The following is a 72089-nucleotide window of genomic DNA, read 5'->3' as shown; positions in this document are numbered from 1 at the left end:
TAGTAATCTGTTGGTATCCATGTAATATTGTATAAGCCCATGACAATTTAGCTGGATAAAAATCATGAGGAAGCTGGGTCTCTTTTAGCTAAATAGGTTATTAGTTAGGGTTATTTTCCTAGGGAGAGGTTTGAGGCTCCCCTTAGCCAGAAGGCACTGAATCTACATCTCTCACTTCCCAACAAAGCTCTTGAAACACTAGACCATAGGCCAAGAGGGAAAATATGTGGGCCCAGGAGGAGAAGAACAAGCTAGGATGAGTGTGGTTCAGGGGCAAGGCCACTGCCTTGAAAAGGAGGAGACCTAGGGTCTCCCACAGCCTAAGCAAATACACTAACCTCCTGTCCTCCTCATTGTGACTTGTGTATCTTCTCTGACAAAATGTTGTGGTCCTGTCCCCAGTGGAGTGGAAACTGTCCCACTGCTGCTTGCCCATTTCAAGCCACTGGGGCAGGGGCCAGTGCCTTTATTCACTACTGAAGTATAAATAATAATGTGAACTGAGGTCAGTACATTAAACCACACCCCTCCTCACTGTGTGCACAAGATGTTATACTTGTTAAGGCTATGCCTGAAGTGGATCTCTTGCTTTCCTAGGATGGGACACTCTTGAGTATGCACTACCCACTCACTCCCAACTGTGCGTACCAAATGTGGACCATGGCAGTGAAGCTACTCAGGGCAATACCTCGAACAGCTGTTGCTGGTGTAAAAGAGAGCATCCACAGAAGATATCCTTGGAGTCAATTCACCCCTTAATTCAATGAATTTAGAATGGGAGTAGGTGGGCAAGACAGGACATGCTTAAAATTCCCACACCCCAAACACATGGTGTAGAAATATCTGAGTTTAAGATCTATTTCCCTTTGTTAGCTTGGGCAAATACACTGACCTTCCCACAGTAGCTGTAGAAATTTCTGCTACAGATCATGCCTTATATGTACAATAATAAAATCTCTGGAATGAAGAGTAGCTTTCTTTTCTCCAGATAAAGAAAAAAAATAAAGGTTAAATGTCCACTTAACTTGACTGCATGGAAACTATAGAGAAAGACTTGTGCCCAGTTTGATTTTTGTTCTGGATAATGAAGGGACATGAAATAACTAAAGAGAAAGTGAAGACAAAAGAAGCAAGGGTAAAAACTAAGATATGTGGGAAATTATCAGAAATGGAAAGACATATTAATGAATGTTTTCTCTGTGAATGGGTGTTTTGTGATGAGCAGTTTCAGACTGTGAGTGACTGAAAGGACCCATTTGTTATATTTAAGGGGGTACATCTACATGTGCTATTAAGGCAACATGATAAATGGTGCAGAGCCAGCTGCTCCTGAGCACAGAGTCCACATGAGCTGGAGTGGTGCAGCCCTGGAGTGGCAGGGAGCACACGGGGCCAACCCTGGTAGCTCATGTTCATCTTGGAGTCAATAATGACTCCAAGATCCCTTTCCACCTCTGCTTTCAAGAAGAGAACTCCCCAGCCAGTATGTATGCTGTGGATTCCTTCTCCCAAGGTGCAGCACCCTTCATTTGTCTACATTGAACCCCATCCTATTCTCATCTGCCCACTTTTGTAGTCTGTGTAAATCTAGTTGCAGCCTCTCTCTCCCTTCAAGTGTGTCCACCTTGCCCCACATCTTAGTGTCATCAGCAAACTTGGACAGTGTGCTTTCCATGCCCTCGTCCAAGTCGCTGATGATGTTAAACAGTGTGGGCCCGAAGACCGAGCCCAGGGGTACCCTAGTGCTCACATCTCACCAGGTTGAGTACAACCCATCCACCACTACTCCCTGGGTGCTCCCCATCAGCCATTTTTTTACCCATCCAACTGTGTAGGCATCAATGCCACAGTTGCTTAATTTATTGATCAGAATGGGGTGAGAGACAGTGTCAAAGGCCTTCTTAAAGTCTACAAAGACTACGTCCACGGTGACACCATCATCCAAGGATTTAGTTACTTGGTCATAAAAGGCAATCAGATTGGTCAGGTAGGACCTGCCTTTGATGAACCCATGCTGATTGCCCCTGAGCATGATCTTTCCTGCTGGTCCCCCACAGATTTGCTCCTTGATGATTCTCTCCAAAGTTCACCTTTGCCAGTGTCTACCATCTCATGAATACTGTTTATGCAACTTAGAATCAACTCTTTGCTACCTCTTGCTTTTTAAATATTTCTTTATGCTTTAGGCTTTCAGCTTTCTGGGGCATGGACTATTGTTTCTTAGGTATGTACATGGTACCTGTTGTAATGGGCCTTTCTTTCCACAGTGGACTCATTTCTACATGTGTCCACTGAGACCGGACTCAAGTTTAGACAGATCTCTTCACGCATTTGGTGGATGGTCCCATCTCAATTTGTTAGCCTTCAAAGTCTAATGTAAACTGCATTTTCACTCAAGTTTTTGCTTGAATTAGCTGTGAAGTAAATGGATTATTACTGTACATAACTTTTTTCCTGCTTGATTGAACTCCAAATTTGGATCCTAGGCAGCTTAACTCTTTAACCAACACATACATCATAATCATAGGGTTTTTTTAGAATACCAAAAATGTATTAAAATAATGAGCAATTCAAATTCCTAGTATGCTAGAGAAATCTAGCTAGATTTTTTAAAATGATAGTTTCCTCTTCATGACTCCAATTAAAAGTATATTTTCTTTAAAAAGTAAAGTAGAAATAAAGCTTCAAGTATTACTCTGGAAGCTTTGTAGTTTTTATATACTAAATATCTGGTATTAAGTTAACACGTATTGCCCAATGAAATTCTATAAATGAATATTTATTCCAAATATAATTACAAAATTGTAGCTGAGAAGAATATAATTCATTTATATTTTTCTTTTAAAATTACATTAACAAATAAAGATTCAAAACAAAAATTAAAAAAAATAGAGATAATTTTTTTAATGTCCTAAAAATGTTAATTCTAAAATTCCAGTGGGACTTCAGTACCTAGTACAAAACAGAAATTGTTTAAAATTTTAAAAAAAATGTTCATATGATTCATCAATCAGTTAATTGATTATTATAACCAATTTAACCTTTTAACCATAATGCTGTAAAGCCACACCTATACTGCTGTGCCCAGCACTGTTGCCAAGAAATGAGGCCTGTCTATTTGCACACATTTAACCTGTATCCAAGCCTGACAATTAGATAACTACATGACCCAGGTCTCATCTCAAGCTTACAAGAGACAACCTCAGAGGGCCATGGGGACAAACAGTCAGGAGTTCTCCACAGCCTCTAGGCCCCTTAACTGTTGGGGTCGATTATGCATGGAGCAGAAGGAAACCATTAACACTTGTTCTTCTGTGGTGGTTCCATGTTCAGCAGAAACACAGTAGAGATATGGCCTAGGAACTGGAAGATAATTCTGTTAGGTCAATGAGAAGATTTAATTTATGGCAGCCATCTTTTCTTCTTTTCTTGCTATGAAGGATCCCTTTGCTGTTTATCTGCAGTGGGCACATCCAGATGAGCGCGCATGTGCTTCTTGCAATGTCTCAAACCCCTTTGAGATGCTGCAAGAGGCACGTGCAGGAATGAGAAAATGTTTTCAGCACAGGGGCAAAATTAGACCCCTGGATATCCAGGGGTCAAAAAACCCTGCACAGAAAAAAAGTGGGGCAGTGTACGGTCCCAGACCATGCCCTGAGGAAACCAGAGGCTGGGGCCTCCATAGAGATGCTTTGGCTGCCAGAGCTGTTCTATCCTTAGCCCTCACCCTGGTGCTGAAGCACGCTGCTTGCCCATGAGGGCAGGCAGTATGCCAGCAGCAGGGAGCTGGACCCAGACTCCACTGCCTGTAAATAAGGGGTTGGGGGGCTGGAGGAGGGGAGAGGGGACCAGGGGGGGGACCACTACAAGCCCTGCCTGCTCCCCCAGCCCCCCGATCCCTTTTCTACCCAGCCCCAGCCCTCCCCCCAGCCCTCTGATCCCTTCACTGCCTGGCCCCATCCCCCCAACTCCCCTGAGCCCCCCCAATCCCTTCCCCACCTGGCCTCAGCCCTCCCAGCTCCCTCCAGCCCCCTGATTCCTTGCCCACCTGGCCCCATCCCCCTCATCCCTGCCCAGCCCCATCCCACCTAGCCCACTGATTCCTTCCCCACCCACCCCCATATCCCTGCAGCCCCGAGGCCCCCTTATCCCTGCCCCCCCCAGCATCAGGTAAAAAAAACAAAACAAAAATGAACCCCAGCACTTACCGGTAGCTCAAGCTGCTGTCAAGGTCACTGGGGCCCTGCCCACACAGTGCAGGGCAGGGTGATAGCCCCAGCACCCCAGCCTGGGCCCTGCTGCCTCCTGCTGAACTGTGCTGCCCAGGGGGGCTCTGCCAGGAGGCCTTGGAGCCCTGCCTCCCAGACCCTGTTCAGTAAGTAGAGGCTTTTTTTTTCTTTTCTTTTCTTTTCTTTTCTTTTTTTAAGTGCAAGAGGCTGGGGTTGGGGGGGCAGCCATGGCGACCTGGGGGTGCAAGTATGGGATGAGGGTGAGCGGGGCAGTCATTGGGGGGTTTGGAGGAGAAGGGGGGACTGGGGGAGCAGCCATTGGGGGGGATGCAGGAGCCAGCATGGGAGGGGGCCAGGCGGGACAGCAATCCAGGGGGCTGGGGGAGCAAGAGGGGGTGGGGCAGGGCATGTCAGCCCTGCAGGGAGGGATAGCCCTAGCGGGGAGGCCATGGCCCCTATCGGGGTCTGTAACCTCTGTGGGGGGTCATAGGCCTGTGGGGGGGTTGTGGCCCCTGTGGGGAGGGTATAGGCCCTGTGGGGGGTCGGTAGCCCCTGAGGGGTGGCCACCACCCTGGTTGGGGGGGCTGTAGCCCATGAGGGGGGCCGTAGCCCCTGAGGGGCAGCCGTAGTCCCTGAGGGGGGGAGGTAGCCCCTGAGGGAGGCAGCAAAATATATATTCATGTATTCATGGGACATGTATTTAGAGTTTATTATTATGATAGAGACACTGGTAGTCTTCCATATTGCTTTAACACTGTAGATATATCAATAAAACATTGTCCAACTGATCGCTGTCTCTCTGTCTCACTCTCTCTCTCTTTAGAGTGGTCTTTTGTTTTACTTGTGGGGAAACATGGATTTGGGGGTATTTTACAGAGTGACTGTGGGATATTTTTATCAGTTATTTTTTAGTTTTCCAATAGGGAACACCAGAATTCCTGTTAGGGAGGCCAGTGGCAGGACCCTATCTGCTTAGTGCTGGCACCTTGGACCCAGCTGGCTGTGGCTGACCTCCTGGCCAAATGGGGCCAGGAGGACATGCTTTAACAGTTCAAAGCAGGCCACCACACCCAGAACATCTTCCAGGCCATATGTGCCCAGATGTCCGGGCTGGGGGCACACATGGCAGTAGTGCCGCACAGAAGCCAACTCTGCACCCACAGCCAACTGGCTGCTGTCCCAGAGGGGCAGATGCCTCATCCAGGTCTGGTAGGTGTACAGCAGGTCACAGCCAGGCAGCAGCCCCCACTGCCAGACTGCTGCAGTGGGTAGAGGGTTCAGGGAACTCTCAGGGATGCTTCAGCAGTCCAGCTGGCACAAGGGGTAGTGTCCCCAGGTACCAACTGGCTGTTCTCCAGAAGCTCCTGAGAGCAAGTAGCCCTGAAGCTACTTTCCAGGGCAGCTTTTTGTACTAAGGGGGACAGCACAGGTTCTGGCCCCAGTCTCTAGCTCCCCCTGGATGCAGATCTGGGAGGAGCCAGGCAGTGTTATTTTGCCCCAAGTGGCACAATTTGCTCCACAACAAAGTGCATGTCCAAGCATGTGCACTGATGCAAAAAGCCCTGGTTCAAATTTTCACTGCTCCTATTTGAGCTGCTGCAAGCACACATGCTTGCATGCGTGGACGCGTCCAGTGAGCCTTTGTCTAGGGTGGTTTGTGTGAATGACTGTAGCATTCTCTGCATAAGGGGTTATGAAAGGCCGTGTCTACACAAGATGATGACCGCACAGTAGCCCGTGACTCCTGTACAATAGCGTCATGTATAAGGAAGCATGATGTGACACTACTACACAATAGTCATAAGCTATTGCACAGTCAGCATCACAAAAGAGCCATTCCTCGGTGCAACTGTGCAGTAACTCTGATTACTTGTTTATATAAGTCCAAAATGACAGTGCAGTAACGATTGCACAGTCAGCGTCTCATGTAGATGTGGCCAAAGACTTCCACTGTGCTGAGATCAGATCAAACCTTACTATATTTGAAAGTGTCAAACCACAGTTACTCATAAATGCAGTTATACTGCCTAATGCTGCTTCACATGGATAGTGCTGGTCCAGGAATTATGCGAGATAAGGATTTTTTGGGGTGATATTTTTTTATTGGACCAGATGCATAGTTGGGATAAAGATAGACAAGCTTTTGAATGCAAGACAGACTTGAAGAAAATCTTGCGTTCAAAAGCTTGTCTAACTCTATCCCAACTATGCAGTTGATCCAGTAAAAGATAATCACCCAAAGAAATCCCTCTCTCTTGTGTTTTATGAGAGGATTAAGTGCAGTTCTGAAATACACAGGTTTTGCTTTTATTGTGAAATTCTGTAGTTCTGTCTCTATGTTGTCATGGTTATGTAGCAGTGGGCTTGGGTTCACATCCTTCCTTGAGATAACAATTCATGATTGGGAGGTACTAATTAAAAGAGAGGGGGTAGCTTTGGGTAACCACAATTCTTCCAGTGCCTCTTCAAAATTCCTCTCAGCAGCGATGTCTACAGAATATGCAACAATGGCTAGGCAGTTGGTATAACATAAATACTATTTATGAAACTTAGAATCATTTCTCTGTTACATCCTGCTGCTTTTATCTTTCCTCACACTTTGGGCTGTACACTTTTTGGGACATGGAACATTGTTTCTTATGTAGGTATGATACACCTAATGTAGAGGGGCTCATATTCTTTTTTGGGTTTCAGTAGGTGCTACCACAATATGAATAATAATATAGTTGCAATTTCTTACGTTCCATTTTTGTTCTATTTGGCATATGACCAAATTATGTAGCTGAAAAAGGCCTAATTACCAGTGTGACAAAAGAAGATTTTTTTTACTTTATTTTTAAATAGCACAAAAATTTGAATTGTACAGGGCAAAAATTTAGTGGTCACAATTGAGTCTTTTAATACAATATTAGTAGGGATATTTAAATCATGATAACTTGATTGTATTCTAATTAACATATTAACTGAAGAGATTTATATTATTAATCCCTAGGTTTCTGGCTTTCTTATATCACTTTAAAATTTTTGCTCTTGTTTTGATCAGTAAAATTGACCTAATAGGATAACAATTTTGTATTTGATCCATTCTTCTTTCTCTCTATAACTCAAAACTATGATTTTTTTCCAACTAACCTGCATATTTTACAATCTAATTGATATTCTAAAAATAAAGTATACATATATTCGCATATATGACTTTTATTGTTTTGAAAAAACCTCTCTAAAACATAACAATTTAAATCATATTATTCAATTAAAAATTAACATTCTGAGACTGATTCTTATCAAGCAATAACTTCAGTTATTTGAAGACCATTAGTAGTATATGAAATAAAAAGACCTACATAATTGAAAGGCATACTATCAGGCAGTCTCCACATTGCAGTAGTAAGGTCAGTGATGTTGCTGGAAGGTACTGCTGTATAAAACAAATTCAGACCAGATTACTGAGTAAGTGTTCCAAAAATAAATTGCACGTAGGCTAATGCTGAAAGATGTCACAGTTTGTTAGATAAAGCAAAAAATGTTTACATTTAATATCTGAGTAAGACTGTCCATCTCACTGTAGTTCTTGAATGCAGGTCCAGAGGAGTTATATTCTTAAAGTTAGCTTCATTTTGAAAGATTAAATTGCTTGAGTTGTATTCCCTACTCTTAAAATGGAGATGATTAGAATTAGTAATATCACTAAAAATGATGATAAACCAGTGCCAGTGCCAGTGCATATAGTTGTGGGAAGAGAAAGGTTTTTGCACCCTTTCCTTTCCCTTCCAAATTATGTAGGGCCCAAAGATAATTTCCCTTCAGTCCAGACTGATAGCCAAGCTATAGAGGAACAGGAAATCATTTGTTCTTTCCCAGTACATGCCCTTTCCATCCAACAAAACCTATTTTAAAGAAACCCCACTACTCACATTTTATGTTTCCTTGTAGATAAGGAACAGTAGAACAGAGTATTCCTGGTATCTAAATTTTCCCTGCAGGGGGAAGAAATAGCATTCCTTAAATGTGGGAGAAAAATGCCTAGCAGTATCCAACAGATAAATATTTTCCCCTGTGGTCCAAAGAATATCATAAATGTGACATCTCATAGAGCACTGAAGATTGAAAAAGGTAAGTAGTATTTGAAGTCTTAACATAACAAATGTTATTTGAATGTTATTTGCATGAGGGAGAGATTTTCTTTTTAATTTACCTGCTCAGCTGCTACCCCCCTTTTTAATGCTCCTTTAAAAAGTGTTAACTCAGAGTTTTACCAAAAAAAGGATTTTTATGACACATTTAATACAGTGATTTAATCATATATAATGCCAGAAATAAAGACTAGTTCTTGCATAGATAAATAGAATTTTAGCAACTTAAACTAGCTTAGGGGGAAAAAGTTATTTTCCTGGATGTGGATGGATTGAGAGAATTTAGGAGAAGTTGAATATTCAGCCTTTCACTTCTAGTCTGGTGGTCCAAATTGTATAGATGCATACTGGGTGCATCTACATGGAATGCTTTACTGATCATTAGACTAATGTGCAGTAAAATGACAGTGTCTACACATGCACAGGAGTTCATAGATTTCATAGACACTAGGGCTGGAAGGGACCTCGCAAGATCATCAGGTCCAGGCCCCTGCCCGTAGAGCAGGATGTCAGCAGGGGTCAAATGATCCCAGCAAGATAGGCATCCAAATGGTTTCTGAAAATATCCAGAGTAGGTGCTTGCAGGTGTTTGTGACCATTGGACCTTGTCTTCCCATGGATTGCCCTGGTGAACAGTAATTCTCTCAGTTCCTGATGCATACCCCTTATGTATTTATAGGCTGAAGAGTCCCATGTTGCTCAGCCTCTCTTCATAAGGCCTGTTCTCTTGTCCCCTAATCATTCACGTGGCTTTCCTCTGGACTCTTTCACGCTTCTCCACATTGCTTTTGAACTGCGGGATGTGGAGAAGCAGGGGAAGCAGCACCAGGACTTGGGTGGGGCATGAGGGGGACACTAGAGGGAAGCAGCACCAGGACTTGGGGGGAAGATGATAGGGGGAAGCAGCACCAGGACTGGGGGAAAGGTGCTAAGGGGAAGCAGCACCAGGGAACAGCACTGCTGCCCCTTGCATCTCCCCCCTGGTCCCAGCACTGCTTACACATTGTCAACCCCCTGGTTCCAATGCTGCTTCCTCCTCATGCACCTCCCCACACAGCCCAGCACTACTTACCCCTCGCAACTCCCTCCTAGTACCCAGCACTGCTTCCCCCTCATGTCTTCACCCCTGTTCAGCCTTGATCCTGGTGCTGCTTGCCCCCACATTTGGGCACAGCACATCGCCCCAATCCAGCTCCACCAAGCTGGGCTGTGATCCTAAGCTGGGAGCTGTTCCCCACTCCCAGCCAGCTCCCCCCACTCCCCAGATCCCAGGCCTGACCCCCAGGCAGGGTAGGGGAGCAGGAACAGCCCTGGACTGGACTGCTCCATTGGGAGCATATTTTCTCTGTACAAGGACACACAGGTAGGTGTACACCTGAGAGTATTTTAATGAGCCTGAATTTTCTGCAGAGAACATTCACATGCATTAATTGCAAGTGTCAACACACCCACTATGGACTGGTTTTGTAGCCTTTGTGAAATTTTTTATGAGCTCACTTCATTTAATACAGAACAAGAATTCCCAAGACAAAATATTTGCCTCCCTAGTAGCATACCACGCTGAGAACCATGAGCTTAAAGAGAGGGAGTGAGGTTCTGTCACTTCAAGTGATTAAGCTGAGGAAGGGGAGAGGTATCTGTTCAATGAAAATAGACCTACAGTTTCTTCTACTGCCAACATGACATTTCCTAAACACTAGGTAGATGTTATCGTAATAACATATAGTTTCATAGTTGTTAGGGTCGGAAGGGACCTGAGCAGATCATCAAGTCTGACCCTCTGCCATGGCAGGAAAGAGTACTGGGGTCAAATGACCCCAGCAAGGTGTTCGTCTAACCTCCTCTTGAAGACCCTCAGGGTAGGAGCCAGCACCACTTCGCTTGAAAGTTGGTTCCAGACACTAGCCGCCCTGAGTGTGAAGTAGTATCTCCTGATGTCTAGTCTGAATCTACCCTCTGCCAGCTTGTGACCGTTATTTCTAGTCACTCCTGGTAGTGCTCGGGGGAACAGGGACTCCCCCAATGCCTGTTGGTCCCTCTGACTAGCTTGTAACAGGCCACTAGATCCCCCCTCAGCCTTCTGTTGTGGAGGCTGAACAGGTTCAGGTCCCTTAGCCTCTCCTCATAAGGCCTGACCTGCTGCCCCCTGATCATGCAGGTGGCCATCCTCTGGACCCTTTCAATGCTGTCCACATCCCTCCTGAAGTGCGGCGCCCAGAACTGGACACAGTACTCCAACTGTGGCCTGACCAGTACCGCTTAGAGGGGAGGATCACCTCCTTGGACTTGCTTGAGATGCGTCTGTGGATGCATGACAAGGTGTAGTTGGCCTTCCTGACCGCATCCCCACACTGTCGGCCCATGTTCATTGTCCCACAATGACCTCTGCTAATTCCCTTAGCATTCTGGGGTGGAGATCATCAGGACCAGCTGATTTAAATATGTCCAGTCTCTCCAGAAGTTCCCTGACCAGGTCCTCACAGACCCTAGGCCTGGGTGTGCCTCCCCCAGGGCCTGTGGGGGTCCTAGCATATGGGCTGATCTGGTCCCAGCTCAGGAAAATGGAGGCAAAGAAATCATTAAATAGGTTAGCCTTGTCATCTGGTGCAACAACCAGATTTCCTAGCATGCCTTGCAGAGGCCCCACATTACCCGGTAGCTTCTTTTTACCCCTTGTGTATTTAAAAAAGGACTTCTTGTTGTCCTTGATCCAGGTAGCTAGTACCAGTTCATCTTTGCCTTGGCCTTCCTGACCACCCCTCTGCAGTCCTGAACAACCGAGGTATAGTCCTTCCTGGTGATGGCCCCTCCCTTCCATTGGGTGTATGCCGCCCTTTTAGCTAGGAGATGTTCCCGTATGCTTTTGGTGAGCCATGGGGGCTTTTACACCCTCTTGCCTCCTTTGATCCTTGTTAGGATTACCTCCGTTTGGGCTTCAAGGATCATCTCCTTAAGGAATGACTACTCATCTTGGACACCTGACTCCCCTCCCCTCTGAGATCTCAGTATTTCCCCAACTATTATTCTTACCTCATTGAAATCCGCCCTCCTGAACTCCAGGGCTGCTGCCTTACTACAGGCTTTTGCCACCTTGCACTGGATGGTGAATTCCAGCAGGTGATGATCGCTGTCGCCCAGGTGGTCAAGCACCCACAGCCCCCTCACGAGGTTGTCACCTGTGACCAGCACCAGATCCAACAAGGAGTCTCCCCTGGTGGGGCTATGCACCTCCTGGGCTAGATGGAGGTCCTGTTTGCCAGCTAGGAACCTATGTGAGCGGTCAGATCTGGCTGACTACTCTTCCCAGCGGATGTCTGGAAAGTTCAGGTCACTCATGATGACCACATCCTTTGACCTAACTACCTCCGTGAGCTGACTTAAGAATTCCCTGTCTAGCTCTTCCCCTTGGTTGGGTGGTCTGTAGTAGACCCCCACCGTTAAGTCCCTTTCCCCTCGACTTCCTTGTATTCTAATCCAGAGCACTTCAGTGTGCCCCTCATCTGACCTTGTGCTACTAGATGAGGATGTGTATTCCTCCTTGATGTAGAGCTCCACACCCCCACCTTTCCTCCCTGTCCTGTCCCTCCTGTACAGCCTATATCTCTTGATATTCACTGTCCAGTCGTGCATTGGGTCCCACCACGTTTTTGTGAGCCCCACTATGTCCAGGTTGGTTTCAGCTAGCAGGAGGGTAGGTTCTTCCTGCTTGTTCCCAATACTACAAGCATTTGTGTAGAAGCTTTTGAGGCCTCCTGAAGATGTGTGCACTGACTCCCTAAGATCAGTACTGCCTGGGCCCCAGTTGCTTACTTGGGTATTCATTCTGCTCGTCATTGGTCCAGACTGGGCTGTTCTTATGGATGTTGCTTGGTTTAGCGGTCCAAGGCTTCCTCTGCCCTCATCTTCCCCATCCCCCAACAAGCCTAGTTTAAAGCCCACTGGAGGAGATCCGCCAACCTAGAAGAGAACACATGCTTACCTTTGGGGGAAAGGTGTAGCCCATCCCATCTGAGCATGTCTTTCGTTGTGAGTGCGGATCATTGTTTAGGAAGCCGAAGCCTGCATCGAGACACCATTCCCGAAGCCACCAGTTGATTTCTCTGATGCAGGTCTCATGTTGTCTTCCACATCCGCTCACTGGTAGGACAGAGGAGAATACCACCTGTGCTCCTATCTCCCTCAGCACACCCCTCCAGAGCATTGTAGTCCATCATCAGGTGATCAGGGCTTCTCCTGGTCGCATCATTACTACCCACATGGATTAGGACCATGGGGTAGTAATCAGTGGGCTGGATCATGGCCTGGATCATCCCCATCATGTCCTGAATCTTTGCTCCGGGAAGGCAGTAGACCTCATGTGTTGAGGGGTCCTGGTGACAGATGGGGCCCTCCATACCTCTCAGGATGGAGTCACCTATGACGATCACTCAACGTTTCCTCCTCCGGGTCTGCTTGGCTCCTTTGGCCTGTTCGGACTGTGAAGAGCGTAGAGTTGCCTCATCTCTGGAGGTTTCCTCCTTTCCTTAAAATTTAAAAATTAGTTTGCTAATATATGTTTGGTCGTATTCTATACAGCTTCTTATGATTCCCTCATCAGTGCCATAGTTGAGAAATATGACTAATATGGTAATGTTTTGTGAGCTACTTGGGGCTAGATTACTAAAGGCACCTAAAATGCATATAGGTAGCAAATGAGGATTTTGAAATTTGTTATGCATAACATTTCAGTAGGAGTCAGCTGACATACACCTTTTGTAAACCCCAGTAGATCTTTTGTTCATATGCATTTAAAAAGCTGAGTCCTAAGGCCTAAGCATGCACTGTCTAATCACAAAATTAATCTGTACTCAAACCACCAATACCACTGAAGGACTATTAGCTTTCCCTATTATTAAAGTTGTCCTGAACTTCTCCAGACCCTAACTAAGGTACATGGAGAATGAGGCTTGCAGGAAGAAAAAAAGGAGGTTATCAATCAAACAGTTGAATGCTGCCCTAGAGAACTGGATTCTATCCCTGCTTCTTTCCTGGAGGCTTTGTATGATGTTGAGCAAATAAACCATACTAATTGTTGCCTCCTTCTATTATTGATGCCCAAATTGAATCTCTGGACTTTGATTTGCAGAAGGGCTGAGCACTCACAGCTGGAACTGAACTCAAGGGAAGCTGTGCCTGAATATAAGCTTTGTTATATAATGCTAAGTACTGTGACAAATCATGTCCTAGATATTTCACATTGGGCATCCAAAATTAAAAGATACTTAAGGCTATCTTTGCTCCAGTTTCATAACTCCAAAACAAGGAGAATTCCTCACTGTCATTTCACAGGAGTTTTGTGAAGATACAATAGGAATTAGCACCAAAGAGTTAATTTAAAACCATATATTCAAAGAAGAATTTAATACTTTGCATTAAATAATGCTTAAGGCTACCTAGAACAATGAGGATAAAACAAAATATTGAATAGCTTCTTATAAATTGGGCAGCACCCATCCTGTGCATTGAATGAGGGTCATATAATTAAATGCTATGTCAGAATATATGTGAAGAAATGGGTCAAAATAAAGGTTGCACAAGTTAGAACTAACTTTTGAGTGGTTGACTTTGCAAACTAAGCAGTAATACTGTCACTGGTTTAATGTTTTCAGAGGTTCTTTATATCATACTCATTCAGTAGACCATTCATTATTATAATTGTTTGTTATTTTGTTTTATCATAGTGTGTAGGAATCACAACCATGTATCAGAATCCCATTATGATAGGTGCAAAGTTTAAAATCTAAGATAAGAAACAACAGTGAATATAGACAGAAAAGTACAAGAAAACAATGAAACATTACTGGTCAGCATAATAAGCAGTGGTCCTAGCATACCATGAATAGAAACCCAGTGAACTTGTGGGTAAAATATTGTCCTAGCCTAGAAGTCAACACTGAGGATCTGATCTATTTCTCCAGCTCAGTTTAAATTTGTGAGATGCCTCAAATAAATGCAGGCCACCCTACAGTACACAGTTGACTGCTTTGGCCCTCCCAAACTCTTTATTTCTTAGTCACCCTAATAAAGGAGAGCCTTGGGCATGTGGAATCTCCATTACAACAATGACATACATGTCATCCAAACATGTCATTCATGTCACCGGTCTCCCCATGGCTCCAGAATTTGGCAGTGCGGGGACAGTGGCATCATTCATTGCTGCCCCACTTCTATCATATTTCCAAACCTATGGGGAGCCCTGAGGGTTGAATGACATGGCCCTGCATGCTAGACATGCCAGCACAAGGGATCACTGAGCAGTTAGATCTGGCATGTGGAACTGAGCTGCATGCTATCAGGCCAGTGTGCAGACATACCCAAAGACCTGCACTAGATCTGACCTCTTGACTGGCCCTGTGCCAAACTTTTGGTCCAGAGGGATGAAAGATTGAGCACCATTAATGGAAACCATGCCCTTAGACCAGTGGTTGGCAACCCCCGGCACGCGTGCTGAGCATGGCATGCAAGGCCATTTTGCTCAGCACGCCATGGCCAGCCCTGGCTCTGCTAGTGACAGAGCCTGAGCTGCTCCCAGCAGGGCTTGCAGCATCCCAGCTGCCTGCTGGGACCAGCCCGGGCTCTTGGCTGGCAACAGCTATCCAGAGCTGCAGCTGGGAGGCTCCAAACAGCTGCGCCAGGCTCCAGAGCCCCCGCATTAGCATGCAGGTGCACCTCAGAGTGGGTGGTGGGGGAGGGGCCTAAGGTAGCACCATCCTGGTCTCTCCCCCACTCCTGGCACAAAGCTGGTGACTTGGCTCCGGAGCCTGACGCAGCTGTTTGTAGCCAGCCTGGGCTCTAGGAAGGCTGCAGACAGCTGTGCCAGGCTCCACAGCTCTCGCATCAGCTCCATGCTGGCGGTGACTGTGCACGCACCTCAAGGCAGCAGGGCTGGGGGGCAGGGGCCTTGGGTGGGGGCAAGGGGCACAAGCAGGGAATCCTACCATGTGCCCCCTGCCCTCATTTTGTTTTCCTGGCATGTCGGCACTCTGGCACCTTCCAAGGTAGGTATTGTTCTATTTTTTGACACTCCACCCAAAAAATGTTCCCTACCCCTGCCCTAGACTGCATGCTTTCTTCATGTGAAAAATCACAAAAGAATCTGTACAACTATTTATGTGAAAAAAGGCTATAGAATATTACTTTTAATCTGTAATTCTCTCTTCCTACTATGTATTCTACTTCTTGGGCTCAATGCTGCTTCTTATATTTTATGCTTATTACAATATTATTATCCAAATGAATGAAGCCCTCACATGAATCAGTGGAAACTGACAATATGGGACCAGCCACTGAAGCACAATATGACTGCCAAATAATTATATTTGAACTAGAATACATGCAATATGAAAAAGCTAATAATAAGTATTATTATTGCAACATTTTATTCTAAATATTACTTTCAGGAGTAAGCAATACCCCTTTATGCCCCAGTCATACAGAATATAGTGGAACTGATTAAGAATCATTATAGAACAGCACAAAAACAATTTCACACCAGCTATTTGCTGCCTGTGTTAATAAGGACCACATTTAATTTGCTCTATAGTAAAAAGACTTGATAGAAAAAAGTGTCTCCAACATGCAGCAGTAAAGCAATTGGTGGTGTAATTACTAAATGATTACATCTGAACAAGAACACAAGGATATACATCCCCTTCCAAAAATGGATTTATTTCTTAAGGAAGTATTAAAGAATTAATCTGGGTTAATTACCCCATGTTCACATCTCCCGTGTATAGATAAGTATCTGGATGTGGTAAAGCTAATGTTATATGAGTTTACCATGCTATATGATGTCCTGAAATTAAAGTGTAAGATACTTGGGCTAGTAGCAGTAAGTTAGAGGACTCTAATATAAGAATCCTGGGTGGCATGTGAGATCTAAAATGATTGTGGATGAGAAATCATAGACTCAAAGAAAATTAGGGTTGGAAGGGACCTCAGGAGGTCATCTAGTCCAACTGCCTGCTAAAAGCAGGACCATCCCCAAATAGATCATCCTAGCCAAAGCTTTGTCTAGCAGAGCCTTAAAAACCTCCACAGGTAGAACTTCCATCACCTCTCTGGATAACCTGTTCCAGTGTTTTATTACCCTCCTAGTGAGAATATTCTTCCTAATATCTAACCTAAACTTCCCTTGCTGCAACTTGAGACTGTTGCTCCTTGTTCTGTCATCTGCCACTACTAAGAACAGTCTAGCTCCATCCTCTTTTGAATCACCCTTCAGGCATTTGAAGGCTGCTATTAAATCCCCTCCCAGTCTTCTCTTCTCCAAGCTAAATAAGCCCCGTTCCCTCAGTCTTTCCGTATACATTAAGTCTCCCAGCCCCCTCACCATTTTCATTGCCCTCTCCTGGACCCTCTCCAATTTGTCCACATCCTTTCTGTAGTGGGGGTCCAAACCTGAACACAGTGCTCCAGGTATTGCCTCAGCAGTGCTGAATAGAGGGTAAGAATCATTTCCCTTGACCTGCTGGCAACACTCCTACCAATGCAGCCCTGTATGTTGTTAGCCTTCTTTGCAACAAGGGTACACTGTTGTCTCATATTTGGCTTATTGTCCACTGTAACCCAAAGGTCTTTTTCTGCAGAGCTGCTGCCCAGCCAGTCAGCCCCCAGTCTGTACTGATGCATGGGATTGTTCTGTCCTAAGTGCAGGACTCTGCACTTTTCCTTGTTGAAACTCCTGAGATTTTTTTGTCCCAATCCTCCAATTTCTCTAGGTCATTCTGAATCCTAGCCCTATCCTCTAGCTCATCTATGACTCCCCACAGCTTGGTATCATCTGCAAACTTTCTGAGGGTGCACTCTATGACATCTTAAAGTCATTGATGAAGACATTGAACAAAACTGGCCCAAGGAACAACGCCTGGGGCGCTCAACTTGATGCTGCCTGCCAACTAGACATTGAGTCATTGATTACTACCCTCTCGGCCCAATGCTCCAGCCAATTTTCTACCCACCTTACAGTCAATTCATCCAGCCCATACATCCTTAGCTTGCTTGTAAGGATGTTGTGGGAGACTGTATTAAAAGCCTTGCTAAAAATTAAGCTATATCACATCCACTGGTCCCTCTGCAACCACAGAGTCAGTCACTTTGTCATAGAACGCAATCAGGTTGGTCAGGCATGACTTGCCCTGAGTGAATCCATGCTGATTGTTCCTAATCACCTTCTCCTCCAAGTGCTTAAAGATGGATTCCTTGATTATTTGTTCCATTATATTTCCAGGGGCTGAGGTGAGGCTGACTGGTCTAAGGTTCCCTGGATCCTCTTTTTCCCCTTTCTTGAATATGGGTCCCTTTTCCAGTCATCTTGGACCTCTTCTGATCACCATGAGTTTTCAAAGATGACAGCCAAAGATTGCAATCTCATCAGCCAACTCCCTCAGCACCCTCGGGTGCATCCCATCTGGCCCCATGGACTTGTATATGTTCAGCTTTTCTAAATAGTTCCTAACCTGTTCTTTTGCCATTGTTGGCTGCTCACCTCCCCCACAAGCTATGCTTCCAGGGGCAGTAGTCTGGGACCTCACCTTGCCTGTGAAGTCTGAAGTGAAGAAGGCATTAAGCACTTCAGCCTTTTCTGCATCCTCTGTCACAAGGTTGCCTCCCTCATTCAATGAGACCCACACTTTACCTGATTCTTGCTTGCTACCAACATCCTTGTAGAAACCTCTATTCTTACCCTCCATGTCCCTTGCTAACTGCAACTGCAATTGTGCTTTGGCCTTCCTGACCTAATCCCTGCATACCCAAGCAATTTTCTTATACTGCTCCCTATTTATTTGTCCAAGTTTCCACTTTTTATACACTTTCTTTTTGTGATTCAGTTTACTGAAGAGTTCCCTTCTAAGCCAAGCTGATCTTCTGCCATTCTTGCTAGTTTTCCCATGCATTGGAATGTTTTTTTCACTGAAGTCTCAATAAGGTGCTGCTCTCTATCCTACCTTTCCTCAGGATCCTGAACTCAATCATCTCATGCTCACTGCTTCCCAAGTTGCCATCCAGTACCCCATTCCCCACCAATTCTTCCCTGTTTGTGTATAGCAGGTCAAGAAGAACATGGACTCTAGTTGGCTGCTCCAGCACTTGCACCAGGAAGTTGTCCCCAGCACTCTCCAGAAATGTCCTGGATTGCCTGTACACTGTTGTATTGCCCTCCCAGCAGATGTCAGGATGATTGAAGTCCTGCATGAGAACCAGGACCTGTGATCAGGAAATTTCTGCTAGGTGTTTGAAGAAAGCCTCATCCACTACTTCCTCCTGGTTTGATGATCTATAGAAGACACCCACCACAACATCACCCTTGTTGCTCTCCCCTATAACCTTAACCCAGAGACTTTCAACAGGCCTATCTCCAATTTCATACTGGAGCTCTGAGTAATAATATGGCTCTTTTACATAAGGTACAATTCCTCCTCCTTCCTGAACAGTTTGTACCCATACATGACAGTGCTCCAGTCATGCGAGCTATCCAACCTAGTCTCTTTTAGTCCAATCACAGTATAGTTCTGTGACTTTCAATTCTTCCTGATTGATTCTGAGGCTCTGTGCATTCATGTACAGACACCTGAGATAACTAGTTGATTGCCCCAATTTCTCAGGAAGTATGCGAGTTCCTCCTCTGCTGCCCTTTGCTCCTTGCTCTTCCTCCAGGTCACCCACTTCCTCACTTACCTCAGGGCTTTGGTCTCCAACCCCCAGGAATCTAGTTTAAAGCCCTCCTCACTAGGTTAGCGAGCATGTCTGTAATGATGCTCTTCCCTCTATTCATCAGGTGGATGACATTTCTTCCCAGCAGTCCTTCTTCAAACAGCATCCCATGGTTGAAGAAGTCAAATTGCTGCTGGTGACACCACCTGCATGCCACATATTGATCCAGGATGCACCTGTTCCTGCTCAGGCCCTTTCCCTTGACCAGGAGGATTGAAGAGAACATGACCTGAGCCCCAGGCCCCTTCACACATGCACCCAGAGACCTGTAGTCACTTTTGATTGGCTCAGTGTCTCCCGTTGCAGTATTATGGGTGTCCATGTGCATGAGCAAGATGAGGTAATAGTGAGAGGGCCAGATGAGTCTTGATAATCCCTCCATGACATCTCAGATCTGGGCTCTGGGCAAGCAAAGGACTTCCTAAGACAACAGAGCAGACTGGCAGATGGCTCCCTTCATCCCCCACAGAAGGGAGTCTCCAAGCACCACAACCTGTTGCTTCTTCTTGGTGATGGTTGTCTTGATTATTTCCGCCTTGATAAGTCCTGGCCTAGCCTTCCCCATCAATGGAACATGTTCCTCCCTCTGTGTTGCTAGGGCTACATATCTGTTCTCCAGACAAACTGCTGCAGGTGGAGGTGAAGATTTCTGCTTGCTGCCAGAGGTCACAAGCTTCCAGCTTCCACCCTCCTGGGACTCTATGTTCTCTCTCTTTTCTACTCTGCCTCTAGCAGTTCTTCCTCCATGGTCCTGGAGGTCTCCTCCCTGCATCTAAATCGATGAACTTCTCATGGCAGAAGATACTTTGGAGCCTCACCACATCCTGCATCTCTGTTACCTGTTCCCTGAGACACACCACCAGCAAGCACTGCTTACACTGCAGGCACCGCTTGACCGGGCCATCACTGGAAGGAACCTGCAAGCCACCGTTCCCACAGTGCCAAACCTGGACCTGGGTGAAAGCCTCAATGATGAGTGGTCCTGCCTGGACAGAAATCTCACAGGGACAAGCAAAGGCAGAGGCAGAGGCAGTAGCAGTGGCATTGCAACATCCTTCAGCCATTTCCCTGGGTCTCTGAATCTATCCTCTCATACTTCAGAGAGACAAAAACAAGCCCCTCCCCCCTCCCACCCCCTCACCCCAAAACAACAAGGCCACAAATAGAAGTCAGAAAAAATAAAAGTAAAAATAAGCAAATGACAATATGACTTAAATGACCTTGATGACCATTTGTGTCTGAGAACAGCTTAGCCAACTGAACATGGAGGTGAGGTCTAGTGTTGCACCATCCACCATTTTCATAAACTGATCAAGTTAAGGGAATAAAATTGGCAATGTAATGCTAAAGAAATATTTTTTTGTGCCAGATGCTGTCAGCTTCTGAAAATGACCTGTGCAAGGATCATCCTTAGAATGTTGTGGGATTTCATTACAGATGATAGTGGTATCACTTATTGTAAAATCAACTGTGAAAGCCTTAAAAGCACTACAAATGGAACAAACCCTTCTATTTATGCTAGAAGTTGTTCATCTATGGATGATGAGGATAGCCCAAAAAGCACCTTTTTTGTGAGAAAGCAGCCATGACTTGGCTGTTTATAGCTGATGGGTGTGTGTAGACAAAATGGGGGCCCTAAACTGAACTGGTAGGTTTTAAAAAACATTGCTTCAATTTAGGGCTGATTAAATCTCCATGCTGTGCACACACCCCACTGATTTACCTGCCTCTCCAACGGGAAGGGGAGGGCAAGCTGCTGGTTGGTGGAGTGTTCCCTGGGCTGTGGCAGGGAACACTCTGCCCCACCCCCCAGGTGGCACCCACTCACAGGCACTGAGCTAGGGCAGTCCTGGGGGTCACTGTAGCTGCAGAGCAAAGCACCACAACCCTCATGCAGCTCAGGAAGGCAGACAGGCTCCGGGGGGGGGGGGGGAATCAGGCTTGCCACTTTTCTTGGGCAGAGACTACTTTCCAGGGCTGCTGCCAGGCTGTCTACAGGACTTCCTGCAGAGTAGTGGAGCTGCACAGAGCCTGGTGCTTTGCTTCATGGCTGTAGGGGCAGCAAACTGCACCCCAAGTCATCTAAGGTATATTACACTGGCAAATTTCCTAAAGCAGCTGGAATTAATGAGTAACATGCCACCAAGGCATGCAAACACTGACATCATTAAAGCAGTGTAAAAGCATTTAACCTGCATTAAAATGTCGAGAACACACACCTTATCATTTTAACAAAAAGTATTTTTTAAATACATAGGAAGCAAAAAGAAGGCACCAGGCAATGTGGGGCCCCTGCAGGATACTATTAGTCAAGGACGCACTGCAGCGTAGGGGTTCTGAAGTGATGGGAGCCCAGGAAGGGTGGCTGTGCCTTAAGGAAATGATCCTTTGGGCACAGAGGGAGATGATTCCGATGTGAGAAAAAAGAGGGAAAGGGGCCAGGAGGCTTCCTTGGCTGAGCAGAGAAATCCAGGGCAGCCTACGGGCCAAAACGGGGGCAAATAAAAAGTGGAAACAGGGAGAGATTACCAAAGAGGAGTATACCTCCTCTGCTCGCGCTTGTAGGGAGGCAGTTAGATGGGCCAAAGCTACCATGGAGCTGAGGATGGCATCCCAAGTTAAGAATAACAAAATATTGTTTTTTAGATATATAGGGAGTAAAAGGAAGGCCCAGGGAGGAATAGGACCCCTACAAAATGGGCAGAAGCAATTGATGACAGACAGGGGGGACAAGGCTGAACTCCTCAACAAGTTCTTTGCCTCAGTGTTCCTTAGTGAGGGGCAAGACAAGTCTCTCACTGGGATTGTAGAGAGGCAGCAGCAAGGCGCCAGACTACCATGAGTAGACCCTGAGATGGTGCAGAGTCACTTGAAGGAACTGGATGCCTTTAAGTCAGCAGGCCCGGATGAGTTTTATCTGAGGGTACTGAAGGCACTGGCCGATGTCATTGCACAGCCACTGGCAGAAATATTCAAACACTCGTGGTGTACAGGCCAAGTCCCGGACGACTGGAAAAAGGCCAGTGTGGTCCCCATTTTCAAAAAGGGGAGGAAGGAGGACCCGGGCAACTATAAGCCAGTCAGTCTCACCTCCATCCTTGGCAAAGTCTTTGAAAAAATTATCAAGGCTCACATTTGCGAGAGCCCGGCAGGACAAATTATGCTGAGAGGAAACCAGCACGGGTTCATAGCAGGCAGATCGTGCCTGACTAATCTAGTCTTTTTTTATGACCAGGTTACAAAATACATAGACACAGGAGTAGGGGTGGACGTCGTACACTTAGACTTCAGGAAGGCCTTCGATACGGTATCCCACCCCATACTGGTGAACAAGTTAAGAGGCTGTGACTTGGACAACTACACAGTCCGGTGGGTGGCGAATTGGATACAGGGTTGCACCCAGAGAGTCATAGTGGATGGGTCGGTTTCGAGCTGGAAGGGTGTGGGCAGTGGGGTCCCACAAGGCTCGGTCCTTGGACCGATACTCTTCAATGTCTTCATCAGCGACTTGGACGAGGGAGTGAAGTGTACTCTGTCCAAGTTTTCGGATGACACAAAACTATGGGGAGAAGTGGACATGCCAGAGGGCAGGGAACAGCTACAAGCAGACCTGGACAGGTTGGACAAATGGGCAGAAAGCAACAGAATGCAATTCAACAAGGAGAAATGCAAAGTGCTGCACCTAGGGAGGAAAAATGTCCAGCATAGCTACTGCCTAGGAAATGACCTGCTTGGTGGCACGGAAGCAGAAAGGGATCTTGGAGTCCTAGTGGACTCCAAGATGAACATGAGTTGGCAGTGTGCCGAAGCCATCAGAAAAGCTAACGGCACTTTATCGTGCATCAGCAGATGCATGACGAACAGATCCAAGGAGGTGATACTTCCCCTCTATCAGGCACTGGTCAGACCACAGTTGGAGTACTGCGTGCAATTCTGGGCACCGCACTTCAAGAGGGATGTGGATAACCTGGAGAGGGTCCAGAGAAGGGCAACTCGTATGGTTAAGGGCTTGAAGACCAAGCCCTACGAGGAGAGACTAGAGAACCTGGACCTTTTCAGCCTCCGCAAGAGAAGGTTGAGAAGCGACCTTGTGGCTGCCTATAAGTTCATCACAGGGGCACAGAAGGGAATTGGTGAGGTTTCATTCACCAAGGTGCCCCCGGGGGTTACAAGAAATAATGGCCACAAGCTAGCAGACAGCAGATTTAGACTGGACATTAGGAAGAACTTTTTCACAGTTCGAGTGGCCAAGGTCTGGAATGGGCTCCCAAGGGAGGTGGTGCTCTCCCCTACCCTGGGGGTCTTCAAGAGGAGGTTAGATAGGCATCTAGGTGGGGTCATCTAAACTCAGCACTCTTTCCTGCCTATGCAGGCGGTCGGACTCGATGATCTATTGAGGTCCCTTCTGACCCTAACATCTATGAATCTATGAATCTACTGGCAATCTGGTGGTTGCACAAGATAAAAAAGCAGACCTTTTTAACAAATTCTTTGCCTCCAATTTTCTGAGCAGGGACCAGGACTTCTCCCCCACTGAGGCACAGGATGGACTCAGAAGTGACTCCACCAGGCCTAGGGGCAGGGAGGACTGAGTTAGGGAACTTCTTAAAGGGATGGATGTGTTCAAATCATCACGTCCAGACACTCTCCACCCCAGGGTGCTGAGGGAATTGGCAGGGGTCATTCAAGAGCCCCTGGAACGGCTTTAAAAGCAGTCATGGTCCACTGGCCAGGTGCCAGAAGACTGGAAAAAGGCCAATGTGGTCCCCATCTTCAAAAAAGGGAGGAGGGAGGACCCAGGCAACTATAGGCCCATTAGTCTTACTTTGGTGCTGGGGAAGCTCCTTGAAAAAAATATCCAGGAGCACATCTGGGAGGGTCCAGCAGGGGGAGGTTGCTCAAGGTCAACCAGCATGGGTTCATTATGGGGAGGTTCTGTCAGACCAACTTGACAGTCTTCTATGATCAGGTCTCAAAATCATTGGACGTAGGCATTGCAGTGGATGTAGTCTTTCTGGACTTCAGGAAGGCCTTTAACACTGTCTCCCATCCCATTCTCATTAAAAAGCTAGGTGACTGTGGCCTTGATACCTACACAGTCAGAAGGGTCACAAATTGGCTAGGGGGCCACACCCAGAGAGTGGTGGTGGATGGGTCATATTCAACCTGGAGAGTGGTAGGCAGTGGAGTCCCCCAGGGCTCAGTCCTCAGGCCTGTACTGTTCAATTTCTTTATCAGCGACTTGGACAACGGGGTGAAAAGTACCCAGTTCAAATTTGCTGATGACACGAATATTTGGGGTGAGGTGGGCATGCTAGAAGGGAGGGACAGGATACAACTGGACCTGGACAGGTTACAGGGGTGGGCAAATGTGAATAAGATGGGATTCAATACTGACAAGTGCAGGGTACTGCACTTGGGCAGCAAAAACCAGCAGCATGCCTATAGGCTGGGCAACTCCCTTCTTGAAAGCACAGTGGCAGAAAGGGATCTTGGAGTCATTATCGATTCCAAAATGAATATGGGCTGCCAATGTGAGGATGTGGTCAGCAAGGCTAACTGCACCTTGTCATGTATCCACAGATGCATCATGAGCAGGTCCAAGGCGGTGATCCTCTCCCTCTACGCAACACTGGTCAGGCCACAGTTGGAGTACTGTGTGCAGTTTTGGGTGCCGCACGTCAGGAGGGATGTGGCCAGCATCGAGAGGATCTAGAGGAGGACGACTCACATGATCAGGGGACAGCAGGGCAGGCCCTACGAGAAGAGGCTAAGGGACTTGAACCTGTTCAGCTTTCACAAAAGAAGGCCGAGAGGGGATCTAGTGGACATCTTTAAACTTACCAGGGGAGACCAGAGGGGATTGGGTGAGACCCTGTTCCCACAAGAACCTCCCCGAGTAACAAGGAACAATGACCACAAGCTGATTCAGAGTAGGTTTAGGCTAGACATCAGGAGGCACTACTTCACAGTCATGGTGGCCAGGATCTGGAATGAGCTTCCAAGGGAAGTGGTGCTAGCTCCTACCTTAGAGGTCTTTAAAAGGAGGCTTGAAAACTACCTAGCCAGGGTCATTTGAGCTTAACCTTAGTAGGGGTCATAAGAGCCCTGTATTCATTCCTGCCCAGGGCAGGGGTTGGACTAGATACTTTGCTCAGGTCCCCTCTGACCCTACTTCTATGAAGCTATGAAACTATGAATTATATATGTGCACCAGCATGTGCCATGAACCTAGAGAAAGATAATCATAATATGATAACAACATATTTAGTTTAGCCACGTCTTAGCATTGTCCATTTTGATTCCACTTACCTTCACATCAGGGGATTTTACATCACTTTTCTGTGAAGTAGAAATATTCTATATCCTTCACCAGTCAGTTAACCAAGTTCACGGAAGAATATTCATTGCAATTTTTAAAGCGAACAAACGCCAAATACCTTCAGTATTTCTAATGATTTTTACGATCCATATTGAACTGTTTAGCATGATAGTATTCTAATTTGTGTGTCTTCTTTTATTTGAAAGTGCACATTGTACAGCAGAGTTCACAGCACATGTGTCTAACCATACATTTGTATTGCTGAAGGATGTTAACAAAACACACTTGCTTTCTGGATTATATTCAATGATGCAGCTATTTACCATTTGTCTGCAGCTTAAAAAACAAGTCTTATAAATATTGAAAAGTACTCTTCCCAGCCATATTTTAAATATTAATCACATTATTAATTTATTTTCCCTGCCTTGGAGAAGTTGCTAAACATTAGAAAATTAACAGAAAAGGTTTTTTTGGGCAGGGAGGGGGGAGAGAGAGAGAGAGAGAGAGAGAGAGAGAGAGCATCTCTTTTGAATTATACTTATTTAATAGGAATAGAAAAATGTTACTGGCTTAAGCTTCAGGTTTGGTCTATTGAGCCGCTGTAGAAGAACAGGCTTAAATATCAGATACATCAACATCTTTTTTCACTCTCCTTGGGAACTGCAGATAAATTGACTATCTGGTAATGTTCTTGGCTAGAGGTGCATTTGACAATAAATACCAACGGCACTTTTCATAAGATCAAAGTTTTTGCTCCAGTATCATGGAAAAATATTCTTTTTCCTCTCTCATGATTGTCCTGAATGGCAAAATTTGATGAGTTCAGTATGTGCATGAAGGAACTCAGCCTTGAAATGAAAGGTGCTTTGAAAGTATAAAATATTTAACACAAAATAATATTTAATGATATAACTGCTGTTTTCCTTTTCTGCAGCTATTCTGTGTTACCAAGCAACATTTCCCCTGCCCTGGAGCAGTTTATAGCCAACAAAGGTTAAATAAAAATGTTTTTTTTTCTTAGTAGTGCAGCTGTCTAAGACATCAAATACTATTTTTTGTCCCCTGGAGCAGAATTAATAACCAAAGGTTAAATAAAAATGTTATTCTCCTGCCCCCAAGCTGTTTCAAATCACTACTCAGTATGAACATAACACAAACATTCCATATAGATGTCTCCATTCTCTTTAGCAAGTTCCAAAATAAGTGGAGAACTAAAAGGTTATTGTTCACATGTTTCTTTCATGGGAGGTGAGCATTCCCATATATCTATGTAAGTGCAGGAACTCCTTATGTAAACATGTGTGGATAAACATATCCAAAAACATGCACAGAATAGTCAAATGTAGTCTTTTGATAGTAGTATGCACTTTGAGTATAGGGCTGTATTTCAATTAAATACAGCCCTAGGACATACCACATTGGAACCCCTATCTTTGGGGCATCTAGTACTACAGTGAGAGAAATCTTAAATGCAAATTAACAGAACAGTCGAATATGAAGAAAGCATGCCATGTAATTTAATGCTATTAACATACAGTAATATGTATTTACATCTAATACAAAAGACCTTGCACCAATCCTGATCCTACACATCGTATGTTGCTTCATACACAACATTTCTGAGTTAAATGCCCGTTCACAGTCTTTCATCTAACTATTATACAATCCAGCTCCTCAGTCAGAAAGCATCAACATGTCAGGATAGATTCACACAAGTATCCAGTTTTGAGGGAATGAATCCTAGCTCAAAATTGGGGACAGAATTGATTATTTAGGTAGAACAACTTTTTTTTTGAACATTTTTCTCTCTCTTTTAAGGTCTTAAAATAATAATAATAATAATAATTCACAAAATAATGTTTAGAGTGTTCTCAAATACATTTTTTAAATTAAACTGATCCTGGCTCGAGTTGAACCATTGTTATTCTTATTTACACACTACCAAGCAATGTTCCCTCTCAGGAGTAGCAGTCTGTGAGCACGCTGCTTCAGTCCATGAGTGTACTGCTTCGATCCCACCTCCCCCTTTTGGTGCAGCGTGGGACACTTACCAAAGGTAAGCTCCTCACTCCATATCTGGGGCAGGGAGCAGGGGCTGGGGGCTGGAGGCCTGGGGGGCTGGAGCCTGGGGGCTAGGGCCCTGCAGGGCTGAAGCATGCAGGGCTGGGGGCTGGCACGAGCTCCAGGAAATTGCTCCATTCCCCCGCATCACCTTGGAGAATGAGGAGGCACATGGCGTCAGGGCTGGGGAGTGGAGCACTTCCCTGGAGCCAGCGGGGCCTGCAAAGCAGTTCCCCAGAGCCAGCGGAGCCCGTGCCTACCCCTGCCCCAGCCTCCATCCCTGCCTTGCCTCACCTCAGGGAGGAGCCACTGCCTGCCCCAAGTGAGGCTCTGCCAGCTCCGGGGAACTTCTCCGTGGGCTCTGCCAGCTCTGGACAAGTGCTCCACTCCCCAGCCCTGACGCCATGTGCCTCCTTGCTCCCTGACATGATGCGGGGGAGCGGAGCAGTTCCCCAGAGCCCGTGGAGCCCACACAAGGCCCCTGCCTCCACCACGCCTTGCCTCGGGGAGGAGCTTACCTATAGTAAGTGTTCCACACTGCAGCCCAGCTCCTCTCTCAGCAGGTGCATGGCCTGAAAAAGTTGGTGCATGGCCAGACTTTTACTCATGCATAGCCACACACGCACATACCTTACAGGGGACCTTGCTACCAAGTATGCTCTATTCTTTACTTGAGAAAAAACATAATTCATGATACCTTATCTGTGTATAATCTTGGCTATAAGCACATGAAGTAATTACCACAAAGTCAAGGTAGATAAGGGTTTACCATGTGTCAGTACAATAAATATATAGATGTTTGTATGAATAAAAAATAACCTTTTGCCAACTGTTCCAAAGTAACTAACTACCTGTGTGCACCCTCTTACCCATAATAAATCAAAGATAAACTGCAATAGTTTAGCCATCATTCATTGAGGAACACTGTGGCTTAGCTTTCATTTATGATGGGTTAATATCATGCACATGAACAGTTACCAGACAGCAGCTGATACATGGTAAATCCCATCTCTTAAGTGGTGGCCAATAGACTGTATTCCCATACTCTGTCCACAAAGATAGTTTCATTTATTTGGATAGGACAGCTTATGTGAAAGAAGCTACTATGCATAATTATTTCTATGACAAAAGTCTAATTTTCCACATTATAGACATGGGGACAATTCATCTAATTATTTGTATGACAATTGGCCTAGACATTTAATGCAATGTCCAGAGAAATACAATGGATATTGTATCTGGCCCTCCAATTTTAATTTTTCTGAGTGCATCTACACATGTGCTTTACTGTGTTGACTAATTAGCACTGAAGAAAAGCATCACTGTCTACCCATGCGCCAATATTAGGGTGCAATGAATCAATTAACTCCGCCATAGGGTAGTACTACTGGGGACAGTACTATCCTATGGCAGAGTCATTACATGCATGGAAGTACACTTGTAGACAGTGACACAGGCTGGCTCAGGCACGGGGATGCTAAAGTGCCAGGGCTGCCTGCCACCTAGTCCTGCACTTTAGCACCCTCATCCCCCAGCCAGCCCCTCTACCATTTACTGCCACCTCCTGGAGCCCAGGGATGACCCCTGGGCTCCTTGCCAGCCTGGGTTGCTCTGCCCTGGTTGAAAGTGCTGTGGTCCCAGACACATGTGTAGATGTTCTGCCAGAGAGCAGCTTTGTGACAAACCTTATTTTGTTCCCTTATAGCACATGCAGATGCACCGCTAGCAAGAAAAGTACCTTATTTAACTGAAAACAAAAGATTTAGTGAAGTAGGCTCCATGCTGCTTTTGAAAATCCCAGTAGGCATTACCTGCATCTTTAAAACTTTAAATATATTTACAAATAAGGCACCTAGTAATTTTGCCTTCCTGTTTGAAAACATGGCCTTTGGCATGCCACAAGTATAGTATTGATGCTTAGGTACAGCTCCTAAACTGCTATTTTGAAGTCTATTCTATCAAACTTTGCTAAATAATGTTTATAATGGGGGCATGAATAGGTGTCAATCCTCTTGAGAACATAATCCAATTAATTAACTAGAGCATGAGGGCTCTGTTTTTTGCATACCATAGTTACAACATTGAACTATGCTATTCATCTACGTTAGTTAAGAAATTGTTTTGAATAGGATATCAATTATAAAAAGATGCAGTAATTACCTGCCTTAATTCAATTAACTGGAAATTATATCTGGACTAAGAGATGTTTTTATGCATATAGCAAAATTTAGGGCATGGTCCTTTCTGACAGTAAATTGAGTGGTGATTAATAAAAAGGCAGTTATAACACTTAGTTTTTCTTTCTACTGAGGAGAAACTTTGGTATCATAGCATCATAGTACTTAGGGTCAGAAGGGACCTAAACAGATCATGAGGTCTGACACCCTGCCCCAGGCAGGAACAGGTGCTGGGGTCATATCACCCCAGCCAAATATCTGTACAGCCTCCTCTTGAAGACCCCTAAGGTAGGAGAGAACACCACCTCACTTTGGATCCCATTCCACAGCCTGGCAACCCTAACTGTAAAGTAGCGTTTCCTGATGTCCAGCCTGAACCTTCTCTCTAACAATTTGTGATCATTATTCCTAGTAACCTCGGGTGGTGCCCGGGGGAACAGAGCCTTGCCCAATTCTCACTGGTCCCCCCTGGTGAGTTTGTAAATTGCCACCAGATTCCCCTGTCAGCCTTCTCTTGTGGAGGCTGAATAGGTTCAGACCCTTTAGTTTCTCTTCATAGGGCCTGCCTTGCTACCCCATGACCATGTGAGTAGCCCTCCTCTGGACTGTCTCAATGCTAGCCACATCCCTCTTGAAATGCGGCACCCAGAAATTCTGCCAAACCAGAATTTGAGTCTGACAGTAAGGTTGTGGAGAGGGAGTTGCAGGGGGAAGAAGTTGCAAGGGCACAGGACAAAGGGGCCACCTGACCCCCCCCCCCCCCGCCCACCATTAGATACATTTTCCTTGCTGCAGCAATGGGAGAGGGACAAATTCAAGACAAGTCTTAAATAATTAAATTCTATCTATACCTGGAATATTACCGCAATTTTATACATTTTCCATATACAGAATCTAATTATTGGGGATTTGTATTATATTCAGGGACATCTTATATTCAAGTAAATATATGATTAATTAAGTGAAAAAATGTGGCCTAGTTTTAGTGACTAGCTTCCTTGAATACCACCTGCCAATGGAGGCCCTCCCAGCAAAGGTTCCATACTACAGAAGGTACGGTAGTATAGATTCCTGTAGCACCTTATGCTGCTGTGTTAGATGGATTTGAGATGCAGGAGTGGAGAAGAGGCAGGAAGAACAAGAAACCGTCATTGTTTGGAAACCTCTCACTTCCCCTCTTTATATTTTCCAGAACGCGAATGTTGCAGAATGTTTGTAAAGGAGATTTTAGGGTGAGAAGGAAGGAAATGGTAGAGCCTGCTCATTTCATTTCTAACCCAGAAAGAGATGAGACTCTGATTCCGTAACACATTTATTTCCTATAATTATTAAGATCTGCATTTGAATTTTATTTTCTTCAATGATCAAATTCTTTCCTAGCAGAACAAAACAATTTTAATATAAAAAGTAGGAAGGGAAAGTCATTTGAATATAAGATGAAAGAGCGGTACTGTGTAACTCCACTAACTTCTCATTATAACACTAGAACATGGACATATAGTGTGAAAAGATTTGCAGGTACAATTTGGGTTTTTTTACAAGAATAACATTCATATTTATCAAAAATATGAAAGGGTGTTCCTCTAATGTGGCATGCCTCTAAATCAGAGTTTTTCCAAAGCACTCGGATATTATTTTGCTTGAGAGTTTGCTTTAAAGGTTTAGAATTTTTTTTTTAATTCTCATGACATGTTATATTATCACCACTACTATTTACCAAGCTGTGTGTACTCTACTTTTGTATTTTCATTGTGAAGACAGACAGGGTGGGGAGGGAGGAGTCTGAAGGAAGGAAAGACAGGAGGAACATCTCAGATCTATTCATGATTTAGGTATAGATTATTTTCAAAACTGTATACAAGTCATTTAATCTCTATGCTTTAGAGTCCCATATGCAATATATACCCACACACACAGACACACACACCCTTAGGTGTATTTGAAGGTTGATTAATACTTGTGCTGAGGAATGTGATACATTAACAACTACAGTACTCAATCAATTTTCATGAGAGAAAAATACATTCCCACCTTTGTGCCCATGAATATTAGAGTGCCTGTGTTCCCAAAGAACTGTTCCTTTCTCTGCCTGTGTCTGTAGCTCTGACCTTCCACTAGCCTGCCAGCAGGTAAAGTGTATGCTATATCTTTGTGGTGTGCCACAATGGATTTTGTTTCATCTTCATTCTGGACAGCGCTGGGAAGAATTCTTTGTTATTAAGGTAGAATCCTTTTTGGGATTTCCTTGTAGTATGCAGTAATATAACACTCAAAGTCATGCTGTGCCTTAGAGGAACAGCTGATTCTTAAATGACAATATCCTGCAGGATGCACCAGCAGGGCCCCACTGAAGTGAATGGAACTCTTTTACTGTGACAGTGGAACCAATCAACAAACTCCCGTTGCCTGAAGAAGGGTGTTTGTGCCCGAAAGCTTGCAAAGAACCTTTTTCCAACTATTTAGTTGGTCGTATAAAAGATATCACATCTACCTAAAGAACCTTGTCTGCCCTGTAACAAATCAGCAAACTCTGGGGCTTTTTAGAAATAAAGTCTGTAGAGACTGCTTAATTCATCTTGCAAGAATGGGGTCTAAACTTTTACCTTGTATGTCTCATATGCTATCATTTCTCCATATGTGGTCCAAATCTAGTGTAGTTAAAATTACTCTCATTTCTAATTTTTCTTGGAACACATGTTATATATATATATATATATATATATATATATATATAACAGATTATATTATTTATATCATTTATATATTATTATTTATATATATTATTTATATATATTCATTTATATAAATAAATAATATATAATATTTTATTATCTAATAAATAATAATTTATTATAATGTATAATACTATATATATATATATATATATATATATATATATATAAATTTGTCTTTTTCTATTTCTTTCTCAAATTTTTAGTACACATGTATACACCCTCTGGTACCCAAGAATAAATATCCTAAAGTAATATATTTGGAAATGCCACAGTGATACAAAACATAACAAGATGACTTTCAAAATACCTTCATACCTTACTTGCATGTAATTACCTAATGTATGTATGGTAGCTTAATGAATGAAGTACAGTGTAATCAGCAGGAAACACTTCAATTGTTTCAAGAGGTTGATGTTGTAAAAAAACATTTTTCTGCTTTTAAAGGAAAATATAATAGAATTAAGGATTTTTGCAGTACGGGACAAGAGAGATGTTAAATTATAAACAACTAGAACATATGGTAGATTGATCAAATGACCATTTGGGGCCTGTAACTGTATCACTATTGAAAATATAATGATTCCGACTCAGAAAGGAAGAAGAGAAAAAAAAGTACTGTAAAAAGGAAAACTGTACTGAGAAAAGTCAATAGGATACATGCTGTCAATCAGTAAGATATAACTGAGGAAAGAGCCAGTTTTCTCCAATTACTTCAAAATGTCAGCTAAAAGGTAGGACAGGGTGACACCTTAGGGTAAAGTTACACATTAAAGGAAAGAAAGGGGGGGGGTTGCACTTTATGTCAGTGAGCAATATACATCAACCCTCATCAAGACAGAATCCAAGGTTGAGGAAGTAGAAGGATTGTGGGTTAGGCTACATGGGGGGCAAGGAGAAAGGGATTTGGTGGTAGGGGTCTGCTACAGACCCCCACACCAAGGGGAAGAAATAGATGCGGGGCTCCTGAGGCAACTCTCGGAGACCATAAAAGCTAAAGAGGCGGTAATCATGGGGGACCTAAACTACCCAGACATCTGCTGGGAAATGCAGACAGCAAGGTCCCATCGCTCACGCAGGTTTCTAACCTGTGTACAGGACCTCTACCTGACACAGGAGGTGCATGGTCCCACTAGGGGGAATGCCATACTGGATCTGGTATTGGCAACAGGGGATGACATGATAGGGGACCTCCAGATTGGTAGCCATTTGGGAGACAGTGATCACCTAATAATAGAATTAAACATAAGATGGCGAGTGGGTAAGGTAACTAGTAGGGTGAAAGTGCTAGACTTTAGGAAAGCTGATCTCACTGCATTCAGGCGATTAGTCAAGGAAGCACTGCAGAGTAGGAGTTTTGATGGGATGGGTGCCCAAGAAGGGTGGCTGTGCCTAAAGGAAACGATCCTTTGGGCACAAAGCAAGACGATCCCCGAGCGAGGCAAAAGAGGGAAAGGGGCCAGGAGGCTTCCATGGCTGACCAGAGCAATCCAGGGCAGCCTAAGGGCCAAAAGGGGAGCACATAAAAAGTGGAAACAGGGTGAGATCACTTAAGATGAATATACCTCCTCTGCTCGTGCTTGTAGGGAGGCAGTTAGGCGGGCCAAAGCTACCATGGAGCTGAGGATGGCAATCCAAGTAAAAGACAACAAGAAATTGTTTTTTAGATATATTGGGAGTAAAAGGAAGGCCCAGGGAGGAATAGGACCCCTGCTAAATGGGCAGAAACAATTGGTGACAGACAGGGGGAACAAGGCTGAACTCCTCAATGAGTTCTTTCCCTCAGTGTTCCTAAGTGAGGGACACGACAAGTCTCTCACTGGGGTTGTAGAGAGGCAGCAGCAAGGTGCCAGACTTCCATGCATAGACCCTGAGATGGTGCAGAGCCACTTGGAAGAACTGGATGCCTTTAAGTCGGCAGGCCCGGATGAGCTCCATCCGAGGGTGCTGAAGGCACTGGCCGACATCATTGCAGAGCCACTGGCGGGAATATTCGAATGCTCGTGGCACACGGGCCAAGTCCCGGAGGACTGGAAAAGGGCTAACGTGGTCCCCATTTTCAAAAAGGGGAGGAAGGAGGATCCGGGCAACTATAGGTCAGTCAGTCTCACCTCCATCCTTGGTAAAGTCTTTGAAAAAATTATCAAGGCTCACATTTGTGAGAGCCCAGCAGGGCAAATTATGCTGAGGGGAAACCAGCACGGGTTTGTGGCGGGCAGATCATGCCTGACCAATCTAGTCTCTATCTATGACCAGGTTACAAAATGCCTGGACACAGGAGGAGGGGTGGATGTCGTATACTTAGACTTCAGGAAGGCCTTCGATACGGTATCCCACCCCATACTGGTGAACAAGTTAAGAGGCTGTGATGTGGATGACTACACAGTCCGGTGGGTGGTGAATTGGCTAGAGGGTCACACCCAAAGAGTTGTGGTGGATGGGTCGGTCTCGAGCTGGAAGGGTGTGGGCAGTGGGGTCCCGCAGGGCTCGGTCCTTGGACCGATACTCTTTAATGTCTTCATCAGTGACTTGGACGAGGGAGTCAAATGTACTCTGTCCAAGTTTGCAGATGACACAAAGCTATGGGGAGAAGTGGACACGCCGGAGGGCAGGGAACAGCTGCAGGCAGACTTGGATAGGTTGGACAAGTGGGCAGAAAACAACAGGATGCAGTTCAACAAGGAGAAATGCAAAGTGCTGCACTTAGGGAGGAAAAATGTCCAGCACACCTACAGCTTAGGGAATGACCTGCTGGGTGGCACAGAGGTGGAAAGGGATCTTGGAGTCCTAGTGGACTCCAAGATGAACATGAGCCGGCAGCGTGACGAAGCCATCAGAAAAGCCAATGGCACTTTATCGTGCATCAGCAGATGCATGACGAATAGGTCCAAGGAGGTGATACTTCCCCTCTATAGGGCACTGGTCAGACCGCAGTTGGAGTACTGCATGCAATTCTGGGCGCCACACTTCAAGAAGGATGTGGATAACCTGGAGAGGGTCCAGAGAAGGGCAACTCGTATGGTCAAGGGCCTGCAGACCAAGCCCTACGAGGAGAGACTAGAGAAACTGGACCTTTTCAGCCTCCGCAAGAGAAGGTTGAGAGGCGACCTTGTGGCTGCCTTTAAGTTCATCACGGGGGCACAGAAGGGAATTGGTGAGTATTTATTCACCAAGGCGCCCCCGGGGGTTACAAGAAACAATGGCCACAAGCTAGCAGAGAGCAGATTTAGATTGGACATTAGGAAGAACTTCTTCACAGTTCGAGTGGCCAGGGTCTGGAACGGGCTCCCAAGGGAGGTGGTGCTCTCCCCTACCCTGGGGGTCTTCAAGAGGAGGTTAAATGAGTATCTAGCTGGGGTCATCTAGACCCAGCACTCTTTCCTGCTTATGCAAGGGGTCGGACTCGATGATCTATTGAGAACAAAACAAACAAAACCTGTGGAATGTTAAGCAGTATTAAAGTTAGAATTTGCTGGAAGCACTTGTACATTAAAGCCAGGCACAGACATTACACTTTTACCAGGATAAGTCATCGGAAACTGGTCTACACCCGTAATAGAAGTTTGGCACACAAAACTGGTCTATACTCAGAACAGAAGTTCAGCAGGCAGACTGGTTTAAAAATGGTGGAACGTAGTCTAAGATTTGCCACCTCTCCCCAACCAAAAACTGAATGTGTGTTCTGTTTGCTCCCCATCTAAACTACACCACTTTACAGAAAAACACATAAATTAGATCGATTCCACCTAGGGCTTTTTTAATGTGTGTACCTAGACCATGGGTTAATACAATTTCTTCCTTGCACAACTCTGACTTGTCTCTGGAGGTCTGATGGGCAGGGCCATGGCTAGGAATCAGGACACCTGGGCTTTATCTTTGCTTGAGGAGGGAGGGTGGGAGCTGGAACCTGGGAGCTGTGCATCCTGAGATGCTGGAGAACTACAAACTGTTCATTACATCTCCAGGGAGTGGACTGGAGGTACCCTAACACAAGCTAGGTAGCATGACCAGAATTAACCCTTGCCTGAATTGACATAATTTTGAGAGGCTCAGAGGGCACTTAACAAGCTTTAATGTTTGGACATTGACATTTTAAGTGTCTTTAGTATGATCAAAGTGTAAATTCACCTTTAGAGACTAACTGGTTCAGAGAGTCATGAGCTTTTGTAGACAACAACCTACTTCAACCAATATCTGTAGCTCAGTTACTGGTTTACAGTCAAGTGTTTAGACAATGCTCATTAAATGTTCAACTGGCCTATTTGAGATCTCCACAAAATGTTGGTATATACCTAAAAATGTGAGATTACAGCATAGGATCATATTAATTAGATCATATGAATTAATTCAATACTTCACTCTACAAAGTCAAGATATATTCCTTGATAGGAATGCAATGAATGTTGACTATTTTTGAACTGTAGGCAAGGAAATAAATATAAAATTCAAATTATTATTATTGTTGTTATTAATATTTCTTATAAAGTACTCAAAAGAAGCATAATGATGGAATCAAAAGTTTACTATATTACATGCTCTAAATACTGTGTTTCATTTGCCATAATATGTCAATCCTACTTTTGTGAAACTTTTTCATTATTGGATGTTTTATATTACAATAAAGTACCAAAAAGTCTCAGGTGACAGTGGTGCTCCATTTTAGTAGATTCCTAATCAATTTGCTTAGATACACATTTCCTACCCTGAAGATGTATGACATTTTCACCAATTATTGGGCTTAAATCAGAAGTGAATGAAATTTAATGGCCTGTGTTATACAGGAGATCAGACTAGGTGACCTAATGGTCACTACTGTGTTAAACTTTATGAAACTGAAGTTGCACAGGGGCAGGAATACAAAAAAAAAAAATGTATCTACATTTGCATTTTTGCCTTTTCATAAATACAGTCAGCTATTTCTGACCTAGCCCTTATTATTAAAGTTCGTTTCTTATGAGCTTCTTATAGTTATGGTGTCAGTTTTGTTATAACTGATAAAATACCTCTATCAAAGTAATCCCTATCTTGAATATTAATTAGAATGTCTGTTGAGGTTTTGTGTCTTCTCTCGCAGTGAGCTAATGATTCTTCTGGTTCTTTTTATTTTATACTTTTTCTTTAAGGAAACAGGTTTTTATTAGCATACTAATACCATCTACCAGTTGACCTTTGTAAGCATTCAACCAGAAATGCAGGCAGTGAGGGAGAAATGAACTTAAATATCAAGATGTATAAAATGTATACTTATTGATATACTGGATGTTTTGCTCATATAAACTCAAAGTCATTGCAAAGTGAAAAAAAATAAGTGGATGTTGCAACTTCATCATTTTATCCTTAAGAGGATATAAATAACAGTTAATGCAACAAAAGGGAAATCTGGAGCATTGCCCACATACTTCATTTGAAGAGACAATGCAATGGTTTCATTTAACATCATACCATTCTATTCCATTCCTAACTGGCATCTCCACAGGTGCAAGTAAAGAGTCTTGCCAAACTGCATACAAATCAAAAAGTACTTTTTTCCTTTTCGGATATCCACAGTGCTACATATATTGGCTACAAATGAAAAGGGTTTAGTCTTATAGATGTCCTTAGGGGACAATTCTCTTCTGAACAAATATCACACAGTTTGGCTTGGTTGGTGGACTATGCTTGGAAAAGCCCCAGTTCTCTGATAAAAAAAATATGGTAGCAAAATAAAAGGGACAACACTGAGCTGCATTGACTGTGGTGTTGGGCATACAATGCTTTACCAGCAGAATTATATTATTTCCTTAACTGTGACAAGCTCCAGATACCAACACTATATCTGTGGCAGCAGATGAGAAACAAAAGAGGATTCAGGGCAATAGCAGGAGGAGTTTAAATGGTTACCTGTGGAAAGTAAGGGAGATCTTATGTTAAGGGCCAGAAAAGAACATGCCTGGACAAGGCCCTGAAAAATTAGGTGAACCAAAAAAAAAAAGGAAAGACTATGACCATTCTTTATCAGTTGGGCTATAGGTTCATAGGAAAGTACAGTTTATGAAGTCATCTAGTCCAGCCTCCTGCTCAAGTAGGCAGGATCTTTCCTGACCAAACCATCCCAATCAAGTGTCTATCTAAACTGCTCTTGAAAAATTCCAGAGATGGATATCCCACATCTTCTCTAGATAGCCTGTTCCAATACTCAGCTACCCTCTTACTCAGAAAGTTTTTCCTGTTCTACAACCTAAGTTTCCTCTGCTGTAGTTGGAGGCCATTGCTTCTAATCATGTCCCCAACAACCACAAAGAAAAGTCTATATGCTCTTTGAAATCTCCCTTCAGGTATTTGAAGATGCAGCTGATTTCATTCCTTTGGGGTCAGGGTAAGGGAGTGAAGAAGGCCAATATGCTGATTTTGTTTGTTGTTAAGTTCTGCCCTCAGATTTTTATATCTACACATGCAGAAGATTTATACAATAGCTTGAATCAAAATTAAGCCTCTTGGGCCAATAAATTATTGGTATAAACCTAGTGTTTTAGGTATAAATCAAAAATGAATTCAGCTCATTGTTTTGCAAACCGAAGTATATCCTGAAAGAGCATTTGGACATGTAGAATGAAATATCACATTGGCAGTGCATGAATGAGATTTTGGAAATGATATATCAAGCATCAGTGTACTTACTCTCTTACCATGTCCATAATCAGTGGTTCTCAACCTTTTTTAGACTCAAGGCACCCTGTTGAAAATGTTAGCTCTTAATTTTTGGTCATGCTTTGACTACAGAACAGTAATAGAACATTTTTCTGTTCCAGAGAATGCCCACAACAGGAGTAAATATTTGTGATGATATACATTTCTATATGAAATCTCTGAGTTTACTTTGTGAATCATGCTTGCACACTTATGAGTTCTAATATTGGATAGCACCCCACAGCACCCTTGAAAAGATCTCCAGGCATGCTAGGGTGCCATGACACCCTGGTGGAGAATTACTGTGTTAAACACTGACAAAGTCTGATAGAGTCAGATGACCCTAGTATCTTGGGAACTAAACCATTCTACAGAAGAAGGCAGAGACAAAAACTGAAACGTTAATCTGACCCACAGAAAACTCCTTGCCATACAAGGCAGAAGTATAACCCTAACAATGCATGTAAGACACCCCCAGTCCCACAAGAATTAACTCACCTATCTTCATATGTTGTCTCCTGGAAAGAAGCGCCCAAGTTAAGCAAATGAATCAGGAAAACAAAACCACAGATTTTTAATTAAGTCAGGGTCATAACCACTGCCTATCTCAACACCCAGACTGTGCTTCAAGAAGGGCAATTTCTTTATGACCCTTTTTATATCCCTTCTTGATCAATATGTTTAATTGAAAATGCTTGTGGGCCATCCTAAGAATATTTTTCATTCATTTTAATGGGGTTTGGATTGGGCCCAAGGAAAATAAATTTACTTTATTTATTGAATTATTACTTAAGAGTGTTTCCTATTAGCTTTTTCATCTTAATGAAATGTTTCAGTTAATAATTATCACATAAAATACAACAGAACATGTCTAAGATCTAAGAAAAGTGCTGATGGACTTTTGGAACTAATTCTGCTAGTAATTTGCTAAACTAAATCTATCAAAATTTAATTCTAATTATAAGGGTGGAAAGAGAAGTGGAGTAAAAGTCAGTGTGAGCTACTAGCTAGTGAGGTAAGATGCTACTGCTAACAAATGCAACAGGTCTTTTAATGACTTCTTAGCCCTTATAGAGTTTATTAACTTACAGAGAGAAGAGGCTATAGAACAAAGTGTATGCATACTGTCAAAAAGCTGCAAAGACACATTTGCAGGGATAGTTAATACACCTTTGAAGTCAAAATTTTTGAATTAGGAGGTTTTCATAAAAGACATTTCTTTCTAATTATTTTTATATAACAAGTGATGTGAAGTATGACAAAATTTACTATTCTCATAAAGACATGGAAGCTGTCCAGTGTTTAGCATAATGAACCCATCGACAAGGATAGCACTGAGGGCATCTATTTTCTCTGTGGTGCACATTTAATTAAACATTTATCAGCAGACTTAAAAATGTATCAAATTCTGCATATCTGGCTCATGTATGTGGTCCATTGAGGCAAGGGAATAAGATAGGAGGGATTTAAGCTGTTATTAGCAATTATCTCTTCTACTTCTACATATACAGTCCACAGCATCTAATGAGCACCTCTATGACCAAGCCTTTTTTACAGATTGTTGTTATTATACCAGAAAATGAAATGCTAATAAGTTATAACATCTTTCAAAGAATTTTAACTGTTATATAGACTTTCTTCATTACTTTTGAGAGCTATTTTCTGAGACTATTCTGCAGTATATTATACTCCATTCAAGTAGGGCTACCTAGTGTTAATTCTTTATGACAGAAATTTAAATAGACTTAGTGATATGGTGACAAGGACTGAAAGTCCAGAGAGTTATTTATATAAGTACCAAAATACTTACTCCAAGGAAATGATACCACAGAATGCCATGTTTTCATGTTTCAGGTGTGTTGGTTATAGCCATGTTTGTCTAAGGATATAGGTAATAAAGGTTCTTTGAACTAAGTAGTTGGTTTAATAAAAGATCTCACATTTATCTAAAGAATATTGTGGGCACATCAAGACATGTGTGGATGTTTGGTTCCCCAGGGACAAAAAGTGGTAACTCACCTTGCGCTGCAGCTAGCTGTCCCCAGGGAATGCCTGTGCCATGTGAGCACTAGCATGCAGCAAGTTACCCCAGGTGGGGTAGGGGAAGCTGAGGCCAGCACTGGGCTGGCCCCAGAAACCTTATTTGGGATCCTGGAGGCCCCCTGGGGATGCAACAATGGTGATCCTGTCACACAGAGTCTGGCCAGCAGTGGAGCATGGCTCTGGCCAGCTATGCCCCGGCTACAGGCAATGCATGCTGTTGCTGTATGTGGCACTCTGTCTTTTTTTGCTCCATGGGATTTTTTGACCCCTGGATATTTAGGGGTAAAAAAAAAAGCCCCTCTGTGTGATCCCTTGCACTGCAGAGAACAACAGACAAATCTGTGGTGCCACATACCACACGGCTGCGCTCAGCTGGATGCAGCCCATCGGCCTATGTTTTCATGTTAGGGTTGAGTTAGTTTTGGTTTATCAGTTGCACACTAAGAGACATAATGAGATATAAAATACTTTTATATGATGCAACTAAGCAAATCCAACTAGCAGAGGAGGAGAGAAACAAAACAAAACAAAACTGGTAGTGTTGTAGTTTTTTTAAAGGGTGCAATCCTATTTTTAGGAGAAAATAGGTCATTCAAATGAGAACTTGTCAAAGCTCAAAGATCCACTCACTCCAACAGTACATTGGGCTAGTGTGGTTAAAGCACGCTAGTTTTCACAACACCTCACATCCTGCCAAATTTGATTTCAGGAGAAATGGCCAAGTACTTGTTTACAGCTGCATTGTCAGAGGGTAGCCTTTTGCACAAGTCCAAAATGTGAATTTCACTCACAATCTAGAGTCATAATGGGATGCTTTAAAACCCCTGCCATTTCACCCCAAAACTCTTTATTGTCAATAAATGATATCCTTGCCAATTGAATATTGAAGTTTCAGAAGCACAGTTAAAGTGGGTTTTTAGTACTTTTTCCACTAACCAAAAATATTTCCTGTACTAATGCTAAGACTGAATATTATTAAGCTTCCTTCTTTCTTATTTTTGAAAAAATTAAAATGTATTACACAAGTCATGAGTTCAAAGAAAAAAATGTCAAACCTATGAAGAAATAATGGCCCCTGGTCCAATTTCATTCCTGTTCTAACTTCCCTGAAAAGGAGTTGTACCTGTGAGTAGTTTAGACCAGTTTGTTTTGTTTTTTTTTTATATATGTGGTACTAGAGGTATCTGGTTCCATTTTTATAAGGTTTGCCATTAGTTCTCAGAAGATTATTACTGGGTATGACAGAAATGAATTATGTAGGAGAAGGAGGTAATCAGAAACTGTGGTGAAGATTACATCTTTCATTTGAACACAGAGTATGGGTCCCTAATTTGCTTGCAGTCATGGGCTAGAGTTGAAACCACAGCTCCCGTTAGATAATCATATAGCAGCAGTGACCCAAATGACTAGTTAAGAACTTTCAAACATTTCTTATGGTTGAAATCCAGCTTTTGTAATTTTGCAAGTAGATGTCTTCAATGAAGCTACACTTTAAATCTAGTTGAAGAGTGAGGCTGGAGTAGAAGCTGGCAGCTGGCACGACTGTCAATTCCCCCAGGTTTCAGTGTTACACAGTAACTGACCTTAAAGACTCCTTTACACTTTGCAGTCCCTTTTTAATGTAACCATAACATCTTTCAACTACCTGAAAAGTTCCACCACTCTTAGGCTGGTTATCTGGGTTGCAGCCCACCTGTTTCCCAACCATGAAAAAAAAACACGAGTACTCAATGCCTAATTCACCTCAGTTTCACAGGCAAGGTCAGCACCCAGACTACAGCACCGGGCAGCACAGTTTGGGGAGGAGGTAAGCAGTAGGGCTGTGCAAAACGGCACCATTTCATTTTGACTTGCATTTCAACGGAACAGCGTTTCATTTTGAATTTCATTTTTATTCAAAATTGCTGTTTTGTTTTGTATCGTCGAAGCAGTTTCACTGTTTCAATGCCGTTTTGACGTTTTGCCCACAGGCTATAATGGGAAAGCTTGAAACAGCCTATAACTTTGTCATTTCTGGCCTGATTTGGATGAAACTTGCAGGAATGGTATCCCCTTTTAAGGGCATGAAGCCTGCCAAGTTTCAAGGCAATAGGTTAAGGGGGTCTGGGGACACTGCATCTCAAATTCTTGAAAGCAAAACTCATGTCATGTGTGTGTGTTAAGCCACAGCAGGGTCAGAACTGCAGGCATGCAAGGCCCTGGGAAAGCCACAAAGCCTGCCAAGTTGCAAGGAGACCAGTTCTGGGGTTTTGGGGAAGCTGCACCTCAAGCTGTGGACAAGTAAAACTTGTGACATGGGCGACACTGTGTGTTAAGGCACAGCAGGGTGAAAGCTTGCAGGCCTCCTAGGCCCTGCTGTGGCCATGAAGCCTGCCAGCTGTCAAGGAGATAGGTGCAGGAGGAGTCTGGGTTCTAGGGCCTTGCACCTCTACCTGCTAACAGGCAAAACTGGAACACACAGCTTAGTAACTGACACCAAGGCAGAAAGCCTAGCAGTTGAACCAATGTTGCCTTTTATGCAGTTTTTTCCATCCCCCCTCCCCTGGAGCACTGGGATTGGAAGAGACCTCAGGGAAGGATGACAGTCACTGGCCAGCTACATGGTCAATAATGAAAGCACTCCTTCCCCACTCTTTGCCCTCCCACTGTTTACTTGAGTTTCTGTTTCCCTTCAGGCAAGCCCAGCTTGAGCTTCAAAACTCGAAATGTTTTGACATTTTCAAAATGTTTCGACTTGCCTCATTTTGTTTTGAGGCTGTTTCAAAGCTCTCCATTTTATTTTTATTTTGCGGTTGGGTGTTTCAACTTCAAAATGAGTTGAAACAGTGTCAAAACAAAACTGCCAGTGAAATTTTGCACAGCCCTAGTGAGCAACCAACAGTTGCAAAAGAACAGGTTAGGGACTATTTAGAAAATCTGGACATAGTCCATGGGGCCAGACAGGATGCACCCAATGGTTCTGAGAGAGTTGGCTGATGTGATTGCAGAGCAACTGGCCATCATCCTTGAAAACTCATGGTGATCAGGAGAGGTCCTGGATGCTTGAAAAAGGGCTAACATAGTGCCCATATTTAAGAAAGGGAAAAAGAAGGATCCAGGGAAATACAGACCAGTCAGCCTTACCTCAGTCCCCAGAAAAGTCATGGAGAAGATCATCAAGGAATCCATCTCTAAGCACTTGGAGGAGAAAGAGGTGATTAGGAACAATCAGCATGGATTCACCAAGGTCAATTCATGCCTGAATAACCTGTTTGCCTTCTGTGATGATATGACTGGCTCTGTGGCTATGGTTTCCCTTGATTTTAGCAAGGCTTTTGAAATAATCCCCCACAATGTTCTCACAATTAAGCTAAGGAAGTGTGGCCTGAATGAATGGACTGTAAGGTGGATAGAAAACTGGCTGGAGCATTGGGATCAGAGAATAGCAATCAATGGCTCAATGTCTAGTTGGCAGCCGGTATCAAGTGGAGTGCCCCAGGGGCTGGTCCTGGGGCCATTTTGGTTCAATGTCTTCATCAACAATCTGGAAAATGGTATAGAGTCCACCCTCAGCAAGTCTGCAGACAACACCAAGCTGGGGGGGAGTAGTAGGTATGCTAGAGGGTTGGGCTAGGATTCAGAGTGACCTAGATACATTGGACAATTGGGTCAAAAGGCATCTCATGAGGTTCATCAAGGACAAGTGCAAAGTCCTGCACTTAAGATGGAAAAATTCCATACACCAGAACAGGCTGGGGGCTAACTGGCTGGTCAGCAGCTCTGCAGAAAAAGACCTGGGGAGTTAAAGTGGACAATATTCTGAATGAGCCACCAGTGTGCCCTTGTTGCCAAGAATGCTTACAGCATACTGGTGTTCTGGTCTGTTGCCAGCAGAAGTGATTATTCCCCTCTATTCGGCACTGGTGAGGCCATATCTGGAGTACTATGTTCAGTTTTGGTCTCCCCACTACGGAAAGGATGTGAACAAATTGGAGAGAGTCCAGCAGAGGGCAACAAAAATGGTGAGGGGGCTGAGGCACATGACTCATGGAAGAGAGGCTGAAGGAACTGGACTCATTCAGTCCGAGAGTCAATTTAATAGTAGCCTTCAACCACCTGAAGGGGGTTTCAAAAGCTGATGAAGCTACCCAGTTCTCAGTGATGACAGAAAAAGGAGCAATGGAATCAAGTTGTAGCAAGTGAAGTTTAGGTTAGATATTAGGAAGAATTTTCTCACTAGGAGGGTAGTAAAACACTGGAACAGGTTACCCAGAGATCTGGTGGAACCTCCATCCTTGGAGGTTTTTAAGACCCAGCTAGACAAAGCTTTGACTGGGATGATCTGGGCTGGTCCTGCTTTGAGCGAGGGGTTGGACTAATGACCTCCCCGCCTTCAATACTAATTTTCTATGATTCTATGAAAACAATTCTGACTTTATTTGGCATTGGCTAGAAGCCTCCTTCTGGGACCTGTAACTGGTGGCTAATTAAATGGACTTACAATAGCTTATTCAGAAGAAATGTATTGTTCATTTGCCCCAAGACATATAGCAAACAAGTTAACAACAAATTTGGTTTGGTTTGGTTTGGTTTTTTGCCTTGTGTTTTACTACAAGGTTAAACCTTGAAATTTTTAGGAAGTTCCACTTAGTCCAGGCAGAAAAGGACTTGCTGTTCCTCCTGCAGTCTTTGCCTTTTTAAGAATCTTTCCTGAGACATCTACCTCCTAAGTCATGCATCAGTAATGTTTTCCAGAAAAGGGGGCTAGCTTAGGTCAGTGAAGAGCTGGCATTAGGAACCAGCTGCCACTACTTCTCCCCATCACTCAGCTGTGGCATGGCTTTGTGAAGTGCCTCTCTACTGGAGTCCCAATCAACAGGAAGAATCCCCATCCCCAAATGCTGCTGAATCCACAGCTCTGCCAGCCAGGTCCAGCCAGCAGGATGTAGGTTGCCAATGCCTCTCCTAAGCAGCTGCTGACCACTCAAAACTTTAACTTTGCTTTCTAGGCAAAGGTTTGTATTAATGTAGTAACCTAAATTTTTATGTCACTATATTTTTTTAAAAGGAGCCATCCCTTCCCCACTTAAGCAGGAGTGAAGGCAGTATTAGACAGCTGCAAGATCCTGGCAGCTGACTTGATACCAGCTGAAGAGAGACAGGTAGCAGGAGGGGGTTAAGATTCAGAGCCCCAAGGCAGTAATGAGCTGCCAGCTACTTACCTAGAGCAAGCAGGGAAATGATAGGATGCTGATTTCCATGTATATATTTAAGTAGTGGCAGTGCTGCAGGGATAATGAGAAACCTCTGGAGCCAGTTAAAATAGCTAAGGTCATGTGATGGGAAGGGGTTGAAGCCGAGGGGAACACCTGGCTTCTGAACTTGAAAGAGTTTTTGGGCTCAAGAGAGGGAGCTCTATGAAAACTACTGTAGAGTTTTCCTTAGCAGCCTTGGAGAAGATGCTCCTGGGAGTGAGGGGTGATTCTCTCTGTGTGCTCAAAGCTGGTGCCAGCCAGGAAGCCTGGAAGGGTGGAAGCTGGATGGAGTGGGGAAAACTTTGGGCAAACCCTGGGCTTTAGATAGGCTACAGACAGTAGAGCTGTGTGAAGCTTTGGTTGCTGATTCAATTCGGAGAAGATTTGGCCCAATTTGGTGGCCAAATCTCCTAATTTGAGTTGAATCAGGAGATCCATTAATCTCTCTGAATCGAATTGGAAGCTTCTGATTCGATTCAGAGAGATTTGATGATTTGGACATAGACACAGCTTTATATGTTTTTATTACGTGCCTCAAGGTATCAGACAGCTCATGAATGCTAAGATGTTGGAGCAGATGGAGCATCCCACAGGAGCGGGGGGGGGGGTGTCCCCAGCGTGATTGGCGGTAGACCCAGAAGTGGACCAGAAGCACTCCTGGCTCAGTGACTAGTGGCTCCTGGGTCTCGGGGGCACCCCAGTTCTCCCCACAGCCAATCACTGAGCTGGGAGGGTGCAGGGGGAGGGGGGCCCCCGTGTGCTTGGCAGCGGACCCAGAAGTGGACCAGAAGTACTTCTGGGTCCACCACCAAGCACATGGGGGACACCCTCCCCCCCTCCTGTGGGATGCTCCATCTGCCCCACCATCTCTGTGTTCACAAGCCATGCCTGGTACCTCGAGGTATATAGAAAAAACATTAAAAGCTGCATCTATGGCCAAATTAATGGTTTTCTGAATCAGAATTGAATCTTCAGATTCAGATTTGGCTGAATCAAATCGGGACAGTGATCTGAATCAACTAATCGAATCACTGTCCCCTGAATCAGACCAAATCCAAATCGAATATGGCCCACTTTGCACACCCCTAACAGACAGAAGTAGGGAAGGACCCTGGGAAAGGGCAACCTGAGACTACAGTTCAATGTTTTCAGGGTGCCTAGGGAAAGGCAACCTCAGGTCAAATATGTATTGAAATGACAGCTGTGAAGCTTAGAGTGGCTAATAAGCACTGAGTGGAGGTCATTAAGATATGCTCTGAGGACTGTGCAGAAGGTGCTACATTACATTGAACTGAGGGTAGCTGATGGTCACATGTGAGTTTGAGGCTTATATTAGAGGCAGGGCCAGGGGCCTAGGGAAACTGAGGCTAGGCTGACAGGTGCCCAGTTCATCATGTAGAGGGAGAGCATGCCCTGAAGAAACTGTGCTGGGTCAAAGAAGTCCTGAGAACTGTGCCAAGACGGAAAGCACCTAAAGGCCTACTGTGATTTCTAATGGCAGCATCCCAAACTCATCATACTACTTAACAGCAAAGGAGTGACAACCAGAAAAGAGGAAGTGCTACAGAAGCCAGAGAGTACAGCAGGCAGTCTGACCATCAGGGAGCGTTGGACTCTGTGGCTGGAGCTGTGAGCCTGCTACAGTCTTATGTTAACCTGTCTGAAACTAGTCATTTCCCTGATAATAATCCACCCAATATTCTTTAACCCCCCCTTAAATTAGTTTACTTTGGTCCATTTTATCTCAAGCTATGCTTTTATTTCCTCTTGTTCTTCCTAACAGTCCTTTGTGATTTAACTCCATATAGTTGAACAGAGTAATATAAAACAGAGACTGAGGTACACACATTATTAACAATAATAGAGAAATGTCCCCTGTTCTCCACACATGGAAAAAGACAATTGGGATTGTGGGGGGGGGGGGGGGGTGGAGATTGATGTTTGATACATTGCGTTCTCTTCATATATTTTTAATGGTTCCTATGAGGCAACTGTGGGGTTTTTTTTTTTCCTATTGTACTTTTATTGTATTTGTAGTTATCATATTTCTGGCTTATGTTAAAAGCACCTAAAACCCTTATTTTATTATTGAAACCCTGTGCATAATATAGTTACCTGAATCCAGGATGATCCTGCATTTAAGCTGACCCTCCAATAATTAAATTCTGTACATGGAAAAGTTATAATTTTGTTATAATTTTACATGTATAGAATGTAATTATTGGAGGATTATTCTAACTTTCATGCCCCCCACGGCTGTAATGAAGAAAACAGTAGAGGGAGTCAGGCAGTAAATGAACAGGCAGTGTGGGGGGCATGCAGATTGATGCCTGTCCTCCCCCACCTGCCCTTTCTGATGCCTGTCCCCCTGGACTGCCTCCCACCACTTCCCCACCCAGAAGCCTCTGCCACCTCTTCCCCCTGCCCCCACCACTTCCCTCTGCTTCAACACTGGCAGCAGTAGCAGTGTGGCAGCTTCAGACCTCGAGCCCAGCCACAGCAGCTATAGTGCTGCCTCTGCTCCTGGGCCAGGCTGATACCAGAGTGAGCATTTGGATTGGGGATATGGAGTGGGGATGGAGCCAACCAGTCTAGAACAAGGGTAAGCATCCTTGGGCAGAGGCGGGGGGGGGGGGGAATTGGGGAGGAGGGTGGCAGGCAGCAATTGTGGCTCTAGTCCTGCCATTTCATATCAACATCACACTTAAACTGAATGCCACCCCACTACAACCCTCTGTCCAACTTGTAAAGGTTTTAGTGATCTTTGTACAACTTGTTATTAACAGCATGTACCATATTTAATTATTTAGAAGATGGGTGCCCCCCCCATTTAACATGGCATGGGGGAGGATAGGTGGGGGGAGTCCCTTGCCTTACAATTGAGTATTAGGCAGGAGGGGGCAGACAGCTGCTGCAACTTGCCAATGTTGGGGCCAGAGCTGTAGCTGCTGCCTGCCCCCCACTGCCTCTGCATGGCCTGCCAGTCCTCCTCCACAGCCCACAGTCTCCAAGCTGCTTCTCTCCACCTCCGCTGCATTCCTTCTTACATTTGCTCTGTGTCAGCCAACTCCACTTCTGCTGCAGCCTGGAGCACAGAGCACATATTCCAGCCCAGCCCTGCAGCAGCGGTGCTGGCTCCACACCCTTGCTGTGAGGCCAGGATAGAGCTATGCTCCATGCCCCTGGTTGCAGAAGGGATAGAGCCTGATGGCACAGAGCAAAGGTAAGAGGGGAAGGTGGTGGGACAGATAGGAGAGAGAGACTTTAGGGAATATGGGAAGAAGTAGGGTGCAGAAATCATGTGGAGGGGAGGAGGAGGGAGACAAGGGAAGGGGCAGCTTGAGGCTGTGGGGAAACACTCACAATGGGATTTAAGTGGAGGGACAGGTGGCAGGGGGCAAGCTGCCTGCATCTCACTACTTGCCCTACTGCCTCCACACTGCCTGCCCCTACCACTTGCCCCCACTATTCCTTCCACTGCTTACCCCCTTAGTGATTCCCTACTGTCATGACCCAGAGGTCTGATTTTTTTTGTGTGTGCTTCGGCACTAAGAATTATCCCCATGGGTATACAGCTTCGTTGCACGGTGGAGTTCTGCTGCGCAGAGAACCTGCGCGCAGGGAAGTGTTCCTGCCACTTTGCAGCGATCTTTGCAGGGTGCATTTCCTTTGCAGCACAGAAATGCACAGTGCAAAGGTTTCCCGCTCATCGTATACAAATTCGTGCCCCGCAATTGGCTAGTGCTAAATTATTCACACGTGGCGGCTAGCGATTGGCCTGCTAGCCGTATAAGAGGCTTGAGCAGTTTCCGCCCAAGCTGAAGAGGACTCCGCATCCATCTCGTGGGGACTATGGGTGCGCGCGGCAGGGTAATAGAAACCCTGTGTGTCGCTCAGAGGGGTTTGGCGGCCTGATCCACCGTCCACCTCTTCCCGTCTTCGAACGGAGCCTACTATAAGATGTAACGACGAGTTTAATGCGCGCTTGTCCTGGACATCCGGAGTTTGTCTGCGTGGAGCCTAGCAACCTCCATGTGATTGTTCGTGTTCTGTCTGTATGGAGCCTTGCAACCTCCACGTGTGTTTGTGTTTTTTGTTGTAACTGCAACTCAAGCAAGTTCTCAGCCTACACCACGACCATCTCGGTGTAAGTAAAATAATCTAAAAATCAACTGTTACGTGTCTTTGCCTAATTCTAGCTCGGCGCCCGCCCTCTCCGATCCGGCCTGCCCGGGCTGCTGACCACAGCCCGCGTGCAGAGCGACGAAAGCGACCCGGGGTCAGACCCGGTGCGCACATGGTGACGAGGATGGGATCGGGATCACCACGACCCATGATGGGATCAGGATCACCGCGGCACATGCCGATGGGATCAGGAGAGGGCTCGCTAGAGTTAGAATTAGTTGAGAACTGCCCTTGGAGAAGTGGGAGACGCAGCGTAGCAAGCGTCGGAGAACTGGAGGCACACCTCGCGTACCACCAGATGGGCGGAACGGGCCGGAGATGTGTCTGTGGACACCTTTCGTTAAGGGGAGAAGAAGGAACTCCAGAAGTCGGAGCCCTGGAAGGGAAAGAAGTATATCTTCACCCCGCGGCATTCTGGTGTATCATGGGCTATGAGCAGGTCCTGTATAGGTCCCTCGAGGCTGTGACCCTTGCCAAAGTCGATCCGGCGAGCGCAGTAAGCCCGACCCCCACCCGGGAGTGTGTCCATTGCTCACGGTGTGCCCGAGAGATGGGAGAGATGTTGCCAATCGGCTGGTTTTCCCCGTGTATGGTGGTGCCTAGACTGAGGGGTCGTGAGCGTCCATCTGACCTCCGCGAAGACCCGGAGACAGAGGACCACGCTGTAAATGAGAGAATGGTCCTACGGTGCGACAAGGGGGGAAAACTGCATGCAGCCTTTCAAACTATGGCTGATTTAATGACTGAAACTTTAAGTTTAAAGACCCAGCTGCATATGGCCGTTCGAGCGGTCGGAGAAGCGGCTGAGAAAGGGGATCTTGAAAAGCCCCAACAAGATGGCGCCGAGCAGAGGGAAGACCGCGTGGAGGAGCCGGAAGTGAGGGATGGTGCTTCGGGAGAGCCCGCGAGGGTTCGGCCGGTAACTCCGCCCAGCGACGCAGCGTCGGTTCCGCCGACCACGCCCCTTTGCCGAAGGGAGGGAGAGTCAAGCGGAGGAGCGCATCCGCCCCTCCCGCCTGAGACAGCAACGACTCCCACTGTAACAATGACTGCAGCTCCGACAGAAACAGCAACAGCAACGACAACTCATGAGGAAATTGATCAGCCTGCAGTACAAAGCAGCCCAGTCATCGGTCCGCAGAGTGCAGTTTAAGCTACCACCTATTACGCTCGTTCCAGAGCCGAACTGCAGAATTTGTGTAGGGAATCCAGGATACGATCTGACGAAACTCTGGCTGTGTGATTAGGACGTCTGGTCGTGGAGCTTGGGTCCGACCTCCTGGACCAGGAAGAAGCAAGCTTCATGGAGTAGGGGACATGTCACCGACATCGACATGGTGGCGTTTAGCGTCCATTGGCCTATTCCGATTCCAGCGCTTGTGGCAGAAGTGATTGAACAGAAGGCCCATGCATGGCATGACGGACGACCAGAGCACACCGGTGCAGAACAGCTTGTACTGGCGATCATCGGAGTTTCATACTGCGCCTGGAACCCAAGAGAATGCACGTTGGGACTGACACCGCTCCAACGAATGCGACCGTGGCCTCATCATCACCTGCGAGACCCTGGAACCGTTCCAGCGACCCTCGACAGCATAGATAGTTGCCTTAAAGTTTACGGGCAAAGAAACATTGTGGTTCTGCGAATTTTGCTGAACCCACTGGTCGATCATCCTGTGAGTAGTCTCCTTCATCAGTTGTCAAGACTGCGCGTCTTAATGGAGCCAAGACTATCCAGTGATCGGGAGTGTCAACGCCCGACTGAGGCTTAGAACACGAAACACCGTGAATCCGAGCATCCAGTATTATGCCAGAGAACACAGGAGGAGAGATATATGTTTGGATACCTCCTGCAGCGTTCTGGACTTAATAAGAGACAGCTTCGGATTTTAGGAGACACGGGACAATGGCAGCTAGCCTACGAGTTAGGTTTTCACTATTTAGAAGAAGGCAACGACGACTCATCGACGATTTCATCGAGTTGCTGAGTCGGAAAAGAAAGAGAGCTGTCCAGTATAAAATCGTGTTTATATATTTGTATTTAATAGTGCTGATAAGTTTAATTGACTGCATTATCGTGCAGTCCTGTGTGATTTTATAGATAGTATTGAATAACCATTTGAAGCGCGCTTGTCCTGGACATCCGGAGTTTGTCTGCGTGGAGCCTAGCAACCTCCATGTGATTGTTCGTGTTCTGTCTGCGTGGAGCCTTGCAAACTCCACGTGTGTTCGTGTTTTTTGTTGTAACCACAACTCAAGCAAGTTCTCAGCCTACACCACGACCATCTCGGTGTAAGTAAAATAATCTTAAAATCAACCATTACGTGTCTGTGCCTAATTCTAGCTCAGCGCCCGCCCTCTCCGATCCGGCCTGCCCGGGCTGCTGGCCACAGCCCGCGTGCAGAGCGACGAAAGCGACCCGGGGTCAGACCCGGCGCGCACACCTACCACTTGCCCTATTACCTGCCCCCATAGTGCTGGTTCCCCACTGCCCCCCATTACTGTACCCCACCACTTGCCTTATGACATTCTCCCCTACTGCATCCCCCACAGTCTCTCCCTCCACCACCTGCCCCATTAGTGTCTCCCTCATCTCCTTCCCCCCTACTACCTTCAGAAGTGTGCAGGGGGGGGGAGGGGGGAATTTAAGATGATCATCCAATAATTAGATTCCACAAATAAAAAATTATAATAAATTTAAATATTTATAAATGTTCCATGTACAGAATCTAATTACAGTAATGGGGGTTCATCTTAAATTCAGTGCTGTCTTGTATTCTGAAAAATATAGTATGTGGCTTAGAAAGGAGGGTTGGTGGACCCAAAATCTGATCTACCTGCCCTTTATAATTGTACCCTGTAACCTCAAACAGTATAACTAAAGCCCACAAACAGTGAAAACAGGCCCATGTAGCCCCTCAAACTTGCATTCTAATGAGGGGTGCAGATGAAGAATATGCAAAATTACCATTATAGAACATAACCATAGTCAAATATGCACAACATAAGCAGGTTTACATCAGTTTTCTCTATAAAAATCACCTGTGTGTATTTTGGAGGGGGGAGGAGGGGTTGGTGTGCATTTTACTTTTCATTAGCACATTCTAACATTTCAGGAAATCTCAGTGAGCAAAAGTTTTCTTTGCATGAGAACATACCTTTCAGGCATATATCATGTTGTAAATAGAATGTGTCCCTGAGAATGAATATAAATACATTTTAAAAAGAAGTAAGTCCTTAAGGCAGTGATAACCTCTTCATGAAAAATTATATGCATTTTAGTATGTCAGGGTTACACATCCATTGCCTTCTTAAAGCCTCCACTCTTCATCTCAAGCCAGCGCATGAGTCAATAACCTGTTACTGGAATGTACAGGGTTCTGGCAATCAATTACAACTTGTATCCTACAGCATTTGCTTGACAGCCTCAGGCTTCTTTCTTGACATTGTCACAGTAATTATAGCTTCATTTTAAAATTTTCACCAAATGACATTTCAAGAAAAATTCATTTGACATCCTATAGCTCTTTACCTTTTATTAATTGACAACTAAAACCAATTTGTTGTGCACAAGTGTCAGAGACTTGTGCACTCACATTTTTTTATGGGTCGAGTGAGACACTAACTTTGGATTGGATTACACCGGTGGATTTCCAAATGTTTTGACCCAAAAAACTATGGTTAATCCTCAACGTTTCTCTACACAGACATGGGTTTTCATAATCAAACTTGTAACTGAAAAGGGTGGAGGGATGGAGGGTTAATGTTGACCATTATCCATAAACGTGTACACACCATTGGTCCAATGAACACAGGTTGGGAATGAGTTGATTGCAGATATCCAGAGGGCAAAAAATTAGCAAGATGGAAAGGGCCATTTCCAAATCTCTCTAAGAAGCAGTCACACAGCTTTTAGGCACCTATGTTATTATATGCAATCCTAGTCTGCCCAGTGCTACAGAAAGCAAACAATAATGATGTCTGAATTCTTTACTTATGTCTCCATTTTGCCCTTTTGAGTATGCTTATACTTTGGTGATCTGAATCTACCCTAAGAAACATTGCAGAAAAACGTAGTTTGAAGTTTGGACACCCTAGGGCACTTTGTCAGATGAGTGTTAACACACAAAGTACTCTAGGGATAGGGGCTAATTTGTATCAAGGGAAACCTCTGTCCACTGAGCAGCTGGGGGCTGGGAGCACAAGAGTCACAGATGCAGAATTATAATGATAGAGTATGAGGGAGTATGACTCGAGACTCCAGTAAGGAGGGCATTGCCCTGCAAGGGAATGAGATCTAGCCCATGTCCCCAGTACTGTTTGTGCATTTTTCATAGAATAAAATGTGCAATTACTTTTGTGTCTCCATCAGGACTTTTTTAAATGTTTCCCTCAAAAGTGAGCTGGTTGCCTATAAGGTAACTTCATAAGTATGGATCCCCCTACTGAACTGAGGTTGTGAAAGCTGCCTATTTTCAAAGTAGGAAAGATATGCATATTGTGGATTAGGATTAATTCCAGGGTGTGCAGTAGATGGCTTATTGAGAGAAGCGGAAAGCAGTGCATTTCCCTAGCTGAATATGAATTGCTCTTGAAGTGGGATACATAATTAACATGCTGTTTGTGAGAAGGTCTTACAGGTGGACTACAAATTGAGCCAAAATGTTATTGTCATCCAGAAGTCCCCAAATAAATTATTTTTCATGTGTTTTACAGACCTCTTGTAGCCTACAGTAATATGAGGCAAAAGGCTTCTTACTGCCAAAATCTAATTAAATTATATTCTCTCAGCCTATAGCATACTCTAACCTCAGGGCCTTAATGACTTAATTTCAGTGGTAAGAAAACTTAACAGTCAAAGGACACAATTGATTTATCATCTATCTTCCCCCTAACATTTCAATGTCAGTCTTCAATGCACCGTAATAAAAAATGAGAAAATATTTATGGTTTTTCTTACTTTTTCTCTCACTCTTTCTTGCTTTCATTGAAAAGTGTTATAACATTGGAATCTTCTATTCATTTGTACTATTTTGAATATATTTTTATGTTAATTGGTATCAGTAACAGACTCATTTTGGTACGCATTTTGTTAATGAGTTAAATATTGAAATTTCTCTATTTGAGGTACAAAACCCATCCAACATTATGAATTTCTGAAGTATTAATCATGTCAGGAGTAAGCTCCCATCTCATAAGGGTGACTATTTAGCCCACTTGTCTACAACCACCATCCCTTAATGCAGAGTTCATGATTTTACTGCCCATTCTTGTGCATACCTAACACCTGACTATATAGGAAACGGTAAAGGGGCCGCTTATGTGACTGACAGTACATAATGAAGGACTCACACAGCATACAATACAACTCCTGAAGGGAATTCCTAATATTTGGACCAACTGGATTTAAGGAAAATAACCTTTTACATTTTTTTTTTTAAATCTACTGTTTCATTTATCCCATTTCTTTCCCAAGTGGAAGCTCTGAGGAGATTATCCCTAAAGCTGCAGGAAAACTTGTGCATTTAGTGTGCAAGAGAAGGTGACTAATATATGAAAGGGGGTGTAACTAGCATAAAGAGGATCTTAAAAACTGAAGATGGTGAAGAAATGAGCCACAACAATCATTTGAGAGCCAGAGAAAAATGTTTTTCAGTGAGAAGCTGAACAAGCTCTATTCAATCTCTTTAGCTATCAAAAAGAAGAGTGAGTGGCAATTTGATTACAGAGTGCAAGTACATTGTGGGGAGAGAAGGTACTAGAACTAAAAGCTTCTTTTCTAGCAAGAAAAACATAACAAAAATCAACACCTGAAATTGGAAGATGGACAAATCCTAATTAGAAATCAAGCAGAAATGTTAAATAAGGATGCAAAGTACCAAAAGAACTGGTGCATTTTTACTTCTTTATGTCTTCAAAGCAAGACTGCCTGATTTTCTGGAACACGTGTTCCAAAGTAAAACCTCTGCTTCTATCAAATCCAAGTTATTGGGTGCAAAATTGTCTGTTTTGTCTATATGCTTTATAGCCTAAATCCTGTCCATTCGATTAGACATATAAGCCTCTTGGGCTGCTTAACTAAAAGAATATATATCTTGTCCTGGGAAATTGTTTGCATACCACAACCACTCTTTCAATAATCACCCTTATACATGTTCAGAGCATGCAGGGACTCAACCACAGGCAGCCAAAAGGAAGTGAAAAACACAGGGATGTGTGTGAACACAGGGCTTCTCTGTATATGTTTTCATCATCTCAGCATCCTACTCCATTCTAGGGAATTTGCTTTCCTGGATTTCAGAGGAAGTGACTCATCTATTAATCTACCTTTTCCTCAATAGTCTGGTGTTTACATTCACTCAGAAAATGGATATCTGAGTTTTGAGTAATATTCACCGAAACGTGTTTAGAACCACATCTACCACTTTCCAGGGGAGTGAACAACCCCCAGACTACCTCCTTGCTACTGAAGTTGGGCCACAAGGTAGAAAGGAATACAAGGGCCATAGGACCTGAAAGGGGAGCTAGGGAGAGGGAGCCTGGACTTTGTGACCTATTGAGGTAAGTATTCCCTAGGAGAGATGGATCTGTGCCCCTAATCCTGTTTATATCTTTTATCCAGTTACTACTTAATTCAAAATACATAAAGAACATGAGAATCAGAGGCTAGAACCCTGGATTTCCTCCCAAGCAGATGCCAAATTCATGATCCTTTATATTAGCTGTCCTTCTGGCCCTATGAATTCCTTATTCTTACCTGTCCAGTGAGTGAACCTCAAAAGGAAGGATAGCAGGTGACAGAAATAGAAACTGACAAACCTGATGGGACAGTTTGCTGGGAGGTCAGAGGCATGGGCTAAAATATCCTTGGCATGATTAGGGCTAGTATCCGTATCTTCCACTTCTTGGACAAGTGTCCTAAACAATACTGGGGAAAAGGGTAGGTATGTTCTTGCCATGCTCCTCTTTATCCATTTGAGCAAGGTGGAGCAGAATCTCACTTAAGAGACTAAAAAGGATGCAAATGGCATTTAGTGTTTTAAAGGCTTGATAGAAACTGGGTTGATGCATGAATCACCCTGCACAATGGGTCTGTCATTTTGCATAGAAATCAGTCCAAGTGCTGAATCAATTTTTGCAGCAGTAAATGCATATTCCCCTTTTCACAGTCTGTCTGTGCAGTATAGTTCTTAGCTCTAAGACAGTGAATGCTTAGCTCCAGGATCTACTAAGCCTCTAAATATTCCACCTTACAAAACTGCCAAAATTCCACTGCGGCACTGAAACTCCTTATGCTGGGGTGTCTCTTGCAAATCAAGGGAAATATTCTTCCACTAAATTCAGCACTGGGGAGTACTCATGGTTGATGTGAAAATTGGCAATGAAATCTAGAAAGATTAGCAAGTTTAAAGTGCCTTGGAGCCACCATAACAGACGACTTAACATCTAAAAAAGAAGTCAAGACCAGAGTGGCCACTGCAGCCAGCCAACTAACAAAAATAAAGAAAATCTGGACAAATAGCAATATTACATTAAAGGTAAAGTTACATCTGCTGCATGCTGTGGTCATTTCTATGATGCTGTATGTCTGTGTTGCATGGGTGCTTAAGAAGAAGTTAAAAAACAGAATTGAGGCATTTGAAATGCACTGTTTTAGGAGACTGCTGTGCATCTCATACACTGAGCACTGGACCAATGAGTCTGTCAAGCAGCAAATCAGTCAAAAAACTGGAACCTGGAAGCCATTGTTGGAGGTTGTGCAGCAAAGGAAGCTGCAATGACTTGGATACATCACGAGAAGACCAGACACCTTTGCCAACACCATAATGCAGGGCACAGTGGAGAGAAAGAGAAAAGGAGAGCGGGGGAACCAATATTAAGGACTGGACAGGGCTTCAACTGACAGAGTGTACAAAGCTAGCCAAACACAGGGCAGAGTGGAGGAGAGTTGTTAAACCATCTAAGCTGCCCCAATGGTCACAGTGGCTTCAGGACCAACTTGGCTTGAGTACTCATATGGAATACAGTGTCAAGTTTTGGGCCCCAAACCTCAAGAAAGAAGAGGTGCTACAGGTGGGAGCAGTGACAAATAGAGGAGATTAAGAGCAAAAACCAGGCAGGTGGAGTATGTGGCAGTAGCGGAGGCAGCAGCTCAGCCAGGGACCATATAGGCATTCCCAGCATGGGTAGGACTGTTACCCTGGTTCTGAGAGTGTGGGGCAACCTACCCTTCCTCCCCCCACTCTTGGAACTACATACCTTCTTCCTCTTGGTCTCAGAACCATGAGTCCCTGCTGGGTTTGCCCCATACACCAACTCTGCTTGTTGCACCACTGTCTGGTATAATTTATATATGAGAGATACTCAATATACTACTTTATACCTTGAAGCATAAAGGCTTATATTTTAAGAAGGTATATTTTATATAAAATTATAAAGAAACATTTGCTTAAGAATGATTTTTCAGTTTGTTCACTATAGTGGTATGGATCTTCCTGATTGTGGCTACTGTCAGAAAAAGGATATTAAACTTAGATGCTGCTTTCATATTATAATCCTAATGTTTACTGCCTTCTTTGTAGTCTGAGTTATAAATCACTGGGGTCACACAAATACAAAAGATGTTCTTTGTGTTTAGGAATACCTTCAGTAGATAACAACTTAAGTAGTGCTATAGCATAAAATGAGACACAGCAATGTAAATGACTGAAATATCATAATTTTTAGATTTCTTCTAAATAGATGTCTTTTATATGGAAATATGTAATCATCATGGAACATGGATAAGGTTCACCCATGTATTATTTCGTCATGCCTGAATCTTATTTGGTTTTAAATATTTTACATTTAATCAATCTCAGTAAATGATGTGGAACATGGAGATAGAGGTTATTTATTTCTGGTCAATTTTTATGTGACAAAATAGTAAAATGGTGAGAAATGTAATTTTGTAGTTAAAGAAGTCAATCTGAGAAGCTGAGAGACACTATGGTGTTGCTTCCTATAAAATAGCACCATTTTTTTAGTGAAAAACTAGGAATACTGGCAATTATTATTTTCTTTCAGAAATTTAGCATATATTCTTCATTCTCAATTATCTCCCCTACAGCAAATCCTTTCCATGGGATCCACTGTGCCATCACAGTATTCAAGCCCTTAGAGTGTGTGACTGAACTACTTCAATGAGTGAAATGAAAAGGTTGAAAGGTCAGTGCTATTTTCACTTTGGTTTTACTTGTTTTTTCTTTATATTTTGCTATGCAATTTCTGAGTCAGAACTAATTTAATCACAATCTGCAAATAATTTGATAAAGCATATCCATCCCTTATATACTTATAAATTTTATTATAGGTCAATATGCATAAATAAAAAAATAGAAGTTTCAAGTCTTAGATGATCATCCAGTTGATCCTCCTTTCTAGTGTGCTCAGAGGCACAGAAGTTTCACATTGAAATCTGTGTTTAACCAACCAGTCTATGCTTATGTAACACTGGGAGCATTTACATGTACTATTAAAGCGATGTGATAGATTCCAGTACAGTTTGTGCCAGCCAATGCTCTTAGGCATAGTGTCTTCATGTGCACCCGGGGCCACAGCAGTTTGAGCTGGGAAAGAGCAGCCCCAGGCTGGCAGCAGACCCAGGGGGTCAGCCCCAGGGTCCAGGTGGCAGCATCAAGTCTCAGAGGGTCTGGCTAGGGCATGAGAGTGCTAAAGTGCAGCCCCGAGTGGCAGGCAACCTGGCACACTTGAGCATCCTTGCACCCCAGCCAGCCCGGCACTGCCTACATGTGCATTTCAACACACATAATTTCTCCACCATAGGATAGTACTGTCCCCATAGTAATTAATTTACTGTGTCTTAATACTAGCACATGTATAGACAGTGACACTTTATTGTGGTGAAAGGAGCTGGCAGAGCCTCTATATTAACAAGCACAGAAGGTTGTTAGGCCTCTTAACCTGTCCGTTTGATTTCTGGCAGGCCAAAAAGGGTCTCTGCTCCGGGTATTGGCCTACGGCCTGGCCCCACCCAGAAGGCAATAAACCAGTAACCACAAGACACCACAATAAAGGCCAAATAAAAGTGTATATTATCACACCAGCATCAAACCCAGTTATTTGCACCCAAAGTCTTACAATCACGTGTCCTCAGTCTCACACAATCCCAATCACGTGCAGAGGTGGTGGCTCACACAGGTTTTATACCACTCAAATCATGCCACCTGTCAATCATGTCTTTCACCAACCATCAACAACATCACTCTGTCAATCACCAGTCCATCAGTGCTGGACCACTCAAAACTAGTCTCACCTCATGCTTCATTAACATATTTTTCCCGCCACAGAAATCTTTCCCGTGAAGTTGAAACCTCAGTAAAATGATAATGCAAAAGCAACGGAGGCTTAAAAATTACTGTTTCTTCATGCTGTGTTGTAGTCACTTACAATGAGGGTAGTAAAAGACTGGAACAGGTTATCCAGAGAGGTTGTGGACTCTCCATCTTTGGAGGATTTTAAAACCTGGCTAGACAAAGGCTTGGCTGGAATGATGTAGTCAGAGATGGCCCTGTTTCGAGCAGGGGTTTGGATTAGATGATCATGATGTCCCTTCCTACCATAATTTTCTATGATTCTATTAATAGTATTTTTCTAATACTTTTTCTACAGTAATAGGAAATCAAAGCTATAATGATGATCATTTTGGCCAGACTCTTCTGTATGTCTGTTTTTGAATAGCTTTCATGAGATTGCCTTTTTCAAAGAGTGGGCCCATACTAGTGGAGGGCAACTTTCTCTAGATATTGTAAAACCAAATAATATTTTCCCCAAATTAGTCCTACACTGCCCAGTTTCACCCTAAATAAATGAAACAGTTTATATATGGATAAAGATAAAGGTGGAAAAACTTTCTGGTCTATCACAGGAGGGTCTTATAAGTGAGCAGAGGTATATTATCTTAATTCAGTTCTGTGAAACTGAATAAAGTATTTAACTCAGGCACAAAAATAGTGCCATGCAAGTAATTCATTTCAATAGTATTTGTTTATAAACCTACCAACTACCTTTGACTAGCAAATTAATTAAAGTTAAAACCTTTAAATCTAAATTAAAGCCCGCTATTTATCTCTGTTTACCAAAGTTGACTCATGTGTTAGATTTAAAAGATTCTAGAGTTAAAATGAGACGGTATTAATACCTTAATAGTTCTTCTATATTTTATACCTTAATATCCATATACCTTCTATACATTAATAATTCATTCCATTAACTTATTAGAGTGTAGTCCCTTAGCAGTGATTTTGGAAACTCAATCTTGCCCATGAAGTTAAAACCTCAGTAAAATGATAATATTGCAAAAGCAATGGAGGCTTAAAATTTCTTCATGCTGTGTTGTAGTCACTCATCTTTTTTTGGCTACATTACTGATACTCCCCCACCCTTAGATCACATGAACTGAATAGGTTGTGCTAGGATCTAGTATCTTATTACAGAACAATTTATAAACTTTTCTTTTTATTGTCTCACTGAAGGTTAAAGACACTCCTGTTTCAGCCAAACCATCTGTTCCCTTGTTAACAGAGCAATCTGACCCCTTAAGTGAGCAAATAGCCCTGGGGTATGAGCCCACCTGGCACTTAAAAGCTAGTGGAGAAAGAGTGCAAGCAATTTAAGCTGGGGAAGAAGTAATTTGTGGCCAGGAGGCAGACTGAAACCCAGAGAACCTCATTTCTAGTAGGGGACAGAATTAAAAGGCTCCTTTTGCCTGAAAAAAAGGCCCCCCAAAAGTTGTTTCGTTTGTTTGTTTGTTTGTTGTTTTGCACAGGGTGCCTGTATGTGTTATTACTATGAGGGCTGGCTGAAGAGCTCCCAATAGACTAGTCAGCCAGCATAGCCACCAGCACGGAAGCCCACATGTGGACTATTCTTTTGACTGGCTGAATGGCTGGATAAGGGGAAAAGGCAGACCAAATTGCCTGCACACCTTATCACCGGCTTTTAACTAGCCTTTATGGGATACTTCTAGTAGAAATGTCAGTACATGATTATACAAAAAACTAGAACTCTTGGTTCCAAAATGATACCTTTTATTAGACCAACTGGAAAATGGGAAGAAAATGGTCTTTTCTGCAAACTTTCAGGATCAAAGTCCCTTCATCAGGCTCTGGGAAAAGTGTAGATGGTACAAGATGGTAAAAAGTCTCTGTAGGTAGGAAATAAACTTCATTTTTGCACAGAGGGAGCTGAAGATGGAAGTCTGCCCCTCTGGGTCCATGAGAGTGTCTTTGCGAGCTGTGTTGAGTAGCTCTTTGATGTGTTGATCAGTTAGAATTCCTGCCCTGGAGGTGTCAGATGGCAGGCAGGAAGGCATAAAAACTTTCTTCTTGTTCTGCAATGAAGTTTGTCTCAGACCAACACGGCTACCAAGTACACCCCTGAGTATATGATTATGCCATCTATTTTTGCATTTGTATGACAGCTTCTTTTCCAATATATTACACTGCTTTTTTTAAATTTGTTTTTGTTGTGGGGAATCCATTAACTTTTTTTAGTATTTTCTCTTCCTTCCCATGAGGATTAAAGATAGTGAAAGTTCTGTTTCCAATGAGTCTACTACTCCTATTCACTATATTAAAGACTACAGGTATAAGGGCTCTTTAAATTAAAATAATCATTCAATACTATTTTTTTGTTATCCACCCTGAACTTCTTTGAGAGTTGGTTCTCTTCCTCACGACATTGGCTAGAAAGTTAAATACTGTCAGATAATATTCATTCCATATGTGTCGGTATGTAAAGAATGTTGATATTCAAATGGATAATTATTTTAATGATAATTTATACCATATATAAAAAATTAAACAGCTCATTGGTCATCTAGAAATTGTGTCAGAAGTTACCTATGCATTTAGATAACACACATTAACAAATGGGCATCACTAAAAAAAAGTGCATTAGACTATAATTTACTAAGGGACATAGATGCAGTGACACTAAGTATTGCAGTATCTAATTTTTAGGCATCTCCCCTTGAAGCATTATACTGTCCTGAATTAGATGCCTGTCATACCTATTAGGGGTGTGCAAAGTGGGCAGTATTCAATTCAGACTCAGCCCAACAGACTCAGCCCAATTCAGGGGATAGTGATTTGATTTGCTGATTTGGATCACTGTCCCAATTCGATTTGGCCAATTCTGAATCTGAAGATTAAATTCTGATTCAGAGACTCAGTGATTCAGCCATAGACACAATTTTATATGCGTTTTCTATGTACCTTTGTGTACCAGCAGCGCTCAGCTGCGGGGGGACCCCAGGTACTCCCCAGACCCAGGAGGCACTAGTCACTGAGCCAGGAGGCTGGAGGGGGGGCTCCTGCACACCATCCACCGCACCTTCTCAGCATCCACAAGCCATGCCTGGTACCTCAAGGTAAGTAGAAAAAATGCGTAAGTCTGTGTCTATGGCTGAATCATCAAATCTTTCCAAATCAATTTGGAGGCTTCCAATTTGGAAGGAGTGCAGGGCGGGCCCTGCATGCTCAGCAGTGAACCCGGAAGTGGACTGGAAGTAATTCTGGTCCATTTCTGGGTCCACCACCGAGTGTGTGAAGGAATCCCCCTGTGTCCCTTCCCGGGTCAGCAATCAGCTGTGCGAGGACCGTAGGTGCTCCCCAGACCCAGGAGGCACTAGTTGTTGAGCTGTAGGGTGAAGGGGGGGGGTCCCCTGTGTTCTCCCTGGTGGACCCAAAAGTGGGCCCACTTCTGGGTCCACTGCTAAGCATGCTGGGGACCGCCCCCCAGGTGCTCTCATGGGATGCTCCATCCACCCCAGCATCTCAGCATTCATGAGCCACTTGGTACTTTGAGGTATGTAGTAAAACATTTAAAACTGTGTCTATGTCCAAACCATCAGATCTCACCAAATCAATTCAGAGGGTTCTGATTCAATTCAGAGAGATTTAAAGGGTCTCCTGATTCGATTTGGAGATTAGGCCCCTGAATAGGGCTTAATCTCCACTGAATCAAATCAGCAAACAAAGCTTCGCACACCCTACTAATTATCACACTATAAAAATAACTATTCAGCTATAATAAAGACAACCAGCTACCAAGTTAGTGTTTGGAAAGGTGTAACAACTCTATAGTTGTTTAAATTTTAAATCCAGCTTTAAATTTTAGTGTGGCAGTGTCCTAAAAGATGTACATTTGAGTCTTCTCAGAAAGAAGAGGCAATTGACCATTTTGATGTGGGGTTAAAACTGAGTTTATTTCTCTTCTGGAGATGGGAGAAAGGGAGCTAAAGGTTTTATTACTTTAGCTATTATGTTGTTAATAGACATTTTTTTCTTTAAGAGATCTTCTAAAAAATGTTAATGCTTTGTCATCTTTAGCAAGACAAGGTGTTCTGCTCTTAGGGAGGACATTCATACCAGTTATTTGATATTAAGGAAAGAGTTCTCAAGAATACAGTATACAATGGCTCCACCTAATATTTGCAGTCATATTCCAGTCAAATACCTTATGAAGTACAAAGTCATAATAACTATAATTTATTTATGTCTTTCAAATATAATATAAATTAAACAATACATAATATTAAATGAAACAGAATAGAACTTCATTCCTATTAGTGCACTCAGATCTGGATGTACTAAATATACTTTTAAGATCAAAGAAATATTATTTTCTTTGATGATTTTCATTCCTATTACTCAGAAAAAGCATAGATTTCCTAGGAGTCTCTTTGATTAGCTTGAACATATCATTTAATGGAATAAGCAACCAAGAATCATAAGCAGGTGAGTAATTATTAAATATTTGAACCATCAGGTACATGAAATAGACTGTAAATATTTCCTAAAATTTACCAAAGATAAAGACACATTTGTAATTACTTAAATTATTATAAAATTATTAACATTTTAGCAATAGCTATTTTACATGAACATTAAGTATTTTCTTCCAGAACTCTTAATATGTCTTCCCTAAAGAGCTGCTGTTCGGAAATTATTCTATAAAATGACTGTGGGTTAAGGAAATGTTGACCTAGTACTTATCCTAAATTAAAAAGTTAATCAACTGACTTTCTAGTTATTCCATGGTATAGCATACACTACTGAGGTTTTTAATTGTCCATATAATTTGGATAACTCGTACAGCCACACTTGCATAATCACTAAGCATCACAAACTGCACCAGAAAAATGTGAGACCTGGTGGGATGCCACACATGAGCGGGATATAAGCATAGAAGGCTACAAGCTGCATAGAAGGGATCAGGTAGGGAAGAAGGGAGGAGGTAGAGAAGCAGTATGCCTTCTCAGAGACTCAGATTGATATGAGAGAAGGGCTTTGCTGGGTTTGATTCTAGTCAAAGAGGATGGCCTGGTTAGAAATCTGAGGATTGAGGGTAATCTAGGAGACAGTGATCATAAGATGATAGAATTCACTATCTGTTGTAAGTCAGGGAAGTCAGCTAGTAGGGCAGAGGTGCTTGACTTCAGGAAGGCTGACTTCAATGAGCTTAGAATAATAGTGGAAGAGATTCTATGAGAAGAGGGACTGGAGGGGAAGGGAGTTCAGGAAACATAGTCGTTCCTCAAAGGAGAAATCCTCAGAGAACAGAAATGGTCCATTCCTATATGCAGGAAAGTGGTAAAGGGGCCAGGAAGCCCTCTTGGCTTATCAGAGGAGTCAAGGAGTGCTTAAAAAAGATAAAGGAGGTTTATGGACAGTGGAAACACGGGGTAGTCATCAAGGAGGAATATACACAAATAACACCTGTATTTGTAGGGAGAGGACAAGGAAGGTAAGGGTGGTAACCAAGATCAGGTTGACAACCAAAATTAAGGACAATAAGAAGTCCTTCTTTGTGTGTATAAGGAGAATGAAGAAGACCAAGGGAAATGTGGGACTCTTACAGAATGGGACAGGACAGCTGATGGCAGTCAGGAGAAAGCTGAGCTCTTTAATGAATACTTTGCATTGGTGTTCCTGCATACCAATATACAAATGGTGGTTTCCCTCCTGGTCAGAACTGAACAGATGCAGGGTGGAGGGCAATTGCCAATCAATAGTCAGTGTTGAACTGGTAAGGGAGCACTTATAGTGGCTGTATGTCTTCAAGTTGGCAGGACTGGATGGACTACACCAGATAGTGCAGAGGAAATTAGCAGGAGTAATTGCAGGACGATTGGCAAAGATATTTAAAGACTGGTGGTGCTCAAGAGAGGTCCCAGAAGACTTGAAAAGGGCCAATGTGGTACCAATCTTTAAGAAGAGGAGAAGGGAGGATCCAGGAAACTATAAGCCAGTCAGTTTGACCTCAATACTGGGTAAAATTTTGAGAAAAAAATATCAAATTCACTTGTGAAAGACTGGCATAAGGCATGATGCTGAAAGATAGTCAACATGGTTTCACTGCAAGCAGGTCATGTCTGACCAACCTCATCTCCTTCTATGAAGTAACAAACTGCTTAGTTGTGGGAGACTGAGTTGATGTCATATACTTGGATTTTAAAAAGGCCTTTGATATGGTCTCTCATAGTGCTCTTATTCAAAACCCCAGGGGATTGTGAGCTGGCAGACTCCATGGTCAGGTGGGTTGCGAACTGGCTAAGGCATTGAACCCAGAGAGCATGTCCCGATGAGCCCGCACGTGCCTTTTGCAGCATCTCAAACACCTTTGAGACGCTGCAAGAGGCATGTGCAGGAACAGAAAAAAGGTTCCCCCGGCTGCAAGTTTGTAGCGTGGGGACAAAATTAGACCCCTGGTCTAAAAAAAACAGAGTTAAAAAAAGCAGAGCAGGGCACAGTCCATGCCCTGAGGCAACCAGACGCTGGGTCCTCCACAGAGATGCTCTGGCTGCCAGAGCATCTCTGTGGTTGGCCCTCACCCTGGTGCTGAAGCATGCTGCCTGCCCATGTAGGGCAGGTAGTGTGCCAGCAGCAGGGCTCCAGTGCCAGTAATTAAGGGGTCGGGAGGGCTGGAGAAGGAGGGAAGGAACTATAGGGGGAGCTCCTGCTGGCCCAGCCCTCCCCCTCCTGATCCCTGCCCTGCCTGACCCCACACCCTACCTGTCCCCCAAGACCCCCAATCCCTTTCTTGCCCAGCCCCACCCCATGCCTGTCCCCTAAGCCCCTGATCCCTTTCCTTCCCACTCCCCTGCCTGCCCCTTCAGACTCCCCTGATCCCTTTCCTGCCCAGCCCCACAGCCTGCCTGCCCCCCAGCCTCACCACCCCTGCCCTGTCCAACCCCATCCCCTGCCTGCCCCTCAAGCTCCCCTGATCCCTTTCTAGCCCGGCCGCACCCCTGCCTGCCCCCCAAGCCCCTCTGATCTCTTTCTTGCCCCCCAGATGCCCCTGATCCCTGCCCTGCCCAGCCCCAGCTCCCTCACCCCAGCATCCTCACAATAAAACAAAAAGAACCCCCCGACACTTACCAACAGTTCTAGCTGCTGTCTGTGTCACTGGGGCCCTACTCACACAGTGCGGGGCAGGGGGACAGCCCCAGAGGCCCCAATCCAGGCCCTGCTGCCTGCTGTTGCCCTGTGCTGCCCAGGGGGGCTCTGCCAGGAGGCCCCAGAGGACCCCCCAGCTCCTGCTCAATAAGTAGAGGCTTTTTTTTTTCTTTTTCGTTCTTTTTTTTTCTAAGTGCCAGAGGCTGGGGTTATAGGGGCAGGCAGGGGGGGCCTGGGGGTGCAAGTGGGGCATGGGGCCAGGTGTAGAACCCATTGGGGGAGGGGCTGGACCTGCTGGTGGGGGATGGGGCCAGGTGCGGCATGTGGGCCCTGCAGGGGGTGGTGGAAGCCCCTGCAGGGATCATTTGGCTCGTGTTGGTGGGGCCATAACCCCTGGGGAGGGTATAGCTCCTGTTGGGGGGGAGGGGGCAGCAAAATATATATTCATGTATTCTTTAAACATGTATATAGAGTTCACTTTATTATTATGATCGAGACACTGGTAGTCTTCCAAATTGCTTTAACAGTGTAGATATATCAATAAAACATTGTCCAACTGATCACTGTCTCTGTCTCACACTCCGTCTCTTTATAGTGGTCTTTTGTTTTAATTGTGAAGGAACATAGATTTGGGGGTGACTGTGATTTTTTCAGCAGGTATTTTTTCAGTTTTTCAATAGGAAACACCAGAATTCCTGCTAGGAAGACCAGTGGCAGGACCCTGCCTGCTCAGTGCTGGCACCTTGCACTCAACTGGCTGTGGCTGACCTTCTGGCCAAATGGGGTCAGAAGAACATGCTTTGACAGTTCAAAGCAGGCCACCACACCCAGAACATCTTGTGGGTGATAGCTGCCCAGATTTCTGGGCAGGGGGCACACATGGCAGTAGTACCACATAGAGGCCAACTCTGCAGCCACAGCCCAGTGGCAGCTGGCCTGGAGGGGCAGATGTCTATACTGGCTGTGCAGGCCCCATCCAGGTCTGGTAGGTATGCAACAGGTCACAGCCAGGCAGCAGTCCCCACCCCACTGCCAGACTGCTACAGTGGGTAAAGTGTGCAGGGAACTCTCAGGGTTGCTTCAGCAGTCCAGCTGGCACAAGGGGTAGTGTCCCCAGGTACCAATTGGCTGGGCTTCAGAAGCTCCTGTCTGCTCCTATTTGTATCTTCTGGAGGCCCACCTAGTTACCCAGTAGCCCCCAATACTGTGTGGGGCCAAAGTTTGAAAGATACAACTAATATATATATATATATTTTTGATGGGACAACTAAGAAAGAAAAGGGTAGGAGTAATGTGTGGGTTATAGGTTCAAAATGTGAAAAGAAGTTCTTCAGAGGGGGACACCAAGCAGAGCCCCCTAGGCCGTACCCACCGGTCCTCAAAAGACATCCAAGGAGCTGGTGGATGCTACCCACTGGTGCTCCACCTGGAAATGTGCACAGACAAGACAAAGTAAAGTGGCCCCACAGTCTCTAGGCACCTTCCCAGCCAGAGCCTCCTTCCTGGTCAAGTACAGGACCCAGTTGGCCAGGGCCACGGGGAGGTTGACCAGGAGGTTCCGGGACTTGGTGGAGCTACAGATAGAGTGACCAAAGACAAAAAGGGTGGGGGGTGAAATTCAACTAGAACATCAAGAGGAGGTTCTGGAGGTGGAGGTGGAGGGGCTGCAGCCTGGTGCACTGGAGGGTCATGTGCACCAGGGTCTCCCTCTGCCCACAGAAGAGGCAGGAGACTGCAGTGTTCATGAAGCTCACCACATACATGCCTGTGGCAACAGCTCCATGGAGAAGCCACCAGCTGAGGTCTCCAGTAGCTCATGGGATGAGGGTGGAGTACAGACTCAGCCACTGGGGTGCCCCAGACATGCCCTCACTGTGCAGGTCCCACCACTTGGTGTCTGGGCAGGATGCAAGGGAGGCATGATGGACAGTAGGGTGCATGAGCATGTAGAGGTGGTGGCAATGGATGGTGGAAAATTGAACTGGTCTGGTGTCCTCCAGCCAACTCAGGTGGTGGAGCAGGGAGTGCCATGAAGTTGGGTGAGGTGCTGGCCCCACAACAAACTCTAGTAGGCTGAAGGACAAGGTGGGGGGTGGGGGCCACCACCACACAGGACCTGGTCAACAAAGGCCAGGGCATCAGGAGGTAAGGCAGATTTCACCTCCCGGACCAGACAGGTTGCATGTGTTGTGGGTAGACCCATGCACCGGGTTAGTGCAGCAGGGTTCACCCACTCCCACCTATCATAGTCCAGGAGGTCTCCAATACAGGTGACACCATCTAGGATCAACCTCTGTTGCAACCGGGGTGCCTCTGCCATCAGGACCTCCAGCTGGGGGTTCCAGAGGAGGGGTTTGATGAGCAGGTCAGCACCCTGGGCAACTGTTGCGGGGGACCTGGAGGTGGAGACCAGCCTCTAGGCCTGGAGGAGGTCCTGGTAGAAATATGACAGCACTCGCAGGTCCTTCAGGGAGAATCCCCGCAGGCTAAGGAGCTACCAGTTGTATTGGAACCCCCAGAAGTGGTGGAGAAAAGCACGCCCCAGGTGGCCCCATGCTGCATGGCTACCAACACCATATAGCAGTTGCTGCAGGGTCTGAAGGTGGAATGCCAAGACCTGGCTGTACAGGCAAACCAGGCCCTGGCCGCCCTCCCTCAAGGGGAGGCTCAGGACCTTTGCAGTGACCCAGTGCCATCCCGGCCAGAAAAACTCAAGTGCCCATCTCTGGAGTCCCGCAAGGACCTCAGCAGACAGACAGGGTGTGTAAGCAGTGCCAGAGCATGGACAGGACCAGCTGGTTTAGCACCAGCATTCTCCCACGCAGGGAGAGACATCTCAGGAGCCCTGCCCATGCCTGGAGCCGCTCCACAACCCTTGCCTCCAGCTGGTACCAGTTGTCTGGCGGGGAGGGGTGTGTGGTGGACAGGTAGACCCCCAAGTACAGCAGCAAGCCTGAACTCCAGCAGATCCCATGGAGTGTGAGTGGGAGTGAACCCACCTGCCACCGATCACCCACCACCAGGCCAAAGCTCTTGACCCAGCTGACCTGGGCAGAGGAGGCTGCTGAGTACAATGCCTGGCAGGCCTCCACCTGCACCAGGTCACCTGAGTCCTAGACCAAGAGGAGTATATCGTCAGCATATGTTGACAGGACCAGCAGCATTACTGGCTCCCAGAGCATCAACCCCACCATCTGCTTCCTCATGAGAATGAGGAAGGGCTCCAGGGCCAAGGAGTACAGCTGTCCTAAAAGCGGGCAGTCTTTACACACCCCTCTCCTGAACGGGATGGGCTCCATCAGGGTCCAACTGAGATTGACCAAACATCCTGAAGAGGCATACAGCACCTGGAGAGGCCACACAAAGCGGGGCCCAAAGCCAAAGGCCCACAGCATGCCTATGAGGTACCTGTGATCCACTCTGTCAAGCACCTTCTCCTGGTCCAGGGACAGGAGGGCAAAAGACAAGTTGTCCCAGTGTGATAGCTGCAGGAGGTCCTGAACCAGGTACAGGTTGTCGAACATGAAAAGTCCAGGCACCATGTACATCTGGTCAGGATAGATCACATCTGTCAGCACAGAACACAGGGGCTCACAGTTGTGGCTGGAGTGCCAGGGGGACCTGAGTGGGGTGGGTCGCTTGTGGTAGGGGTAACCCTTTTCCAATGGGATCTGCAGATGCCCTCCCCGCCTGGCCCATGGGGCACTCATGATGCAAGTGCCCCAGGGCATGGCACCGGAAGCACCGCAGGTCCCCCTAGTGTATAGAAAATCCTCACCAGGGCCCCCAATAAAGAATCGCCAAGCACCCCTCAGCCTCCAGTCATGCTCCTGCCACCAGCTGGATCATGACCTGGTGACAGAAAGAGCACACATGGCAGAGGCCAAGGTCTCAGCACCCCAGTGAGAGGGCCACCACCAGGGAGATAACTCTCTCCAGGGTTTGGAGCTGGGGAAGCAGGGCCCAACTGAGGATATGGGGAGGGATGGGGCTGAGGACCAACCTGGTCCCCAGATCTTCTAGAGGCTTGAGTGGTACATATTCACCTTCCATCATGAGCCCCCTCTCCATGGCCCTTTGTGCTGCGGCCTCC

Source organism: Alligator mississippiensis, chromosome 1 (genome assembly GCF_030867095.1).
Source record: "Alligator mississippiensis isolate rAllMis1 chromosome 1, rAllMis1, whole genome shotgun sequence".
Taxonomy (NCBI): Eukaryota; Metazoa; Chordata; order Crocodylia; family Alligatoridae; genus Alligator; species Alligator mississippiensis.
Note: the sequence above shows the minus strand (reverse complement) of the source record.